This window comes from Lissotriton vulgaris, chromosome 7, assembly GCF_964263255.1.
Source record: "Lissotriton vulgaris chromosome 7, aLisVul1.2, whole genome shotgun sequence".
Taxonomy (NCBI): Eukaryota; Metazoa; Chordata; class Amphibia; order Caudata; family Salamandridae; genus Lissotriton; species Lissotriton vulgaris.
In genome coordinates, this window is record NC_141695.1 from 1567248777 (window position 1) to 1567320865 (window position 72089).

Sequence of the window (72089 nt, forward strand, 5' to 3'; positions counted from 1 at the left end):
AAGGTACTTATATGTATGGCAATAAGGATCTCAATGACAAAATCAAGATGTACATCAGATATATCGACGACCTCTTCTTTATGTGGACGGACACTAAAGATTCCCTTACCAATGCTCTCACTGAATTGAACACAAAAAATGAGCGAATCAAACTCACTTGGCAAATGAGCGAAACAGACATTTCTTTTTTAGATGTCAACATTAGAATTACCGACCAAGGGCTCACTACTGATCTTTACCGGAAACCTACAGACCGTAACAATACCTTACACTACGCGAGTTTCCATCAGGGATCGCTTAAGAAACACCTACCGTACTCACAAATGTTACGTGTGAAACGCATTGTTTCCGACGAAAACATACTTCAACTAAGGATTAAAGAAATGCATGATCGTTTCAAACAAAGAGGTTATCCTGAAACCATCTTAAAGGATGCCAACACCCGAGTTGCAGCCATTAACAGACAGGAAACTCTAACCAAGAATATCAAACAACCAGACCAACACATGGTGCTGGTGTCTAAATACTCCACGGCTAGCGCAACCTTCAGGAGAATCATTCTCCACCATTGGCCCATTCTACAAATGGAACCCGATTTTAGGGACATTTTCAAGACACAACCGCTGTTCGCTTACACCCGCAGCAGCAACATTAAGGAAATACTCACCAGAAAACCTCTCAGTTCCAAAGACAATAAAGGAACCCGGCCGTGCATGAACTGCAATAACTGTAACTGTATAATTAAAGGAAACAACATCAGACACCCCATGAAAGGCCACATTATCAAACTTCACGTAAACGCCACCTGTGACTCCATGAATCTGATCTATGCCATTAAATGCCCTTGTGGCAAATTGTATGTAGGCAAGACTGAGAGAAAGATCAAAGTGCGCATCAATGAGCACAAATCCAATATTCGGACTAGGAATGACAAATCTAATGTTGCAACTCACTTCCACGAATTTCATCATACCATCGCGCAATTACGATTCATCGTATTGGAAACTGTGACTAAGGCAGAAGGAATTGACAACCGCAAATTTCTCCTTAAAAGGGAATTAGAATGGATTTATCGTTTGCAAACATTAAAGCCACATGGACTAAATGATTGCACAGAATTTAGTTGTTATCTATAATTCTGACGTTTTATTATGATGTTTCATTGACATTGTTCAAGCATTGCTCTTCGTGTTTTCTTTTACCTATCACCCTACCTCATACCCAAGATGGCCACCACCATTAAACTCACTTCACCCGTTTTTTATGTTTACTTTCCTTCCACATTGCGCTAGTCCACTTTCTTTCACTACGCACGAGTATTTACCTTCAGCGTTCACTCGCCACCATCACTCGGAACCTGAGCACACGTTGCCTTGATCCTTGGATTACGGCGTTTTCGCCATGAAGTAAGTTTCTCTTTAGACCACGCAGGTATTACATACAGCACCGTCTGATATATATATATATTTTTTTTTTTAAACCTTTATTCAAAAAAGTGCACACAGCTATCCAGCCTAACATCCCGGAGGCAAGGCAGCATAATGAAGCAGGAGAGCAACAGTGCAAGAATGGATGGCACAGTACAATGAAGGTTGATTTTATTATTTTGTGTCATAAAGGAACATAGAGGAGAAAAAGAAAAGACGCCAGGAGGCGTAAGAAGAGTGGCAATGGAGTAGATGAGATCAGCGAGGCGCTGACAGCGGGGCAGGGGGAGCCGCGGGTACACAAACACGGACACAGGAGAGCGGGTCAGGATAGAAGGGGGAAAGAAGAGAAGACAGGATTCAGCATCACAACGTGTCACAGTTGGTGTCATAGGTTATGGCGACAGATGTTCCTCCAAAGAGACAAGTTCCGGGGGCACACAAATTTCTCCCCTATAAGCATTCCAGGCCCCCCACACTTTCAACCATTTTTTGAGCTTGCCCCTGGCAACATAGACCGTCTTTTCCCGAAACATACACCAATCCATGTTGGCTGTCCATTGCACCACAATGGGAGATGCCGAAGCCCCCCATTTCTGCGCGATATCGCGTTTGGCCACCATGTTGCCAAGGGTCACCCACTGCGTCTGGGCCAGATTGTGATCGGACGGCTACCAAATGTTGAGGAGGCACCTCCTAGCTTCCGCAATCGCTACCACCCCAGTCACCTCGTCCATAATCCGGTGCACACGTCTCCAGTAGGAGGCTATGGCGGGGCACTCCCAAAGAATGTGAATAAAAGTGGCGGAGGCGCCGCAGCCGCGGCGACAGAGCCCATCGATCGAGTAGCCCATATGCACAAGCCGGGGGCCCGTCACGTATACTCTGTGCAGGATTTTGAGCTGCACCAGCCGGAGACGAGAGGAAATGGCGACTTCCTTAGGGGAAGAAACCGCACTCTGCCAATCCTCGTCGTCAATTTCCAGTCCGTCACGCACCCACTGTTCCCGCACACCCAGGAGGAGGTCAGTGCGAACATTAATGAGTTTTTTGTACGACAGTGAGATGGCAGTGTCAGGCATATGGCCATCCAACACTCTGTCCTCCAACGGGGAGCTTTCTGGAATCGCCCCCTCAGCTGGTTTGGCAGAAAGCAGTGCGTGTCGCAACTGGGCATATCGGAAAAACTCCGAGCTGCCCAGCTGGTACTCAGCCTGCAGCTGTGAGAAGGTCTTGATCTCACCCTTCGATAGCATATCATCCACCCTGGAGATACCTATGAGGTCCCATTTATCAAATCCCTTGGTGTGCCACAACCTGCCCAAAATATCGGAATCATACAATGGGGTGAACCTAGTCAGTCTGCCTTGCCAGCCCTGCGCCTTGGTAATTGTCCGCCAAATATGGACCGCAGTTTTCGTCGGACCCGACATCCGCCTGTCCAGAGACCTCGAATACAGCGCCCTGTAGAAATTGCCGCCACTCAGGAGCCACTTATCCATTGCATAACCAGGGTTATTCTCCGGCCCATAAAAACCATGATTAATAGCCGCCAATTGGGAGGCCCAGTAATACCTGCGCACATCTGGTAGTGCTATACCCCCGTCGTACCACGGAAGCGTGAGCTTCGTGATAGCGACGCGGGGACGGCCGTCCCAGAGTAGGGCACGTTGAAGGCCTTCAATCTCTCGGAAATAACGGGCGGGGACCGGATCTTGGGTGTTCTGCAGGGCGTACAGGAACCTGGGTAACGACATCATCTTAAATAATGCCGCGCGTCCTAGCAGGGAAAGCGGAAGCTTGCGCCAACCCTCCACGTCACACCGGAGGCGCAGAAGAGGGGGAAGCAAATTGTGTTCATATCTCGCCTTCGCATTACCAGAAATATAGATCCCCAAGTATTTAAAGCCCTGGCTGGCCACCTGGATGTTGCAGCCTCTAGGGAGGCGCGGTGTGTCCCCTTTCAGTACGTATAGGAAGGACTTGGCCCAGTTAATAACAAGGCCAGAGTACCGTCCAAAAAGTCTGAGTACATCACACGCCACAATAAGTGACTTGCAGGGGGAAGTGAGGTAGAGCAGAATGTCATCCGCATAGAGAGAGACTCTGTCCTCGAAACCAGGGGCCCAGCTAATGCCGTGCAGATCCGGGTGCGTACGCAACAGGGCCGCGAGCGGCTCAAGAGCGAGCGCAAACAAAAGAGGCGACAAGGGACAACCTTGCCTGGTGCCTCTATGAAGGGCAAAAGACGTCGAGATACGGCCATTGACGGTAACATTAGCCAGTGGGTCGGCATACAACAGCTTCACCCATCCCACAAACACTGGGCCAAAGCCGAGCTTCGCCAACACCGCCCAAAGGTAACTCCATTCAAGAGAGTCAAAAGCCATCGTGGCGTCCAAGGAAGCAAGGACTGCCGGCTCTTCCAAGGTGTGGGCCCTGGCCAGGGCGCCGTGGAGTCTACGCAAATTAAGAGCAGTGTTGCGGTGTGGTATAAAGCCCGACTGGTCCGGATGCACTAAGTCGCCGATAACTCCAATCAGTCGATTGGCAAGTAGCTTGGCGAGGATCTTAGGCTCAGCATTAAGGAGAGAAATGGGGCGGTAGGACCGACACAAATCTCTCGGCTTCCCTTCCTTATGGATGACCACAATGGTGGCCAACCTCTGGTCCAGGGGAAGTAGGCCGGTTTCCCGCGCTTCCAGAAACATGTTGCGCAGGTATGGGGCGACCACATCCGGCCTGATCTTACATAGTTCAACCGGGATGCCGTTGGGGCCAGGTGTCTTGCTTGATCGCAAATGAGCGGATCGCAAGGGCGATCTCATCCACCGAGACGTCTCTGTCAAGATCATCGCGCTCCTTGTCCGAAAGACAGGGGAGATCGACAGCCGAAAGAAGCATTGTCGAATCGGTCTCGGACCGGTCCGAAACAGAGGTGTAGACGCCTCGGAAATAGTCAGCGAAGGACTCGGCAATGGCACTTGGATCAGAGACGACAACTCCGTCCTCCCCTACTATCTCGGGTACAACACGGCTGGCCATCTCCTTTCTGTCCAACCAGGCCAGCAACGTCCTGGCCTTATCGCCGACGTCGTATATACGTCCTTGCTGTTCCTTAGCTAGAACAAGGGCAGCGTTCGTAGCAAGGTCACGGTATTCCGACTGTTTGAGGGTGAGGTCGTGTAGGAAAGCGGGATCGGGCTCTGTATCCAATTGGGAGTCAAGCTCCATAATCTCCTCCTCGATGCGTAGCAAAGCAGCATCTCTGAATCTACGGGCCTCCGCTATAAGAGCGAAAGCCTCACCCCTCAGAACTGTCTTAAACGCTTCCCACAGAGTCGCGGCCAACGCTACCGATCCTTCATTTTCGGTGAAATAGAGGTCGATGGCCTTGGCTAGGAGATTGCGAGTCTTGGGATTGCGGAAATACCATGGGTTAACAACCGCCGGCCGGTCCGATGTGACTACATCAAAATCAAAGGAGACCCACAGCGGGGAATGGTCTGAAATACCCCGTGCCAAAAAACGGGCCTCAGAGACTGCAGGCGCGTGTGCAGCCAATGTAAGAACATAATCTATCCTAGAAAGACTGCCATGTGCGCCAGATTGGAAGGAGAAGTGACAGAGCGTGGGATGCAAAAGCCGCCAGCTATCTATCAGTCCCATGGTCTCGAGGAAAGTTGGCAACCACAATTGGGAGCTACGGAGGTCTCTAGGCGGATGGCGGTCCAAGGAGCCGGAGCAAACCGAATTGAAATCACCTCCCACTATCAGCAAGCCAGCAGGCAAGTTTAAAATGGCGCCACCAAGGTCCTGGAAGGTGCTAGATTGTAAGCCCGGGGGAACGTAAACTGAAAGTAATGTTAGGGCGCGCCCCTCCCATCGTCCCGCCACAGCGGCGTACCGCCCCCTCTCATCAATCACTGTGGCGTCAACCTCAAGCGGAAGGGACGTACGAACAAGAACTCCCGCCCCCGAGATCCCGAGGAGAACCCCGAGTGGGCCACCATTTTGTACCCTTTGCGGTTAAGCGCTTTGCATGTATTTCCAACCAGATGCGTCTCCTGAAGGAGAACGACATCCGGCATATGGCGTTTAATCAGTTGGATCACAACCCCTCTCTTGATACGGTCACCCAACCCGTTGACATTCCAACTGAGAACTCGTAGCTTCCTACCCCCCATCATCGTGTCCCCGGCCCCACCCAACCCCAACAAGCCTCAACAACAAAGGAAACTGAACAGTGCATACATCCCATTGCCTAAGAAATAGAAAAAGAGAAAGATGAACAAACAAACAAACTTCCCCACCCCCACCCCCCACCCTGCACCCCTGCAGCAGACTAAAAAGCCCCCCCAACCAGCAGTGTGCCTGTCGCCCCATAACTAGTCTACAAAAAGTCCCTAGAGGAGTAAGGAATCTCCACAAGCCCCTCCCGCCACCCTCCATGTAAGTAACAGGAAAACCATCAAAATCGGAATAGCATTGGTATTAGCAGTCACAGACATCAGGGTCACCAACCGCCACAATCAGCACAGCAAAGTCCGGTCCTAGAGATCAGAGCCACCAGTTGCGCCTCCAGAGTGTTCGTCGTGGTCTTCCCGGCGTTGTGGCAAAGTGTCCAGCCAATCACTCACATTCTCCGGCACATCGAAGAACAGGGCCCGGCCCTCGTACTCAATACGCAGCTTAGCAGGGAACAACATAGAGTATTTAAGACTCATGTCTCTCAGGCGTCGTTTCACCCCTGCGATACTCTGACGTTGCCTCTGAACGGCCCTGGTGAAGTCCGGGTAAAAATGCACATCAGAGTTCTGGAATTTGAGCGGCCCTTGCCTCCTGGAGGCCTGAAGGATCACATCCCGGTCTCTAAAGTTGAAGAGCCGGGCAATGATGGGTCTAGGTGCAACACCCGACTTCGGCGGGCCGCCCGGTATCCAATGGGCACGTTCCACAGAGAAGAAATTGCTCAGACCAGAAGGTGCGAGATGTGTCTGTACCAAGTCCTCCACAAAAAGGTCCACTGCCGCCTCCTCCGCTCCCTCCGGAACGCCAATAATGCGGACATTCTGCCGCCTGGCACGTCCTTCAAAATCCTCCAACCTTCTGGAAAATTGATCGTTGACCGATCGTAAGGTCCGGACCTCCGTCTGCAGTTCCGAAACGTCGGTAGTCAGGCTGGAGGTCTTGAGATCAAGGGATTTCACCCGATCATTGGTCTTCTGCAAGTCAGCTCTGATCAGGGTGAGGTCCACGGCCAGAGTGTCCACCTTATGAGTCAGGGTCTCGTGTTGTTTCTGCATTTCAGACCGAATGCCCGCGATGGCCCCCATAATGTCACTCAGAGTGGGCTCAGAACCCTCAGGTGAGCCCGGACGATGAAAGTCTTTAGATGAGGCCACCACCGTGGGTGAAGTCCGCTGCTGAGCGTATCGGTCAATTTTGTTCAGCTGTGTCTGAGTCACCTTACGAACACCTCTGTTCGACACCTTGTCGGGGTCCCCTCTGCCTGCCATGATGGGTCCAAGGAGAACAAAGGGCTACACCGCCCGAGCAAGGGAGCAGTTGTACAAAACAGAGGTGAAGTCAGCAAACAAGCCAGGCCGGTAGTAGGCAACTCCGCAGCCACAAGCACTTCGCCAGCAGGGACCGCACGTAACCACTTCGCATTCCAATCATGCGGAGCGTCGGTATAAGCAGCAGCCACCTATGAGACAATGGCGCATCACTGGCACGAAGTTCAGCTCGACGTAACTTCGCCTAGGAACCACCGATTTGAAAGCGGAAAGCAGCTCCCGCGTCTGCGACCATTCACCAAACAGAATCCACTAACGTGGATCGGGATTTTCAGCAGGATATTTGCGGAGGGTCGGAGGATCCGCGGAGCTCCGAGCTTACGCGGCCATCTTGGTCGCCCACGAAGCTCCTCCCTACCGTCTGATATTTTTTAGTTCACGCTATTTTTTCGTTCACGCTATTCCCAGTAATATTTTCACCTCACGCCCATACTTCGGCACTACTCTTCGGCACTATAGTCTTATCCTTTACATTAGTCAACACTGTATAGTCCACCACGTTATTAAGCCTCACGCCCCTTACCGTTCCCTGTGCACTGTTCGAACCACTATTTTTTTACAACAATTCCACAAGCACGCTGCATGCCGTTTTATCATTACCCCCCAGTAATCTTACACTCGTTCAGTTCTCCTTGATAAAGGCCACCCCGCCCGAAATGCATCGGAGTCTTCATCAAATGATTATATCATGATTTTGCTATGAGTTTTTCTGATATGCTGCTAATATCATGACGAAACAATCTATGCAAATATAAATAAACTACTTCTTCAACTAAATTGGAATCTGTTTACGATCCATCCAGGAGTGCCTCTCACAGGGATGCATACGCATTTTTATGCGTCCTGTAAACAGAGGCATCTTGGGGTAATATATATATATATATATATATATGTATATATATATATATATATATATATATATATATATATATATATATATATATATATATATATATATATATATATATATTCACCAAAAAAGCTTCCGCGCTTTGAAGATGCACTCCACAGGGGTTAGGTTCACAGAACTTTTTATTGCAAGGAACGGAAATGACGGTCCAATTAATTACAGTCCCTGACGCGTTTCAGTGCCTACAGCACCTTAATCATAGGGCAGGCAGGAAGGAAAACCAGAAATAAACCATCACATATTTTCGCCATCACGCATGTGCTTTCCAGTAAGGAGCATGCTGGGAGTGATAGTTCCGATTTTATCCCCTCTGGTGGGGTCCGTTTTCCGCCACAATTTTCTTTGCCAATGTTCATTTAATTGTCACAGCCCTCAGGTGGGCCTCGGGTCCGTGTCACCATTCCTTAATTTGAGCAAACCCCTGCGCTGGAACAAGCCGTGATGGTGCACAGCTACACAGACCTGTCTCCGGTGTTTTCGGCAGTGCAAACTTCCACGGCCGGAGCCGCCGTGTTAACATTCACCAAAAAAGCTTCTTACAACTGGACTGAGTCTGTGGGGCCGGTTAAATGAACTGCAGCCTCCTTACAGCACGAGGGCATCTAGAAAAAAGAATAACGGACGTGTGAATCTGAAGCCCACCGGAGGGCTGTGAAATAATGGCAATGAAATGGCAGTAAAAACATTAGGTAAACAGATGGCCATACTGGAATGGAAGAATCGGGACTTCTACTCCCGGCATACCGCTTACTGGAAAGCAAATGCCACGTGGGGATAAAAGGTGGAAGTCTGTTTCATGGTTTACTCAAGCGCCGCCCTATGATTAAGGTGTTTGTGAACACCGAAACGCGTCAGGGAAAGACAATTATCGGACGCACATCCGTTATTGCAGAATAAAAGGGTTTGTTTAACTTTGCCTTCGTGGAGTGCTACTTCAAAGCTTGGAGCTTTTTTGGGACAATTAATCACACGGCGCCTCCGGCCGTGGAAGTATGCACCGCTTCTTACAACTGCACTGAGTCTGTGGGGCCGGTTAAATGAACTGCAGCCTCCTTACAGCACGAGGGCATCTAGAAAAAAGAATAACGGACGTGTGAATCTGAAGCCCACCGGAGGGCTGTGAAATAATGGCAATGAAATGGCAGTAAAAACATTGGGTAAACAGATGGCCATACCGGAATGGAAGAATCGGGACTTCTACTCCCGGCATACCGCTTACTGGAAAGCGAATGCCACGTGGGGATAAAAGGTGGAAGTCTGTTTCATGGTTTACTCAAGCGCCGCCCTATGATTAAGGTGTTTGTGAACACCGAAACGCGTCAGGGAAAGACAATTATCGGACGCACATCCGTTATTGCAGAATAAAAGGGTTTGTTTAACTTTGCCTTCGTGGAGTGCTACTTCAAAGCTTGGAGCTTTTTTGGGACAATTAATCACACGGCGCCTCCGGCCGTGGAAGTATGCACCGCTTCTTACAACTGGACTGAGTCTGTGGGGCCGGTTAAATGAACTGCAGCCTCCTTACAGCACGAGGGCATCTAGAAAAAAGAATAACGGACGTGTGAATCTGAAGCCCACCGGAGGGCTGTGAAATAATGGCAATGAAATGGCAGTAAAAACATTGGGTAAACAGATGGCCATACCGGAATGGAAGAATCGGGACTTCTACTCCCGGCATACCGCTTACTGGAAAGCGAATGCCACGTGGGGATAAAAGGTGGAAGTCTGTTTCATGGTTTACTCAAGCGCCGCCCTATGATTAAGGTGTTTGTGAACACCGAAACGCGTCAGGGAAAGACAATTATCGGACGCACATCCGTTATTGCAGAATAAAAGGGTTTGTTTAACTTTGCCTTCGTGGAGTGCTACTTCAAAGCTTGGAGCTTTTTTGGGACAATATATATATATATATGTACATATATATATATATATATATATATATATATATATATATATATATATATATATATATATATATATATATATATACATACATACAAACATACATATATATATATATATATATATATATATATATATAGATATAGATATATATATTTGTTTTTTGTTTACAAACAAAGTTTCGGAACACTTTCAAAAAGTGTAGTGCTATGTAGGCGGCACGTTATGAAATATGTACGGTTTGTGAATCCAATGTTTAGAATCTATTGTACATGTTGCATGTGCTATGTTCTTTAAAACCAACTGACAACAAGGTCGGTTGTCAAACTAACTTGTTGCTGTGCTCTGTATCATATGTTTGGTCTTTAAATGTATAGAGAAAATTTGTCTTTTTTCTATACAGGGTAACACTGGTTAAGTGGCACAGTGTTTTACATTGAGCACGCATGTACATATATACTTAAAAACCTGTTGGAAGATAGTGTGGAGGTGCTGACCCGTTCTATATTACCACTGCCATTTGTTCTCTAGTTGTCATATATACATATATATCTGAAGACGTTTTCCTTGCAGATGCCAGTTACATCCAGCAAACGGGACCGGTGCGGTCACTAGTGCTATGGCCCGTTTGTAATGAATAGAAACAATGTACCCCTGTGTCTAGGGCACAAAAATACTTAACGTAACATAACATACGTTTTAGTTAGCTCCAGTGTTTAATTTGTAAAAAAAAGTAAGTGCCAGGGGCCGGTCAGGAGGCAACTCCAGCTTGCACCACCCATTGCCACTTGCAATGCTGCAAATTACAGTACCACCAAAACTACTAACCGCCACACTCCTACAAGTATGACAATTCAGACTGTTCGAGGCCCCCACTGGTCTAAGATTGGTTTGGGAGCAGCTATAAGTTGTTTTTAATGTATCTTGAATTAATAAACAACTGCTTATCTTTAAATTACACAAATAGGACCACTATGTGGTAGCAGTCATAAGCACCAGTGTTGGTAATTAAGTTCCAGTGCTGAGCACTGGAAACCACTGGCTCAAATTAACATTGGTTAGCTCAGGTAACTATAACTGCTGAATTTCACCGTTTTTGTACGAGTGAAAAATGAGCCTAAATTTAATGTCCCTGTAACCTTTGTTTTTTTCAGTGAATTTCTAAGGTTTATTGCAACAATAAGTAAGATGCCCATCACAATGCATAGTGGGGGGGGGTTTGAACACAGGGCCTGGCCTGGGATTGGGATGCCCCCAACCAAGCTTGCTGCTCCTGCCCCCCTACTTGCCATCCATTGTCCAAGTCCATGGCCCTGCTCCCTCATTACTGCTATGTGTGGCCGTTGTTTTGCCACTGCCCTGTTGTATGGCATTTTAGGACCTCCTCCATAATGTCAATGTCAAAATTGTGTTACTTTTGTATCCGAACCCTGTCTACTTATTTTTAGTAGATAGTGTTTTGCATCAAAAGCCATGGACGATTGCAGGGAATTACTCATGTACCACCCATTGAATTCCCCTCTTGATGCTAAGTAATGGAAAGCAGCATTAGGCACTGCTTTGCGGTAATTTCGGTCGACTTTCCTGCACAAAGCATATTTTGTGCTGGAAAGGAAGTTTCAAATAAACCTTTTGCTCTCATTTGCGGCACTTTTGTGATGCAAAGCCGGCTTAAAATGCTAGTAAATATACGCCTAAGTGTTGGATAATGGACCACAGTTTGTAGGTAGAGAGCTGAAGAAGTATCTGTTGAGGTGTTGGATTGCTCATAAAATTATCTTCAATTATCCTCCAGAATCAAATCGTCAGGTGTAGAGGTTCATCAAAGTTGTTAAAGATACAGTTAGTAGCAAAGAGTGATTTGAGTTGGAGAAAAGCTCTACAAGCAACCTTGCGTGATACAGAACTACACCATTCGATGACTGCAGTGTTACCTTTCAAGTTTCTGAGAGGGAGAGACTCATTTCCAAGTTGATTCCATGGTGGCTTAAGGAGAGCAATGGCGAGAATGGAATTGTGGGTTTGGCAAATTTAGAAAGAGGGTGAGAATGTTCACTGTCGTATGAATATGTATATGAATTATATATGAGGTAAACCAACTTGTCACGGCAGGGGCGGCTCTAGGCTCATGGTGGCACTGGGCAGGGTGCGTAGGTAGGGGGCCCCGGAAGAGGGGGTCCTGGCGGGGCGGAGCGCGGAGGCCAATGAAGAGGGGGGGTCAGGGTGTTTGGAAGCAGAACAGAATGGGAGGCCGCCAAATCCCTGCCAGGTGCCGGCACGCAAATATGTATCCATCCTCAGAGGATTATTATATTAAGGATATATATTGGTGTAGTGGCCCCTGGGGTTTGGTGGCCCTGTGCAGGTGCACAGCTTGCACATGCCTAAGGCCGCCCCTGGTCACGGTGTCAAAATTGGTGAATGCTGAACGGATCAAACTTCCCACGGATACAGGAAAGGGCTTATCCTGATGGTCCAATCCGACCAGACTGGTGGAGATTTTTTAATAGGGCGGTCAACGGTGAAAGAGGCAAGATTGGAACCTTAGTAGGATTTCACTTTATTGTGAACCTTGTGTTTGAAGATCGCAGTTCTTTAGGAAGGTAATGTTTACTTTGAAGTGCTGGTGAGCTTTCCCATGGTGAAAGAGTGATTGTCTGCGTTTGGGAAGGAGTCATGTTCACCAAGAGCGGTTCTGTCTGCTTCTGATCCTGGTCCAAGGGTGATCAGGAGAGCAGTATCATCTTCACCAAGATGGGTTCCATTTGTTGCTGGTCGTGGGCCAAGAGTGGTCAGCCTCAGTACTTGTGCCTTCACATTTCCTGAGTTTGTTATGCTTTGAGTGTGTTGCTTTGGTAGAGGGGTTTACATTTGGAGTGTGGTTTTTAGGGCAGTGTTTATGGTTAGTGTTGTGTTATGTGTTATTGTGTGTCTATCATCTTTTTCGTACTTTCTTTTAAGAGGAAGTTGTGGTGTGATCTTTATTTGGGGTTTGCATAGCGCCTACCGAATATGGATATGAATCTGATATAATGAGGAAGATGAAGGGGCTAGAAATTATACTGTGATAGTTGTATCTGGCAGATAATGGCTTGCACATGCGGGATGTAATGTTTGCTTGCCTTCCCCTGTAATTCTGGAATAACTTTGGGGCTTATTTGCAAGCCCCTTGCGCAGCCGGTGCATCACTTTTAGTATGTGAAAATGTGATAATATGGAAACAAAGTGACATAACGGCGTAAACCAAAACATTCAACTACCAAACTAAAGTTGAGGCAGCAAAAGTATTCTACACACTCAGTGAGCAGTAAGGGTGCAATTGCTGCTTATGCCATGTAGGAATATTGGGCCTCCTGGAGCTCACAGTAGTAAAAGGCAGCCATAATTGGGGAGTCATTGCCCCTCACAACCCTAGGCCCTGGAGCCACCAAACCCTCAGGACAAATGACGGCTGCAGCTGTTTGTAGTACTACAACCTAGGATTGTGATACTAGAGTGGGGTGCCCTCAAAGTATGGTCTGAGGCCTATGTTTCTTCATGGGAATTGAGGCAAAGCACTTCAAATCAAACTGAATAAATACCAATCAATCTCATCCTCAGAAGAGAGCATTTAGCATTAGGACTGGACAATAAATGCAGCAAAATGACAAAGCCTACAGCCATTCCCCAAGGATCATATTAGAAGGTCTCAAGCACAATGTTCAGCTGACACACAGATGCCAGCATTCCTGAGAGACCAAAGAGTGAGCTGTGCTGTTGGGACATTATGTGCCTTGCATTTTGATGGTGTGGGCTGGCCTGCAGACTTAACACACATGCTCATCTGTGTTAAAAGAAAGGTCGTGACCTATATTCTGTCCTCTTGGGGTGTTACATGTGCGAAATCAAGTATTTTTTGTTTATTTATAGCAAAATTCAAAACAGCTTTTTCATTTGGCTCTAGAGAGCCAAATAAGCTGAGTGCAACTTAAAAAAGAACACAAGAAACGAGTTCAAAGAATCAGAGCACGTGCCAAGTGTGTGCTTTGATCCAAAACAGGCGCTATAGTTGTGTCAATATTGTTTGCAAACTCTTCTTCAAGTTTCCTGGGGCCACACTGACGATGGAGCTAAGATTGTGAGTGCCCTTAGAAAACTGGCTTTTTGCTGCCCTCTCCCCATCAGGGGTGCCCGTTTCATGTTTCTAGAGACATGAAGTTGCCCCTAAGCCTGTGGCTCTTTAGGTGTACAACTGCCTTGCTCTTGCACTGGCCCTGTTTCACACACATATAGGAAATCATTTTGTAGTATTCCATGTTAGTGTGAATATCAGAAAGTATTTGGGGGCCATGGGACAATCCTGGTTAACTGAGCCACCGCAGTGGAGGCCTTTTGCTAGTTTTGTCCCAGGGCCTGACCTACTCTGGCACTGCAAACTGAACACCAAACACACTATTTCATGCAAGCAGTCTAAGGTTTTTCCAGGAGGTGATGTGGGGATAGAGACTCAGCCATCAACAGCTACCAAATTACATGCAGTTATAATTGTCCAAAGCAGTGCTTTTCATTAATAAAAGATGGTTGTATGTCGTTACAATGCTTTCCGTTGCAACGCATGCCTTTACCAAGCATACGTTACAACTGAATGCTTTTTGTTTGCATAACCTTTTCCACGAATATTCCTTTACCACGCATAGATTTACACTGATTTTCGTTGTAAATTTATGCATGTTAAAGACATACTCGTGCTAAAGTTTATACCCCCCCTGTACCCTTACGTGACCCCCCATTACCCAATCCTTATATTTACCCCTGCCCTTAACCCTCAATCTTTTTTTAAACTAAAATTCCCCTTACCTCTTCACGTCGTCTCCTGTCCTTTATCTTTCTTTTTGACGTCGGATGTCGTAAAGTGGAAGCAGATGTTTCTTTCTGTTTCCTCTCTAACGACGCTGATTGCCTCCACTTCGCTTCACATCAGGTGCCTTTTTTGGGGGGGGAACCCCCCTCAACCCTCCTTTTTATCCCATCGTTTTTTTTTTAATTTTAGGGGGGAGACGGCACAAGCCTCCTTTTTCAAATTTTCGCCTTTACCACACATGCCTTTACTACGTATCTCATAGTAAAGGTATGCGTGGTAAAGGCTTTCGTGGTAACTGTTGGACCTGTCAGACCTTTGGGTGGTCCCTCCTAATGTTTTTTTTCCTTTTTGCCTTCTCATCTGTTTTGTCCACTACATTTTTTATTAGGGTGTTGGCTTTAAAACTCTGAGCGCACCATCATTACCAATTAATGGTGAGGCGCAGGTGCTTCTCTAAAATGGAGGATTGGTGCTCTGTCCTAAAATGGTGGCCTGCCAGAAATGACCTCAGAGCCTTGGGCCATAAGGTGGCATGAGAGGTTCTGGAACTTTCTGGTCCACTCTGGTCCCTTGGGCCCAGGCTATATATATAAGGGAGTTCAGGGCGGCCATTTTAGAATAAGAAGAAGTGAGTGGTCATCTAGAAGCTTGCTGGAGTACAGGCTGCTGAGTGTGTAGGCTAGCGCACTGCAAGGTTTGACTGCCTCTTGGGGTTGCTGCCCTTACAGTTGACGTTGCCACAACCTGCTGCTCTGACCCTGCTAGTAACCAGCTCCGGGACTTGCTGTTCCTCCGCGACGCCACAGGAGTAGAGGTGCCAAATTGACCCCGGGGATTCCTCCAGGTCAGATACCAAGGAAGACAGAAAATCCCTGAAAGGTGGTGAGTGTTATCACCGACAGCTAGAGGTGAAACCCGAGTGAAATAACCCCCCTCCCTGAGAGCCCCGCTGCTGCAGCCTGGAGCGCTAGCCTGTCAGGTCTGCTCCCACATAATCTCCATGAGCCAGGGCCCTCCTAATTGATGGGGCACATTGACGGAGATCGCTGTCAGCCGTGGTTCCCCCTTCGGTGATGACAGACACAAGGTAAATCATTGCTGCAGTACGGGGACTTCTCTTGTGTGCAAGGCTGTAGGAGTTGGGTGCCAGCCCCCCCCCCCGCCTGAAGCGAGTGCTGGTAATGTAATCTGGTCAGCGCGGCGGCTCGGGCTGGGAGGGGAAGCCTAGTCGCACTGTGAGGAGACTGACTGGGAATCGGGAGAGACGCTGGGCGGGGTCGCTTAGCGACCGAGGCCTCAGCCCAGTGCGTCACTCTCCCGCATCTGTGCCCCGCCTCCAGCTTCAACTGAGCAACACCGATAGTCCGTCCCCGGCTTTGAGAGTCTGTGGGGATTCCAAGTGGGGTGAGGTTGTGGCGGTGGGCCCCCCTGCACACCTTGGGCGGACTGCGGCCTTCTGTCATCGGCAACGAGCCTCCGGGGATAGGTGAAGAGAAACAAAACCGCTGGGACCGAGGTGAGGAGAGATAGGAAGTGACCTCAGTTAGCGGGCTAACGAGAGAGTGTTTTTCCCCACACGGCTGGAGGGCCCCGCTAGACTTGTCGATCAGAAGCTTAGGAAACTACCAATCACTCTGGGAGGGAATTGAATGGGAGAGCCAGCCAGTGGATATTACTGAATACGATCTTGCCATTCCAGTGGTGACGCTGCAAGGGCTTGAACCTGTGATTAAACTGGCTCTATTACTTCAGGTATCTGAATAATGTTCACTGTTAACCACTCGTTTTCCTGCCTGATTGTAGTGCTAACATTGGCCATTTAGTCTGCGCTCTCCAGCCTTCATTAGGAACTGCAAATTCTGCTGGTTCTCTCCCGGAGTGAGCTTGTCTGAACCATCTTCCCCGAATGGTACAAGGAAATGTCTTACCGAAGTAATTCTAACCTCTGATACTGGACGTTATTATGTCAAGTAAGAGGGTGAAAAGTTGTGCCAATTCCTGGAACCTGCATAGATGCTAAGTGATTAGTTGGCCAAAAAGACTTGTTGGTGAACAAATGTAATTTACGTCCTTGAGACTATTTATGGGTTTATTTATTTATGTAACGGAAGGTGCAACCAATTGCCTAATGTTTAACCCATATTATTAATCTCTCACTTGGTTATAGTGTTCCACATACAACATATTAATCTGATTAATGAATACTGCTTGATAATGCTCGGAACCAAGTGAAACAAATTTGTCTTATTCTCATTTAAGATTTATGCTGGAAAAAATTGTCTTGCCAAGAAACTTGGTTGAATAAATGTGTTGATAACGTCAAATTTAAGGGAAACAAGACGATAAAGATTTATTACTTTTCTAAAGAAGGTGTGGTGTCATTTTTGAGTGGAAGTACGCTGTGCTACTGTATTTGTAAAAGGGTGACTAGACAACCAGTGACCAAAGACCCTTTTGTGTTGCCCGGCGGTGTCGCCTCTATTACCCACAGAATATAAATCAATGAAGAAGCAGGCGCTGGAGACTGGAAGGCAGGAAACAAGGGTTTATTCTCTCCGGAGGAGAACACATCAATTCGGACAGCAAGTATCGTCACGAGGTGCTCTAACCGCATCTCTGAGGCCTGGCCTCTTATACGCAGGTTTATTGCTTTATTACATGAAACATATACTTGTCAGTACTTTGATGTACGGAAAGGTATCCTAGGAATCCCCGCTTCAAGCCCGTTCCCACACGTTTACAGTAGAAATCCCCACCCCGGTCACAACAGGTGATGATTATCGCGCAGCTGGACATTCCGCCGATTCACGGAATGTGTGGAGTTGATCGGATCTCATGGGGTGAAGGGTGTTCGATCGACTCGAGGGTCCTTTGATAGGGGGAAGTTTCCTACTGTACGGGGGTGTGATAAACAGTATCCGCAGGGCCAGGTGGTGGCCTGGGAACGAGGAAGACAAACGGGCGCACAGGAAAAGGGGGTTTGTATCAAAGGAATTGGGACCATGAAAGGGGTGAAGGGAGGTGTCGCGCTGGGAACAGGATGGGATTCCGAGGCAGAGCTGCGCTGAAGAGGGGTTTATGACCCGAGGCATATGAGAGCGGGAGGGGGTTGTCTGCGTGCGAGGGATGCCTGCGGGGTTAGGAGAGAGAGAGAGAAAGACGCGCTGGCTATCAGCGAGGGCAGGGAGGCCATGGTGCTTAAAATGGCTGCCGCTTACGCGCAAGGCATGTGGGAGCGGGAGTGATCAGTGCGTGGGGGTGTTTGTGAGGGTGAAGAGCCGTGCTGGGGGTCAGGGGTGTGCAGAGGATGGTTCTGATCAAGGCAGCTGAAATGGCGGGGGTGTACGATAAAAAGTGTGGCATCGGAGAAAAGGGCAAGATGGCGCAGATAATGTTCACCAAACCGTATTAATTTTCCACAGTCCTCCCTTTAACATTTCTAAGACATCTTGCTGGCCTATTTCCTATCTATGTCTACTGCGGTGGTCAAAAGTAAGGAAGTGATAACCCAGGTGAAGGAACTGTACACAAACATCACATTTTTAAAATCTTTTCATCTTAGTGGGCGGGCTCATCGTTAAGCTTGTTGCAGGAAAGTCATAGTAATGCAATATCAGACAAAAATTATGTAATGAGAGCGTTGGGTACAGATCATAGATGCTTATAGTCATTCGGAATAGGAGCTGATAGGTTACCACGAAAGTAAGTTCTTTTTGTACTCAGTTGGAGCATAGTCAATTCAACGGTGGTTGGGAGAGAAATGTGACATAGTAAAAACAATAATCAGGGTTTCCAGTGTCTTATGGTCGTGGACCATTATTAGTGAGTTCTCAGCATTCTTTGTCATCTTCTGTTGGCACTGTTGAGCACCCGCATTACAATTCGTTCTTTAGTAGGAATGTCCATGTGGGTTGGGCCGTTGGAGGTCTGCGGGCAAGAGTGTGTCTTTGTTTTGTTTCGCCAGACCTCGTGGGAGAAGTACATTACGGTTTTGGAGCAGGTGCATTTTCTTCCATAACCCAGAGCATGGTCATTAGGAGGAGACAGAAAAAGGATTGTGATGAAGAGTGCAATTGTCTTTGAGCTGTGGAGTCTGTCTGTCCTTGGGTCTCTGTAGTGGGTATTTCCTGTTGCTTCCATCATCTTCAAGGTGCTCGGTAGCGGGCAGAACCACATACTTCGTTTAGCTTCTCTTTGGGGTGACCCTTGGTGGTGTTTAGGTCACCGTTCTGAGATTTAACACAGTTCGTGGTCTACTTAGTCGGAGCTCCCTCCCTTTTGGCGCAGGAAATACCCTTCTCTGGATGGTACAGTAGGATTTAGAGGATTTTGAAAGTTCAGGTGGAGGGAGGGGGGTGTGTGAGTAGTCCTTATGGTAGGTCGGAGGAGGAGGGGATGGAGCAGGGCCAGATCGGGAACAGACCATGGGGACGGAAAATTTAGACAGGCGGGTCCATAACCAGGTTCAGAGAGCGGGGACTTTTCGGCACATGTCGATCATAAAGCAGGGGCCTCAGGTCAGCCCTTTCCTTTCATTCTGTCAGAAACAGTGCCTCGTCCTGCGACTCCTTACTGTTGCGGTCTCGCCTTGGCCAATGTCGCTGATGTTCCACGATCTGCAGTCAGGCCGCGTGCTCCCACATCCGGTCTCTTTCTCCTCCGACAGTGGTACCCTTAAATGAGTTTGAAAAGACAGTCTTTAGAGATTTTGCAGAGGAAGGTAATCACATAAATCTATTTCTCTCCGAACACTAAGCAACTGGGTAAGCATCCGTTACATTGAGGTATTGCAGCCAACGTATAAATAATCGGTGATAGGTTTGCTGGGTTCCCTACAGCTTTCCTTCGTGACTATGTCTTTGGCGTTCTGTTGGTACTACATTCATTGTCGTGGAACGAAGTCTGATACTTATTTATTGCATTTTATCACAGTCACGTCAATTCTTCTGGCAGAGACCCACTTTCCTAGTACGAGTCCTATGGAGCTTATGCCGTCCTTCAGGGCTTTGTATTTTACGAAAAAGTGCAACGTGCTATTCACCATGGTCTGATAGGTATCTTTCTGAGGAATGAACATAGGCTAAACGATTTTTCATTATATCAATGCATCCTATCTTTCGACTAAACAGTTTACTTACAGCAGGGTTTTCTTGCAACAAGTTCTTTCATTTTTTTGACTTAATTCTAACTTCGCAAACATTATTCTAAATTCTACATAGTTTCTTACAACCTGGCTACTTTATTTAAAAAAACTCGGGGCTTGCGATGACTATTCAACTCATCCTTGGGGTGAGCGAGGTCTAACGGAAAACAACTAGGAATATAACGAACTGGGGCAAGGGACATTTTTCAAACTTTCGTCCAGGGCAGCTGATACAAAACTGGGGGCATTCTGGGAAAACGGGGATGTCTCGATCACTTTTTCTGTTTGGGTATTGAGATAACTTCGGGACGGGGAAGGTCGCGTTTACCAGAAACATTTTTATCATGGATGCCACTGACAAGCAGTTCCCTCAAAATGGGTCAGATTAGGGAACCTTAGTCGTCTTACCTGTCCCTTTCTTATCGGCCAATCTAGGTTTCATCAGTATTTAGCAGAAAAGGAGAGGTAGTAACGTGGTATCGATGTAATGTATATTTTTTTAAGACAAATTTGTGCAAATACTTGTGGTATTTGGAGCCAATCAGGTGGTGCACCAGGGGTAGTGGTTCGCCAATTAGGTGCCAGTCGCTAGGAAGAGTGAAAGTGTGGAGGAGAGAGAGAGAGAGAGAGAGAGAGAGAGAGAGAGAGAGAGAGAGACAGATAGAGAGAGAGAGAGATCAATAATAGGCTAAATAGTACACGTGTGACACGGAGAGTGGCCGTGTACTATTTAGGCTATTCAGTGCATTACCCAACATGAGACATTTCGGGTCTGTGTTAGAATGTAGAAAGCATGCAGTTTGGGACGGTAGAGCATTAGGCCGGGTACATAAGGACATGCATTGAGTTGGGTGTTCTTAGGTGCCATCTTGCAGCGTAGGTCCGTTTCGTGTATCGGACACGGCGTGGCTCCAGATCTTTACTATACCCTAGTCGTGATTCCAATGTAACCTGTAGAGGGAGAAAAAGGAAGAAAGGGAGGGGGAACAACATTCGAGCATATCAAAGGTACGGGTACGAAAGTTCTTTACTTACTACATACTCGTCTTATCTCCTCGGGATATAATCCCTAGGGCCATGGTTTCCGAAGTCAAGGGGGGCGGGCAGTGTGATAGGTTGTTCGTGGGGGAGGGGGTGTCCGAGGGTGGCATTATAGATCGTGTGTAGGGAAAACGCTAAAAAGAAATCAGAGGCGCCTAGCGCGAGGTATCTGGTTTGTAGATGTATCCAGCTATCGGGATCCTTAAATCACTCCCAACGCTGTGATGTTCTAAGGCATATCAGTTCTTCGGCCAACCCTGTCCCTTAGTACCTTCGAGCATCATACCTTTATAACATTCTAACATTCATACCGCTTTGCTTTTACCCATTCTCAGAAGTCGAGGTCTTTCTTCATGCGTTAGTTCCTGAGCTTAGTCGCATATTTGGAGGCAGCGTATCATACCTTAGATTCGATCATCAATCCGGGGCCGAACAGCCATTTTCTAATAACCTTAAAAAGAGAGCAAAACGGTTGCGCACAAAATAGCCCTCCCGCCAATTCCCACATTTACAAAAGTATGCGATACCTGTTCATAGCTTGGAAAACCTTTATTTGCATAATCGTTCAGTAAGTAAGTATGTGAGTGCAATCGTATTTGGCCGGACACGGCGATGGCTGAAGCACATACAGTAGGGGGCTATTTTGCAGCATTTTAAAAACATTGAAAAAACGTCTACTTAGTTACTTGCAAGAAACTAAAAACGTCTATCAATAATTGAGGGATCAGAGGGTATTTATTTCATAAATTGAAACACAGTCAGACTAATTGTAATCACATTTCCTAGATGTATACCGTGGGCGTGCGTCATAAGCTACGTTATGTATCGGCTACAATAAATATCATAATAAATCGTACATTGAGATCAACATTTTAACGGGTTCCTTTCAAATGTTCGCCAAGTGAACCCTCCTCCCTTTTTCGTCAAGTGTGCAAAGGTTCACATACATATCTCAGAACATCAAGTCTTGTTAGCCAAGGAACACCACGAGGTGTTCGTAAGTTCCTATTGATACCGGCGCCATTTTGGGCGATGTCGGGTTGGTTGCACCAGAATCCCTTTCGGCAGTTCAAAAAACTTGTGCTAACAGAGGGGCTGGTAATGTGGACCGTCAATCAAAAGGGGAGGGAGGTAGAATCTTCCTTACCGGGTCACGTTGAGGTTCAGCCGGAACTTACTCGAATCCGTTAGCCCACAATATTGTTGGATGATTCAAACTGAAGCTGGTGCCGACACGAGAGCACCACCATCTTGTGGCTATGTCGTGGTCATTTCATTAGTGATCAAGGCAGTTGTTCCCCACCGGAAGCCTGTGGATGCCGAGGGCTTCTGGGACTCTGGTAGAATCTTCAAAGCTGTGGGGATGTTGTCGGAGGTGGGGGCTCGTGCCCAGGCGGGCAAGCGCCCGAGTTGCAATACCGGACAAAGTTACTCCAGTGGCCTAGACCCGCCTTCCAGGGGGCCCAGATGCCATTTTGAGACCCTGCAGCAGCCGCCCTTCGTCGCGTCTTCAAGAGTGGAAGAGACTTCTCTGGGGCGAGAAAAAAATGGAACACCGTGTCGTTGGAGCAGGACATTGGCTCGGGGCACTAGGATGCAGCTGTGGCGCCTCTACCTGGGGAGGTGAGGGAGGCTCGTTCGCGCCGCCTCCCTCTCCCAGTGCATTCCACGCCGTTCCTTCGAATCAGGGGCGCACATGATGACCACCCTACACCCCTGACTCGGCGAGTACTCTGGAGGACCATTGCATGTCCGGTACTGCGCAAGTATGCCCGTCGGACATTGCATGTTCTGTGCTGCGGAAATAGGTCCGTCGGACATTGTATGTTCTGTGCTGCGCAAATAGGTCCGTCGGACATTGTATGTTCTGTGCTGCGCAGGTATATCCTTTTGCCCGGCTGGAGGACTTCGGCGCCGGGCCGGGGCGGAGAAAACCAGGAATCTCAACCGCTAGACCATATGGGAGAAGAGGATGGGACGTGCCGGGCCCGTGGAGCCTCCTGTACATTCTCGCCGGCGGCCTCTTTGGTCTATGGCTGTCGGCAGGCCCCGCCCCACACGTGCTGTGTGTTTCACTTTCCGGATGGGCGGGACCGCTGACCTGTTGCATTTTGGGAACTTCCAGAGTGAGCGTAATATGTTTTGTATCGCTCCTATTAGTACAGTTTTACTTAGTTTTTCTATTTATCGTTGGTCGTGTGTTATCTTTATTGTAATTAAATCTTAAATTATATAACAGAGACTTGGCTTCCTTGAATCTTTTTACTAACGGGGCGTTGTCTACGCAGGCCTGTAATTGCTTTTGTTTTTCAGAGTGGGGGGGAGAGTAATCAGTCCCAGAACTCCAACATGTCGTTGAAATTGGTCTGACGAAATCTGTGCCATCGGGCATAATCAAACGTCGTAGTCCTATCTGTCCTGTCCGTGTTAGTCTGATTCGTTTTTGTCTCGCGCCTTTTCCCTTTCTGCCGGCTTGTTATTTCTGTCGGCCCTCCGCTCTTACCTATGTTCCGTAGAGTCGGGCATTGGGCTTTCCAGTGCCCGAGTCTTTTACAAAAAGCACATTGGTTTTGCCTTAAGTCTGTTCGCCCTGCGCGTAGTGTCGGGGGGTTACTTTCGGGTCGTTGTGTCTCGGGTTTGTCCTGTCGGTACGTCCCTTTACACTGTTCCCTTTTTGTGCCTAATCTTTGGAACTGTGTCGTCGCTGCCCCTTCCTTTTGCCTATCAGACGCTTGGAAGGTCGTCTGTCGCGTTTCTTTACCTACTCTGACTTCGTCTCTTTCCTTTCGTCGCATTGCTTCTTTGCGCCATATACCGAGACTGTCGAGCATAATAGGCGTTGTCTTGCTACTACGAAGGGCTATTTCTAACGTCTCTATTTTGTCAAGATCGAAGGATCCTACCAGTGGCCACTGTTTCTCTTGATTTGCTTTGGTATACTTGTGCCATAGCTTACTATAGGCTATGGTAATTGATCCATACTTTGTGAACATTTCTTTATTAGGGGTGCCTTCCAGCGGAGCTAGATGGTCCACCTCTAATAAACGGTCCGGGCTGAACCAGCTATCGATCAGTGGGGAGAAGACAGGCATGACGGGTCACAATGGGGACAATAGTATCTTATCACTGTGTGCAAAGACTAGACAGAATATTTCTATTCTACGTTGTTTGCAGGCAGTGAATACCTCAAGAGCCAACATCAGACAGTTAATGTTTGGTCAATAAAATGGTCAATAAAATGGTCAATGGGGAGAATAAGTAGGGCCGCAAAGGTCTGCGTTACCTACCCTTTCACTATCTGCAAAGAGGGAACCTATTCTTTCCTGTTTGCAGACAGAGAATCTCCAGAAAACAATCCGTAACAGTTAATCAATGGGGAGGGGCAATTGATCAGTGGGGGAGAAAGATAGGCACGACGGGTGCGTTACCTATCCTTCACTGTTTGCAAAGGGAGAGCCGGTTGTTTCTCCGTTTGCCGACAGCGAAACTCCAAATAAATTAACAAAGAGTAATACTAGTATTTTTTTACAATCAATCAAACAATTTCTTAATTCGTCGTGTCTACACGACCTTACCCGGACCGCATGGACAGTTTCTTGTCTTCCGAATCCAGCGCCCGATCGTCCTCTTTTCTTCGTAATCCTCGCGGCACTCCTGATGGTTCCCAGTCAGGACCGTAGATCACTCGAGAGAGGTCTGTTCGGAACCAGTGAAGTTCGGATGATCGGCTGTCAGACGAGGGTCTATCGGACAGGGTACCTCCCGATCGTTGCAGTCGTTCACTCTGTCGTCAGGACCTCTCCCACTGGATCCACAAGTCGCTGATGGGCCCCACGCTTGGGACGCCAATTGTAAAAGGGTGACTAGACAACCAGTGACCAAAGACCCTTTTGTGTTGCCCGGCGGTGTCGCCTCTATTACCCACAGAATATAAATCAATGAAGAAGCAGGCGCTGGAGACTGGAAGGCAGGAAACAAGGGTTTATTCTCTCCCGAGGAGAACGCATCAATTCGGACAGCAAGTATCGTCACGAGGTGCTCTAACCGCATCTCTGAGGCCTGGCCTCTTATACGCAGGTTTATTGCTTTATTACATGAAACATATACTTGTCAGTACTTTGATGTACGGAAAGGTATCCTAGGAATCCCCGCTTCAAGCCCGTTCCCACACGTTTACAGTAGAAATCCCCACCCCGGTCACAACAGGTGATGATTATCGCGCAGCTGGACATTCCGCCGATTCACGGAATGTGTGGAGTTGATCGGATCTCATGGGGTGAAGGGTGTTCGATCGACTCGAGGGTCCTTTGATAGGGGGAAGTTTCCTACTGTACGGGGGTGTGATAAGCAGTATCCGCAGGGCCAGGTGGTGGCCTGGGAACGAGGAAGACAAACGGGCGCACAGGAAAAGGGGGTTTGTATCAAAGGAATTGGGACCATGAAAGGGGTGAAGGGAGGTGTCGCGCTGGGAACAGGATGGGATTCCGAGGCTGAGCTGCGCTGAAGAGGGGTTTATGACCCGAGGCATATGAGAGCGGGAGGGGGTTGTCTGCGTGCGAGGGATGCCTGCGGGGTTAGGAGAGAGAGAGAGAAAGACGCGCTGGCTATCAGCGAGGGCAGGGAGGCCATGGTGCTTAAAATGGCTGCCCCTTACGCGCAAGGCATGTGGGAGCGGGAGTGATCAGTGCGTGGGGGTGTTTGTGAGGGTGAAGAGCCGTGCTGGGGGTCAGGGGTGTGCAGAGGATGGTTCTGATCAAGGCAGCTGAAATGGCGGGGGGTGTACGATAAAAAGTGTGGCATCGGAGAAAAGGGCAAGATGGCGCAGATAATGTTCACCAAACCGTATTAATTTTCCACATATTGAATGTGACGCAAGTACAACACAATAGTCTTCGAGTGAAGCCTTGACTCCTTGTGCCAAGCTACCCTAGATGGACCGGAGACCCTGGGTCCAACAGTAACCACTCATGCATGGTAAAGGTTTGCGTGGAAACGGACGCGTTGTAGTGGTTGTTTCCCATAAAAGATGGGCACTTTTTTATACCATATGACATACCACACAAGGGAATATTCCCCTGGGCATAGGATTACATAGCCGAATGTACAGGGGAAATAGTAAAAGATGCATCAGCTTAAAATAATCTCAAAGGTGCACTGTGAATAGCATAAGCAGACTTCTGTGTCAGTGGCTCTATAGGCCAGCCCTTCTCTGCCCCAGTCACTGGGAAGCTCCACTGTAACTTTTCCTATATCCAAAAGCGTCCCAATGTCTGGTAAGTACAAGTTCAATGTTGTAGGAGTTGCATGAGCTTCACAGGAAAGAGGTCCAGAGTTCCAGGCTCTAATTCTGAGTGCGATTCCCCCTCCCTCCGTCCGACATTTTGTGGGAGCTCATCAAATCCTGAGAGGTAAGTTGCCTCAGGAAGCCAGAAAGGCTGCAGTATCAAGGCAGTCCCAGAGATTCTCCGGCGGCTCTTTGCGCCCTTTCCCATGTGGGGAAATTTCCTTCCCACGCTCATAGGCATGCTGCTGACAGGGAAAGTTGGGGCAAAGCAGGTCCTTCTCTTAGTGTCATATTTATGAGAGCTTTGCGTCCTGTTTACACCACGCAACATGGTAGATGCATGATGGCAACTTCTAAGTCAGATTTAGGAAGCCAAGCAAAATCACTTTGCGTGGCTTCGAATGGCTTAAACATTTGGAGTAAGTCAACACAGCGTAAATCGCTGCATTGCCTTACTCTGCGCAAGGGGGGCATTCAGTGGGCATTGCGGCGGTTGTTCCCAAGCAACTTCCATGGTTATTGACGCATTTACAGATTTACAAGGACCTTTAAACCTGAGAATGCACCAAAAATATCTCTATTTCTCCTCGTTTTTTCCTCTTTCTATATGCATCAACCATAGAAAAAGGAAAAACATCTGTCAGGATTGCTTTTGTGCCCGATGGTGCCCTTTCCTGCACAAAAACAATTTTGTCTACAACACAGGCACCCTTGAACCATGTTGCAAGGGTGCCTGCGTTAACGCTAGACTGCCAAAACTGCACCAGCACGGGGGAAAGGACAGGACTGCGCAGTATTGGATAAATATGGCGCATACCTGCTTTTTCCCTGTGATGCAGTGAAGCGCAGAAAAGTGACTTGCTGCCCTGACCTGTGCCCCGAATTTACAAAAATACAACCCTTAGTGTATCTCTCTTCTGCAGAGCAGGCACAGCCTTTGATTCAGGTGATGGTTTTCTGCAGCAATTAGTGACATGAGTTGCCTCACACTGAAGTTCCCAAAACATGAGTACAATCACATGAGGACTTTCCACCTGGCAGCTATCAGCTTTTGTGGGTAACACTTCCCCAGTTTGAAATCAATCCAAATGGTGGTGCACAGGAAAAAGAATCAGCAGGCCTCACTAAAAAGGTGACTGCTGCATAACTAAAGCAGCCCTGTCTCCATTCTCCCACACCTTATTGTCTGATATTAGACTCAAAGGTCAGGAACATCAGCAGTACACTTTGTCTGTCTTGGAAGTTTAAGCCTCAGCCTTCAGCTTGTTTCATGCTTCACCATGGTTGATGCAAACTGGATCCCACTGACCTCACACTCATACACCTGCATTCAATATCCAGACGCACTATAAGTTAATATATACTGCCTGTGTGTAGTGGAAATTTACATGATTGAGGAGGGTAAACATCTCACTCAGTGGTTCAGTGGCCACTGCAGACCCATTGATAGCTACACCCTTGACTACTGTTGAGTTACTCAGGGCATTGGTGATGTCTGTAAAACCATGCATCGTACACTCTTATCCCAACAGTAACCAAATTGGTCACCATCCTCTCCTGTATCTCAGGCGAAGCCAACCCAACCTGCTCAGCACATTGGAGGGTTTAAATCAACACAGAGGTACTGGCTAGACTGCGGTGAAAAAGAGACACCTAAAAGCAGGGTTGGCAAGGGATTGGCCACATCCAAAATTGGATACCTAGAGTAACCCTGTTATTGTCAGTTGCCAAGATACAGGGCGGCACTGCCGATTACAAATGTGACAACCCCACTGTACTCCAGTTCCAGACTCAAGGCTTGGTTTAAATGCTGCCGCTTACAGAGCTAGACAGATAGACACATCAAGATTCAAGGGACAGATTTTTTTTGTTCACGTAGTACACTGCAGCAGCCGCAATGCTGTGCTGTGCTACATGAAAAGGAGAGAGGAGGAGGAGAGCGCCCTATGTACTAAAAGAAGGCACTCTCCTCCCCTCTCACTAGTGCCAGCGCTGAAATCAGCTGTGGCGCGCCACTGAGACACCTTTGTGCCACATTGCATGGGTGTCTCCATGAGTCTAGCATAGGTTTTGTACTGGAAGGAACCTTTCCACTACAAAATACCATGCACAGACTCACTTTAACCATTTTCCCACTTTGTATCTGTGCTGTAAAGGGAAGCGCACATGCAAAGTCGGAAAAGGAAGGAGAAATGAAAGCCTTTCTTGTTCCTTGCACCTACTTGAAAAGGGCGCAGTTTCCTCATGCTAAACCCAATCTAGTTTTTTTTAGTAAATTGGGTTTAGGTGAGAAACTTTGGGTGGTTGCATGGAAACGCTCATGCACCACCCTTGGCATGCCCCCATGGCGCAAAGTAATGCAAAGCAGCGCAATGTCATGCTCTGCATTACTTTTCCGTTATTTCCAGCACTAAACAAGTTCTAGCGCTGGAAAGTAAATTGGGAAAAAACGATTTGACTTTGTAAAAACGATTTAGCGCCGAAACACCGCGCAAAATCTTAGTAAATCTCCAGCTGAGGGGCATATTAGCAAGGTCCTGCGATAATTATCGTTCAGCGCTTTTAGTGCGAGGATAATTATCGCAGGCTAACGCTGGATTCCATCGCGGAGATGGCATGCTATCAGCAACGCTTATCTCCCAAGCGATAGGAATCCATGCGTTAGCTGGTAAACAGTGTGATTATCGCTGGAAATCCAGCGATGATCACACTGCAACCAGCGAAACCTTGCTGATAGGGCAGGGTGATCTTAGCCATGTAATCCACCTCCCATTGGATTACATGGCTAAATCTGAAAATTAGCAGACGTAAAAAAGCAACGTTAACCGTGGTTAGCACTGCTTTTTTTGTCTCCAACAGGGTTAGCGTGAAGCTTGACAATAGGAGAAATGTCGCTAATCCTATTATTGTGCTCTGGAACGCCCACTTTGCATCTAATTAGAGATGCAAAGGGAAGCGTAGTGGAAAAGGGTGCTAGCATGCGATTTTGCATGTTAGCACCCTGTTGTTGATAGGGCGATATTTTTATCTCCGCTTCTTTGGCTTTTAAAGCCAAAAAAGCAGAGATAAAGCCCTTGATAATATGCCCCTTAGTTCCTTGCAAGCACTTGGGAGTGCTGTCTTCTAGTGTCCGGTTGGTTGACCTGAACGTCCCCCACTCTTTGGGATGGTAACTGAAACGCGATGCCAGTAAGCAGGTGGGGCTGGTGGTTCAGTGACTAATGCATCCAGTACATGTGGTCCCTGGTCTGGGTCATTTGAGTCCACTCGCCGTTCGTCCTTCCAATGGTGATAAAAGGAGTACCGCTGAGTTAGGTCACAGTGAACATTTGTTATTCGACGCCAAGATGCCCCTAGAGGTCAAGGTGAACTTTAGGGATACACGTCAAGTAAAGTCACAGGATGTAAACCTGAAAGATCCGACTGTTGGTAGCAGAAACATTTACTTGCCCAAACTTAGGGGTTGATTATGTCGGCGGTGAATCCGCATCCTCCGGGCCAGTGGAAGCCACCACCGGCCCGGAGCATGCGGATTCACCGCCGCGGACATTGCAAACACCCACCGCGACATTAGGATGCCGGTGGGATCAGCGGTGGACGGCAAGTCCGTCCGCCGCTGATCCGCGGTGTATGCACGCAAATAGGGTGGCGGTGTCTGCAAGACACCACCAGCCATATTAGGTTGCAGGCGGAAACATGCTTTTCCACGGCGGCTTTTCCGCCGTGGAAAAGCATGTGGTCTTTTGTGTTTGGGGGCCCGTTGCGGGTCCCCAGGGTGTTGGGGGGTGGGGGGTGCACATGGGGAGTACCTATGGTACCCCCCTGCTTTGGCATGCACAAGGTGGCAGGCAACACGCGGTGCCTGCCAAGTTGTGCATGCCAAAGTCAAACATGCATATTTTACATTGCGGCAGGTGCTGCTCAAAGCAGCACCCGCCGCAATGTAAAATATACGTGATGTGACCGCCAGGGTGGCGGTCACATCCTAATTGCTACGGAGAGACCGCCGCTGCCCCTGCGGTCGGTCCCTCCACCTCGGGGGTGGCGGACGGACGCAAGTCCGTCTGCCATCCTAATCGACCACTTAATGACAAAGAATTCTGCAAATAAGCAAAAAAGTAGCAGCAGAATTATTTTAACTAAAGAAGAGGACATCGACAAATCGGCCACCACCCACATAAAAATCTGACTTTAGCACAACAGATTCACACCTGGGATTATCTCCTGTCCGCAAAACCTCTCTCGTGACAGACAAAACAGGACCAGATTTCCGGGGATGTTTTCTTCTTAATAAATGCTTCTGAACTGAATAAGAACAAAATAATTCAACAGTTTATGGAAACAAGCTGTTTAATGGGCTTACAGAACGCATACAGAGGAAAGAAATACTTAACAGAGTGTTCAGGGTGTTACAAGCAAAAGAATGGCTTTTAACAAAGCACACTGGGCAGAGTTATAAACGTAACAAAACACACAAACAATTTAAAGGATTTAAACACATCTGCAGAATGAACAAACGACTACACCTAGAACGAGACATTTTACAGGACCTGAATGAGAGGGGGATCATTCATGCCAGCATTTTAAAACTGGAAAGGGAGAGATTTTGAAATAATAATCTGGCGAATGTTTATTCCCCATTGACAGCAGAGAAATTACACGGCATATTATCAAGTACCGGTGTTAAAAGTATCGCCGTTTTATCGGCAGGAAATTGCTGATAAAACGGCAATAATCGGCTTGATAATACGCCCTTGTTAATTCCCAGAGAAGCCCATGTTTTGGTGATAACATGGGCTTCTATGGGAATTAACAAGGGCATATTATCAAGCCCATTATTGCCGTTTTATCGGCAATTTCCTGCCGATAAAACGGCGATACTTTTAACATCGGTCCTTGATAATATGCCCCTAAATGTTCCTAGTGGCAGCCTCTGTTTGTGAGACTGCACTTTGACAGCATGTTTGGGATAGAGGATAATGCATGTCTCCCGGGCTACCCTGTTGTTGCTAGAACCACATGGATTGGGGGACCCCTGGGCAACAACTGTGAGCAACAAAGCTTAGAGCAAAGACAGGAATATTCAAAATCCTTCTCCTCCAGACTAATTGGTTGTGGAGATTAAATTATTTAAAAAAAATATATTAATGGGTGAAGTTTTGCAAATTTCAATGTATAGAGCGCTCAGTTATTAACAAACATTGAGAGGTTAAGAGTAGATTGTGGGTGGTAGTTCACATTCAATCCATACAACCAATATGTTCTGCTCAGAGAACGTCTTCAGGGCATCAGTATGAACTTGAACCTTAATAAATCCAGCCCACAAAAAAGGTCCAATTTCCATAGGGAACAACCTTTCTCCAGGCACTTGCTGAAGTGATTACTTGCAAGCGTGTAATGAGGTAGAAGAGGACACAAGAATCCGTGTTCCATGTTGTCGCTGCAACTAGAAAGTTGTGTTACATGTGAAACATACCTGGAGCAACTTTGGTGCATATTTATAAGCCCCTATCGCCACCACAACGTCACATTATATGACATTGTGGTGGCGATAGGGGCTTCAAATTATTTACAAGGCAGCGTTAAGCCACTTAACATGGCTTAACGCTGCCTTGTAAATAAGGCACCCTTTCACGCTATACCTAGCATGAAAGGGGAGGGCAATGAGTGTTTCGGTAGACGTTCCATCGCAAAACCCATTGATTTTGATGCTGCCCCATATTTACAAGGGCGGCGTAAATATGGGTCAGCGCCAAAATTAAGACCAGCGAAAACGTGGTATTAACAGAGTGCAATGAGGAGAAATGTTTGATTTATCCTAATTTTTGCTGTTTTCATGTGTGCTGCGTCATGCAGCACACATGGAAACAGTAAATCACCATTGATTGTGTGCAAGAAACGGCCCCTTCTTGCACATAAAAATCATTTAAAAAAATTACGTTTTGCAACTTATATGTGTGCTGCATTGAGCAGCACACATAGAAGTTACAAAACGCCATATGAAGATTTTTTATGTGCAGAAAGGGACACCTGGGTGGAGCTTTTCCCCTTCACCCTTTTAAAATGTTTTTAAACTTTTATAATATTGTATATCGAATAAAGTTATATACAATACAATAGAAAGGGACACCTTCCTGCACATAAACAATCTTCCCCTGCATACAGGCACCACATTGGCGCTAGGCAGCTAAAGTTAGCGCTAGCGCAGGGGGAAACACAGGGCTGCATCATATTATTGTAAATATGGTGCAGCCCTGCGTTTCAGAAGTGGCAGAGCGCCACGTTAAGTCAAGAAGGCAAACGCAGCCTCTGTCACTTCTATTCTAAATGTGCCCCTTTGTTCTTTAAGCAAATTGGGCCTTTTTGTGGGCTGGATTGATTTAGACTGGATTGCTATTGATGCCCTGAAGAAGTTCTCCGAACGAAATGCATTGGCTGTATTGCTTATTGCTTTTTAAGACGTGGATTAAATAAAGAAGACTCAAAGAATCAAGCTACAAGTATCATCATGTTACAATGCAATGTGACAGGTTTTTTGAGACTTTAATTGTATTCTCTGCTTTGGCAGCAGAACCTTTTAGCAGCTGGTGCTGCTCTGGCTGTGTACTAATGTGTTGACTTGGTATGGACTTGGACGTGCTGTGATTTTGCCTCAGCTTCTATATTACGCTGCATACTTACAAAAAACCTCACAACTTCAACAGAGCACATTAAAGAGGTATCCTGGCTCTTTCAGGCAGATAACACTCATGAACATCATACATCCATCTCAACAACACATCCGTCTTTAACATTTAGGACACCTAGAAGGAACTGCAAAAGCAAATACCATGGTGTAGAAATATGCTGGAGACTTAACAATGCATCTCCCTCAAACTCAAGGGAGGCATCAATTCAAAACCTGCCCCCCTATAATTGTAAATGAATGCTCATTCATTTCCTTCACAGATACTCCCTCAATCTGTGCCCAATCCTTGGAAATGGCTAAATAACCACACAAGAGTACCAAGTTAAGAAGAGAAGCACATTGTATATATTTTTTTCACTCAATAGAACTCCTAGAAGCAAACAGCAAAGATCATGAAATCCACTAATAAATTCTAACCCTTCTCTACAGAATATGTTGTTTTAACTTTTGTGATTTCTATGTAAATCGAAATAAAGTTATCAATGGAAATGTTAATGACTACTAGCAATCTTCTACAACTCCAAAGTGGAGGCTCATGCCTTCTCTCCTCAGTCAGTTACCAAAGGCAATCCTTTCCTCCCTCACAGGATAAATTCGAGGAGACAGTCTGGCTGAGAACTGGTGGGAGGAGATACCCACATCTATCTGATTTGGAAACTATGAGACACCGTGTAGCAAGGTCAGTATAAATGAGGTCCTACGCTAAAGTTCTTACTTACCAAAGCAGTAACAAAATCCCAGGTATTATTTGCCCTAACATACCCTAGATATGAAACATGCTGCTCTTGATACAATTTCAATCTCTGTCCTACCAGATTCAATCTAGTTCAATTGATAAGTGCATTATAATGTCTAATTTTGAATACAAAACGCAATATTAATTTTAGTCTCGGAAAGTCTAAAATTCTTATTCATGGGGCTTTTTTACATGGATTAAGGTATTTAGGTATGTTCAGAAATAATCATATGGCTTTAAAAGTAGTTGACGTTTTGCTCTAGATTCCATTTCTGCAAGCCTTCATCAGGATGGTGTATTTCAGAATATCACTTCTTGCAATTTTGGCTATCTGCTGAGCCATGCTTTGAGGGCAGAGTTTGATAGACCACATCCAAGTTGGCTTCCCTTCCCGTCTTCGCTTCAACAGCTCCGATCCTGTATGCCATTTCCTCACCACCAATGCCCAACGGGTTCCTAACTCCTTAACTCACAGTTCATTTAGAAGGCAATACTGGGCTTGCACCCACAGCCTATGTAGATATCCAGATGATGCAGAAATCTCAGATTCTTGTGGCATGGTTAAGAGGTAATGCTCCTCTCACCATTCTTTGGCCTTGACAGGCATGAGGGGTTACATGACTGATAGGGCACAGGACTGCTGGCGATTTTGCTGTTTACTGCCTTGACTCATTGATGTTCAGTACTGCCAGGGTCATTATTGTTCCTACAGCCTGTGGCATTAATACTAATTATTTCCTGTGGCCATTGTTGCTAACAGCAGTCTAAGACCATATTTGTGTTTTTTGAGTCCGTTAAATAAAATGAAAAACCATGACCATGTATGATCTGCCTGGAATCATTATTGCTCATTACAGACTAGGGTCTTCTATGTACAGCCTGGCTCCATTAATGTTCATTAGCATCAGGCTTGAGAACACGTATGTACTAATGTTCAATATGGACTGGGGCCACATATGTGCTTTCTGGGGCCATTCATGCGCCTTTCATCTTGGGTGCATGTCTGATGTAGGGAAGGCCATTAATGCTCATGGCAGCCTGAGGTCTAGCTCCTGGGACCATGTATGAACCAATTTGGGCCATTGTTGCCAGTTATGGCCTGGAGCCATTTATCTACTCTGTTTTATGCAGGGCCAACAATGCTCATTTCAACCAGGAGGATGGATGCTTCTTATTTTTGATGGACTATTAATGTTTGTTACAGCTTGGGGCACTTTCTTTAATTAAAAAAAAAAAATTATTAAGAGTTTCATATAGCGCTAGCCTGATCCGAGGGTATCGGAGCGCTTCACAACAGTTTTTGAGCAAGATTCATACAATAAAGGAGTATTCTACATATAGGTACGGAAAGTCCTAGTGTGCTGAGCAGCATTGAGGTAGTGTGTGAGTCCTGAGATAACCTCATAGAGTGCACGTTTTCTTGGGGCTGATCCAATAAAGCAGTATCTACATAGGTTCGGAAGGCCAAGTGTGCTGAGCAGCATTGAGTTAGTCCTTGAGTCCTGAGATGACCTCATTGAGAGCACGTTGTCTTGGGGTTGAACCACTTAGTGGGGGAAAGAACAGATAGGAGTCAAATAGCAGGGAGGAGGTAAGTCTTAGAGCTCCAATGACTGGGAGAGACGACGAGCAGGTATATGCATTTAGATGGCGGCTATCCATTCGCGAGGGAGCGGTTAAGGAAAAGGACTTTTAGGTGTTTTTTTTAATTTTGTGAAGGACGAGATAGTCCTGATGTCGACTTGAATGGCATTCCAGATTTTGGGCGCGTTTCCTGCGAAGGACCGTGCAGCAGTTTTTTGTTTGCGTGTTTTCATAGGGATGAGAAGTAGGGTGCTGGATCTCCTGAGGTTCCTTGTCTGACCAGCCCTCTTGAGTTCAGCAGCCAAATACTCAGGTTTTCCTGTGTGCAGGGCTTTGTGTGTGAGGCAGGCAGGTCTAAAATTGGCACACAGTTTGATTGGGAGCCATTTTTGTTCTCTGAGTGCTGGTGAGATATGGTCGTATTTCCTGATTCCAATGACCATTCTAGCTGCTGGGTTGAGAGTAGTTTTGAGGGGTGCTAGGTGAGATTTTGTTGTACCTGTGAGGGTGGCATTCCCATAGTCGAGTCTGGATAGCACCAGTGATTGGGTGGCTTGTTTGAGGTCATTGATTGGGATGAATGGTTTTATTTTGTTAAGTAACATCAGGTTGAGGAAGGCACTCTTTGCGGAGTTCTTGATCTGTTTTGAGTCTAGGGTGATTCCTAATGATTTAACGGAGTGGGACAGAGTTTGATGGCCATTAAGAGCGGCCAAAGCATTTAGCCATTCTGCAATATGAGAGTTCTCTTCTTTGTTGGAGATGAGGAGTATTTTGGTTTTGTCTTGGTTGAGTTTTAAGTGGTTAAGCAACAGCCAATGTTGGATTTCTTTAGAGTGACATTTAGTCTGTGAATGTCATCAATGGAGGGGGTTTCTAGATAGATCTGGGTGTCATCTGCATAGAGGTTGAAAGGGATGTTAGCATTTTTGAGTAGGATGGTGAGGGTTTCCATGTATATGTTGAAAAGTTGAGGTAAAAGCACTGAACCTTAGGGTACACCCCTGTTGATGGGGTGTAGGTCAGAGGTAAAGTTTTTTTATTTGTTATCCTTTGTGAGCGGCTGTGTAAGAAGGAGGAGAACCATTAAAGGACCACCCTTATCAGCTCCTACCCTTTTTTGTAAAGCCTTGATGAGAAGTTGGTGATCAACCGTGTCAAAGGCTGCCGATAGGTCTAGGAGAATGAGGAGGCAACATTGGTCGGTATCGAGGGACTTGTGGATGTCGTCTGTGATGTTAAGGATTGCGGTCTCGGTGCTATAGCCTTTTCTGAAACCCGATTGGTGGGGGTAAAGAAGGTTGATGCTATCCATGTGCTGAGTCAGTTGTTGGAGGACACATTTTTCAAGGATTTTGGATAGGAGGGGGAGATTGGAGACGGGTCTGAAGTTAGTCAGTTCCATGGAGTCAAGGCTTGGCTTTTTTAGAAGTGGCGTGATTTGGTCAACTTTGAGGCATTCAGGTAGGATGCCAAATCTCAGGGAGCTGTTTATGATCTTGCACCAGAACGGGACTATGGAGAGTTTCAGTTTTTTGGTTAGTTCGGTGGGTTTTGGGTCAAGAATGTGAGAGGCTGGTTTGGAGGTGGAGATCAGTTTGAGGATCTCAGTTTTTGGGATGGGGTTGAAGGACTTCCAGGTTTTTGTGGGGAGCTTGGGCGTGCTATCTACTGTCACTGGGGGCAGGCTATTGCAGACGGGGTTGATGCTGATGTCCAGTGAAAGCTCAACCTTGGTGATTTTTTAATCGAAGAAGTTGGCAAAGTTTTCACACAAGTCCTTGGAGGTCTGCAGGGAGGTTTCCGAGGATTTGGAGGTTTGTTGCCTAACGATTTTGAACAGTTTGTTGCGCCTGTTCTTTGCGTTGTCCAGGGCGGCGCAGATGAAGGCGGATTTTTCACTGCTGATGTGTTTTTTGTAAATCCTTTGAGCTGCTTTGAGTTGTTTGAGTAGACTTGATGAGGGGTTGCTCCTCCATAGTCTTTCTGTAGCTCTTAGTTGATTTCTTTCATTGTTAATGTCCGTGTTGAACTAAGATCTGGAAGGGATGTTTCTTTTTTTTTTGTTTCAAGGGGGCTACTTGATCTAGAATGGATGTCATGTTTGTGTTGTAGTGGGAGGTGAGTTCTGTTGTTGAAAAATCATCGGTGGAGGCAGTGAGGAGAGAGTTAACCCTTCCCTCTAGGTCAGCCATGTTAATTTGAGTGAAGTTTCTAGTCCATTTCAGAGGGTCTTGGGTGGGGGGTTTAAGTGTGATTGGCTGAGTGAGGTGGAAAAGGATTAAGTGGTGATCGGACCAGTCCACGGGCAGGGTACGGTCTATCGTTAGAGTGTCCTGCTGTGCGATTATGACATCTAGGATTGCTCCTTTCTTGTGGGTTTCCTCTAAGCAGTGTTGGGTAAAGTTGTTGCTGTGAAGCAGCTCCTTCAGCTTCTGGATTAGCAGGTTGTTTGCTTCATTCCAGTGTAGATTGAGGTCACCTAGAATAATGTTGTTTGTGTTCCGGAGAGAGCATAGGGCAATCAGGTCGGACAGGTGTTCAGTTAAGGTGGTGGTGTTGCCTGGGGGGTGGTAAATAAGGTGGCAGATAAGTGTTTTATTGTTGCTGGTGTTGATGTTGGCGGTTAGGCACTCAAAGGTGTTGTAGTTGAAGGAGTCTATTTCTGTCACGGAAATATTGTTTTTTGTGGATGATAGCTATGCCGCCACCTCTTTGATCTTTTCTATCTTTGTTGGTGATTACAAAGCCGGAGGAGGGGGCAAGAGCCATGTCTCGGTGATGAATGCTATGTCTATGTCATGGGTGACGATGGATTACGCTAGCTCTGTGGCATGTTTCGTGACTGATCTGCAGTTTATGAGCACACAGTTTGTAGGGGACGTCTCTGTTGTGGGTTTTTTCATTCGGGGGACCGTGGGGATGATAGTGCGTGTGGCTGGGGGCCTAGGGGATTTCGGAGGGGCCTGTTCTCGTCCCAGTTCGGTGATCACCTGTATTTTAGATTGGAGGGAGGCAGTAATCGGATTGTCGTACGAGGAAGCGAGAGCTGCCGCTTCGCTTGAAGACCTTTCATCTCTTGTTCTTTTCGGTCTCTGTGTCTGATTAGAGAGGGGAGTGTGGATCCCTTTTCGGGTGGGGAGCATCGGAAAGCCTTTGTTGAAAGAAAGAGGGGAAGGAAGGGGAACGGAGGGGCTTTAGGGGTGCGGTGAGGTTGTTGAAAATGTCACTAAGACCCTGGATTATGGTTGTTATCTGGCTTTCAAGCAGGGTGAGTCGCTGGCCAGTCTCTGTCGGTGTGGGTGTTCTGGGTGGGAAAGTTGAACCCGGGGGGGGGAGCCTAACATTGATAAGTTGCCCTTTTGTGGGTGAGCTGTCCGTGTGGGATCCAGGCGGGTCTGGGGTGCGGGGAGTCAGGGGCCAAGTTGGGGCGTCAGTGTTAATTGCATGAGGGACTGGTGCGGGTGTTGGGGGTCACATACTGTGTGTTGAGGTAGTTCAAAGTGGGTTGGGAGGGATGGAGGGTGGGAGTCGAGTACGGGGGGTTGCCATATGGGGGTAGTGGGGTCTTATTCTCTCAGGTGGTGTAGGGGTGGTGTCTCGCAGGGGGGCAGATGTTATTACTAGGGTGCACCGGAAAGATGGGTGAGTTCTGTTGGCAGGTCGGGTTCTTCAGGGAGAGGAGGATGGGCAGGCAGAGGATGAGTGCGTGGGAGGGGGAAGTCTGGAGGGATGGGAAGAGAGCATCAAAGGTTTCTAGATTGTCATTGTTGGTATCAGGACTATGCCATTGGAGTAGATGGTTGCAGTGGTATTCCCATTACGACTAGTGTTATTGGGGGCTGAGAAAGTCAATTTGCAGTTATGGGAAGTGTTGGTCATTTTGGAGACATTGAGTTGTGATCTGACAATGGAGTTCCATATTTCGGGTCTTTCAGTGTGGAAGATGACATCCATTTTTACTTGCTCATTTGAGGCGCAGTGATAAATGTCTGCAAATAGAGATTCAGGATTTTGTCTGAGCAGTTTTTGTGTAAAGTTTTTCCGCTTATGGTGAGAGATTAGGGGGAAACTGACCGAGAAGGAGTTTGAGCCGTGCGGTTTTAAGTGGTATGCAGCGGCGGGGTAGGAATAGGCTGATGTGGTGGATGGCATAGTGACTAGGTGGGACGGGGCAGGCCCCCTATAAGGAACGGGGCAGGCACCCTATAAAGAAAGTTGATGCTTAATACAGCTTGCGTCACTGATAATCATTACACTTGAAGTCATCGATGCATGTTGCAGGCCAGGCCATCAATGCTCACTGATGTCTAAGGGCAAAGGTGCGTGTGACCTCCTGGGCCATGATTTAATTGTATTTTCTGTTTTTGGTATTAAATTGATATACACATTATGTGAAGCCATTGTTGCTTCTATTTAATAACTTGTGAGTGTTGCCTTTTGTTATATTTCAAGAATTTTTATCCTGATTCAAAAACTCCACTTTTGTAGTAACATACACTTTTGAGTAAGTTTACTACTTTTCAATATTCACAAACTGCACTTTTGTAGTAACTTACAGTAGTAAGTCTCTACCTCCATTATTTTATATGAAAGGTATTGTAGTACCACAGGGTGGCCATGTGTAGTGCTGGGCTTACTCAAAAAGTAAAAAGTTACTACAAAAGTGTAAGTTACTACAAAACGCCAGTTTGTGAATATCAAAAAGTATTTAACATACGCAAAAGTGCAAACGAACTCAAAAGTATGTTACCTTTGTGAATCAGGCTGATAATGAGGATATTTTGATGTATTATCTATTTGTGAACAATGTGTTTATTTTAGTGAAGTGTTTGTGTTATTATTGGCATTATTTTATAACTTTCACAGATATCACTCCCTGTGATGTTTTTAAAATACAAAGCACGCACTTTGAAAAATTCTGAATACTTAGAAAATCTGGTCTAACACACAAAAAGGAACGTAGGCTAGGATCTTACAGCAGCCATTAGACATCACTGATATTCCGCATCAGGTGTCAGCACTTAAAATCATTTGTTTTTCCACTACGAATTCTGGCACTTTTAGTTTTTCAATTCACAGTATAAATGGAGAAAAATAAAACAAGGCAGGAGTACTGAACCATGCATTAAATATTTGAAAGTTTGGATACTCTTACAGGGGAAAACGTCCTTTAGGACGAAGCCGGAATCGCGCTGTGCCTTCACAGCGCCGGCAACAGAATGAATGCGTCTTTAGCACGCATTCGTTCTTCACGCAATTCGTTACAGCGACTTGCTTTAGGGGGCGCAATGGTGGAGTGGTGTTGGAATTAAAGTCCAACACCTTCTCTACTGTTGCATAGGCTGGAGTTGGAATAGTAAATTAAACTATTTCAATTTCCAGTGCCCCCTAAAGCAAGTTGTTAAAGACACCGCTAAAGACAGTTTTGTTCAAATGACAGAGTTCCTAAGACACATGTGAAAAATGCATGCGGAATTCCGTCCTACATTCCCTCACAGGTGACAAGAAGTACTCTAAAAATCCACTGATTGATTGATTGATTCAGAGTTTCAAACACAAGACAGGTAAATGCCACACATAGACACATAGCAAACATGGAAGTGGCACACATTCGGCCAGGATGTGCTGTGCATGCCCTTCTTCAATACAAGTGGTGAGAGCGTGGTCTGATAGTTGGACAGGACAGAATATCTAGGAGTCAGAGGCAGATGTGCCCAAGAGGTGCAATGACTGGTTAGGTTAGACAGGGGAGATTGGAGAAGGGAGAAAATACTGGCCTGCAACAGCCCTTACGGTCTATGATGCCACTTATCAGGAGACTCTCCTCAATGCACAGCTGTTCAGCTCTGCACCTTGCACTGATATCTAAGTAATGAGACATTGGCAGGGCATGGTTTGCAGCAACCACTCCCTTCCCAGAACTGAGATATCCTAACAGCTCTGGCAGTGCACCATTGTAGTCACAATATAATAATACAGAGAAACATACAGCTCTCTTACAAATAATCTTTTTCTACCTGCTGTACATTGCTCTTCAAATAGTGAAAACTCTACCAGGGTTGCATAATGCAACTCTGCTTTCATATGAAGCCCAGTACTGAAAAGTCTGCTGAGCTCCTGTACTCCCACTGTGATCTAGCCTACACCATGCACTGATAGCCAGGTACTCACACACAAGGCTGTCTGATGCACCTCAGTAAATAGTGGAACCTGCGCTCATACTCCAACACTGAGACATTCCCAGGTTTCTCACTATACATCGCTTTACTGACCTACACCATTGACAAATACACTGGTACTGGGATAATGGTTGGGTACTCATGATACAGATCTTTACTGGCTTGTATCATTCACCACTATTCCAGTAATCAGACATCCACTGAAGTCCCAAAACATCCCCCTACTGGGAACTCTACCATGTACTGAGATCCAATACTGCTTTATCCCAGCACTCTCTCACAAATATAATCTTATTTCCACATGCACAACTAGCTATCCCACAGGCAGTGCATCAAACATTCAAACGAAAAACCTCTGCTGAGCTGTAGCATGCATATTATTGCATCTTTGCAAATAACTCATAACTCACCTCACAGAACACATCTGCTTTGAAGCCACACCCCTGCGACCCAACAATACTTCATCTCCTCCGGCTGACCTATTCACCCATTCCACTATGTACATGAACTTACTCACCACTCGATGATGATCACACATAAATCCTACTGATTTGACTGAGGGGATGTGGCTCAACGGCAAGAGCGGCTGACTTTCAAGCTGGGGAACCAGGTTCGAGTCCAGCAGGAGGCTTAAGCATCCTGTGATTCTGGGCAAATCACTGAGGGGCTTATTTATGAGCCCCTTGCAACACTTTTGCACAGCCTTTGTGTCACTTTTCATGACGCAGCGGCAGTGTAAACAATGTGCCCCATTGCGCCATAGTTACAAGGTGAAGCATCTAGGCAGATGCAGCACTTTGTAAACCCCTGTGCCACATTATACCTGCGCCAGGTACAATGTATGCAAGGTGGGCGTTACCCTGCATCAATCTTGTGGTAGTGCCGCATTGAAATCTATAAGATTTCAGTGCTCCACTTCTAGGACGCCATTGCAACAAAATCTTACGCCTGCCTCTTGGCAGGTGTAAGGGTGACGCAGAGCATTAAAGATAGGCCTCCCGCACGCATTTCTGGAGTTGCGTCACGCTTGGGGCACAACTCCAGCAATGCGTGACTTGTGCACCAACAGACACGTTAGGATTCCTGCTGTATCTGTCTTTCCTTGCGACATGGAGCGCCCTACAGTACATACGGCACATCCATTGTGTCGCAAGGAGGGGGCAGTGAAAACTGTTGCATCGCTGTTTTGTTGCAGCGATGCAACAGTTTTCAGAAATAAGTCCCTTAATCTCGCTACGTCTAAAAATTAATGTGTCTGTCTGTTATGCAACAGGTGCTCATGTAAAGCACTCTGATACCTTAAGGTCAAGTTTGCGCTATATAAAACTGCCCAAAAAAAATCCACCACAAAGAACGGAGTGGCCTAGGGGTTGCAGTTGTGACCCCCAGCGACCCCTAATTGACGCCTATTTGAATAAATAGTGAAGTTTCTCTAATATTTGCAAAGCTGCTGGACAATTACAAACAGTCTCTACTATTTATCCAGTGGCTGTAACTAGCCGATAAAATGTACTATGTACCCAGCAGTCAACCAAATAGCCGCCACATAATTTATTACCTGGGGTCTTCTCATGTTTAGCATAGTAAGGGTCCCAAGCTCTTGGGGTTATAGTCTGAGCCAATGAACTTACTCTAAAACATATCACTTTTCCTAATGTATAAATAAAATATTGACAAATATGAAACAAAATTCAGCGCTCAATAAAGATATTGGTCCTTTACTGGTAGTAAGACTGTCAGCCTTATAAAATTTACTATCGCAATACCAGTATTCACACATTACAATACATATCAATGCTGTATTTTACCCTGTTCTCTACTGTATGCCTGACATATAGGGAAGTTTACCAAAGTTAATATCTGTATTTAAACGAATGTGCTTCATTTTAGTAGTCTGCACTTTCAGTAAATTCATTCTCCGAATCATTACTCATAACATTTCATATTAGCTCCACATGTTTGCAGTCTGTTTTAGGGTTCTTTAACTTATAGGAAACTGTTTGCCAGTCTATTTTACCAGATGCCCCACCCATCTCACAATTGTTCTTTTTTTCATCTACTTACATGCCTATCTCTTTAGCTATTAGCTCATTTGTTGGTACACTAGATTAGTGGTTCTTAACCTGGGTCCATGGATCTCCTGGAGTACACAATCTATATTTAGGGGGTCTGCAATTGTTAAATTAAATAAAATCATCCATGAAATGAAATGAATAAAGTATATGTACATACAAAATCAAAATATATATCGTTGAAAAGAGCGCTCTAGAAATGTGAAGGAATTTGAAATTGAAGGCTAAAAAGGGAAAGCCCATATTTTGTAAGATTTAGCAAAAGCCATGTTGGGATATATGAAGCCATGCAAATTTAGATCTGCTTGGCTTTGGGTAAGTCATTGTGATGGAAGTAACGCAATTCAGCACGTAGCGCTGTGTTCCATTACTTTGCGTGGGGGAGGCATTACATGGATGGAGCATGGGTATTTTGACGCAAATCCATATTTATTAAATTCAGTAATTATGGGTTTATGCCAAAATGATGTGTCTGGATGAGGCTGGTTTAACAAGAAGGAATATCTCTCCTTGTTACTTCCTCTTTGCATGTGGGCTGCATCCTGTAAGACTAGTGTTTATGCAGGTGGGTATCTCTTCCAGCACAAAAGCTATTCTAACCACAATGCAGGGCCCTTGAGTCATGGTGCGTCTGTTGGCGTTAGTCAACCAGAAGTGTTCGAGCACAATGAGAGAGCAGAAATTTGCCATATCTTAGTCGATATGCAGCCTTCCTGCTCTCATTGTGTTGAGTCAATGTTTAGTAAATCTTCCCCTAATTTGGTATCCTTAGATTTACTCGTGGGAGCAGCGCAAGTGCAGCAAACAGAATCTAGTATGATTGGTGGCCTCAATTCGAAGCACTGCTATATGATGACAAAAAGAGAGCATGCATTTGGAGCAGAGAAGAAGTGACATGAGAGTCTATCATATCACTTAATTTTTTAAAAATCAAACCACATTTTGAAAAGTTCCATCTTTCCCACTGTGGGAACAGACCTTAGCCCAACATTTGGAACACCCTAAATTTCATAATACCTCACAATTAATCTCAGAAGGTTCTGCTTATGAGTTGATCTAGGCATCCTCCTTCACATCAATTTAGCAGAATTATAAGTAACTGGGACTACTCAATACTTGAGTGCTATATCAGAGAAAAAGTTAGGTTTTGTTTGGAATAAACAATTGTTATCGTGCCTATGCAAAGAATTAAGAATAGACATTGTGAGTTCAGTGACAAAGAAAAAGAAATCAGCACGACGAACAGAACATCTTGGTCTCAAATTGTATTTACTAAAAGGAAAACACATCAACAAAGTTAAAGGGTTTTATTACAAAAACTCAAAAATCTATTGGTACAGAATGAATGCAGTGAAGGGTCACATGCAGAGTTATATAAAGTAGTCAAAATCAGAAAATGTTTAAGGCCCAAATGAGCAACAAAATTAAAGAAATCAGGCAGTATCCCTAATAGAAAAAAAGTATTTTTTTCTCTCACCCCCCAATCAAGGGGGTTCTTATAAACAGTTCTTGCATAGCAATTAGGAAAAGAGCAAATTCCATTGTGAGTTGATCACAAATAACAACCCTCTTGGCAAATCAGAATAATATGTGTAACTGTCTACGTACATAAGCCCTATCCCATTCTAAGAAAGCATCTTCATGTTATTGCTATCCGTAACTGTTCAAACTAATGTGAAACATTTAAACAATGACTCTTTACATAAGTGAATAAGACTTGGCCCAGCAACAGAGCTACAGTGGAAGGGCCCTGAGAACTTCAACAGTGAGAAACACGAGAAAGTTCATTCAAAACACCTGCACTTAGTAAAAGTCCATTACATCAGTATCTCTTAACTTCTGCAGAGCCTGAAGAGAGAATAGATACCCAGGGAGGCCAGGTAGGAGGGGTGAAGAGCAAGAGTGAATAACAGAACAGCATCAAAACAGCTTCCATTTTATCCAAAATCGAGTTTTCAAATAAATGTGGCACAGCTAAACAACGGTAATAAACACACTTCTATACGTCATATTAAACTTGTTTAAACTGAAATCATATTATTTCAGCATTGACGTATTGGATCCAACATGAAAATCATTCATATTCATTATTATATTTCTACAAAAATATAAACTCAGAAAAAAGCTACACCATTAATAATCAAATTCGATTTTTTGTATATTTTTTAAGTAAATCAAATATTTTATAATTGTTTTGACGTATACTTGTTTCTGTATTTGTGTATATTGTTTTTAGTTTCAAATCACAGACATTGTTAAGGTTGGGGTCCTCCAGCTTTCAGCAGTGATTCAGAGGGGTTCCTCATAAACTGAAATGTTAATAGCCGTTGCACTGGATTATTGCATCTGCTCTGATCTGTAGGCAGTGATGGCCAATCACAGGAAGGCTAACATTACCTTATATTCTTTCTAGGTCAATAAATTAAATACCATGAAGTTGGGCAAAAGTAACACCATCTATTTACAAAACTTAGGGCCTGATTATGAGTGCGGAGGCCGTAAGACTGCCGCCCTCGCTGTGGTCCATCCGCTGTATTGCGACAACATGCTCCGCCAGGGAACAGTCATTCCTTAGCGGGGCTGCACCTCAATGTAGTATGCTCAGCAGGACTTGAACAGTCCCGTTGAGCATATTTTGAGTTTTTGCACTGTCAGACATTTCATTGCAGAAGCCCCGCCATGATATGGATGGTGGTGCAGGAATCCCCCCCCCCCCACCATGAGGATAGATTCAGGGGGGCACAACATGTGCCCCCTTGCGTGTATTCTCCCAAAGTTCCAGCACGACACAGAAGTCACTGTCCATGTCGTGCTGGAAATCTTTTTGCCATTCCTATGGCGGTGCCTGTTTTCCAGATACTACCATGGGAAAGACAGAGGACTGAGTTCAGCTCATAATAAGGCGGGCAGTCTTTGCGTGGCTTTGGCGGTGCTGTGTCAGCGGAGAGCCGGCACAGCTCCGCCAAAGTCGTAACTAAGCCCTAAGAAACAGCAGATGTGCGGTATGAAGTGCTATACAGGGAAAAAAGCATTGGTGTCATTCCATAAATCAATGTTTCCTATTTTATATCCGACTAGTGGTATATTTGTCTGTCTATATTGGGTCAAGCGGTCGTTTTCTTTCCCTGAAACTTTGGCTATCTATCGTTTTCCATGGTCCTCAGGAATCTTCATAGCCAAATGTGAGATTTGGTTGAATTTGTTTTTAATTGTTCCCATGAACTAGCCAATATGTTGAGAAGAACTAAGTCAATTGAGTGTTCTTCAAAGGGAGAGCTGGGGAAGGGTGATCATTTATCTTGGTCAATTAAGTCGCTGGGCAGGTGGGGTATTCCCATCCTACTCCCGTATATTTTAGTTGTTTTGGTGGATCGCCAGTGTTTTAGCGATGGGCTCAGAGGAGGGTGTATCCGTTTTCTTGCATTCCACTGTACATCTGGAAGGGTTAGGCAGTAGATGTGGGTTAAAGGGGAAGAAATTCAGGATTTGTAGAGCCAGCATTTTGGGGGCAGGTTTGGGCAGGCCAGTAATCAGGGGAGGCATTTGAGGGCCAGGCCAGTTCATATTGATCTTTGTCTCTCACGCCAACTGACCCAGGCAGCTGGTACAGCATTTATCAAAAATCGGTTTATCTAGACAAATTACATTCACCTTTGAATGCATACAATCTAATATGCAAGAAATTATGGGCAAAATAACCATGCTGGAGTTCAGAAGGTGAATTATCAATAAACCACCTTTACATTTTGTTTCTATCTTGACACATTTGCTATGCCTTCAAAGACAGAGGTCAAATGTCAGGCTATGTATCCTGACAAATTGCTGCTTATTCTTTTAACTTGGAAATGTTCTTTACTTTTCTTTCTCTGACAGCAAAGCAAGATAATTTTGTAAACCAAACTACATGACAATCTTGCTTGTGTACATGGAGTCAGAAAGAAGAGCCTGTAGGATTTCATTTTTTTAATAAGACAAACAAATTTAAATACCTATAAATGAATTGTACAAATATTCTAGAATATAACACCAGTTATGAAAGAACAAATAAAGAACATTTTGCTGTACAATTCTGAATTTCAATAGGAACAAAGATTTTAAAAAGATCAAAACGAATCTTGATGATGCACAAATGATAAACATTGTATTGTATTGCAGCATTCGTATAGCACTTACCACCCTCACGGGGGCACTGAAGCACATACCTACATGGGCAGTAAGCTACCCCATATAGAGTTTGTGGTTGGAAGGATGTTGTCTTTGTTTTATGACCTTATGAAGGAATTGTTACTATCCCGGGCGCGATAACCACCAAGATACGGTTATCATATTATGTAAGTCAGCGCATAGCAGTGCGGTGGATGATGAGGTAGGAAAGACACAGATATGCAGTGTATGGTTTTTTAGTATGCAGGCTACTTTGAGCAGCTCTCTGGGACCCTATCATGTATTTTTTTGTGATTATAATCTGCCTAGCTGGTTACTGTAATGAGTTGTTGTAGTAACTTCAAAAGGACACCAGACCTGTATTGTAGTAATAAGTATGATTACAAGCCTACAAGCAGCAGGCACAACCAGCACGAACGGTCTCCAGGCAGAACTAACTGCAAGAAGAATGCTAACAACATCAAGCAGTTCTAGGTTCTAGATCATAAGTGCAGAGTTCTGGAAATGTCTTAATACAATTCTAACAAAGACCCACAACTTACAACATAAGTACTATACTGCACAAAATCCCCCCCTTAAAAGAGAAAAAAACACACAAAAAAACCTTAATGACAATCAAACATTTCGAAGGATTTTGGTTTCCTAACAATCCTACCACTGGAAGTTTTAAAAACATTGTCATTACAGGCAGGTGCAACAGTTTCAGGAATACACTGTTAATCCTTGTCCAATAAAGCAGGTTTAAGTGTAGGAGAAAGAACCTGAGAGGCAGGCTCAAGAGTGGTGATCGCAGGATCAGGATAGGTAAGACCTGAATCACTTACTTCAGGAGTGATATCTACAGCTTCTAACCACCAAAGGTTTTTGCCTTCACTCTCAATATTCTCCATTTTACCACCAAGGTCAGTTGAGACCGGTGCAAGGCGACTGAAATGCCAAACATCACCATTCTGCAGAAAGGCAGTGTTGTTTAAAACTTTCACAACACGTTTGGGCTCACTGAACTTGCTTTCTCCTTTGGAGACATGCTTAGAGTGTTTCACCCAAACCAGCTAGCTGGGCACCATGTTTCTGATCATAGTAAATTTTGTTCTTCATTTGAGATACTTGGATACACTCTCTCACACTGGGTATATTGCACTGACCCATTCCATTTTTGTTCAACCAGCCGGGATTAATCTTGGAATGAGGTATCCTGCCCCTCATAAGGGAAAAAGGACTCTTGCCAACAGAGGAGTGAATGGTGCTTCTATAAGCCCAAAGCAATTTTTTCAACTCCTCATTCCACGACAAGTTACCTTTATTGGCTAGCTAGAGAATACCTTTAACCCCTCCCCTGCTGGTGACGGAACCACTCCGTCATCAGCCGCGGTCGTGCTGTGCTGATGACGGAGCGGTTCCGTCACGGCCCACTCGGCACGCCTGCGCGGATTCCGCGCCTGCGCTGAGCGTTCCATTGAGCGGGCGGGGCCGTGACGGAACCACTCCGTCATGAGCACAGCGCATCCGCGGCTGGTGATGGAGCGGTTCCGTCACCAGCATGGGCACGCCGCGCGCCCCCGCCCCCTTAGCGCTGCAGCAGGATCACCGCCGCAGCGAAGGGGTTAATACTGCGTTGGCTCTCTCAACAATGCCATTGCCACTGGGATGATACGGTGCAGTAAACCTTTGCTGGATACCAGAAGCAGCCAAGTAGTTTTTCATTTCAAGTGATTTGAATTGCACTCCATTGTCAGATAGGAACATTTTGGAAAATCCTTCTCTCGGGAAGATATTGTCAAGGAATGTGATAACAGTTTTAGTGTTGATTGTACTTACCACACTTACTTCTAACCACCTGGAAAAAGTGAGCACAAGAACTAAAATCTACTTTTGTGAACCATCTTGCCATACGATAGAACCCTTAAACTCCACTGCAACCACTTCCCAGGGAAGTTCTGGGCAGGACGGAGAGGCTAAAGGTTTAAGTGTTTTATTGGAAACCTTGCACGTGACGCATGATCTTACACACCTTTCCACATCCATGTCTATTTTTGGCCACCAATAGAGTTCTTTCAAGCATAGCTTGGTATGTGTGATACCAGAATGCCCTTCATGACACAGGTCAAGTATTCTGGTTCGTAGACTCTTTGGGGGAATGGTTTTATCACCACATAGGACTAAAATATCACACACACTAAGTTCATTACAAACTTCCCAGAACCCTCTGAGTTCATCTGCAAGTGACTTTTTATCCATTCCACTTCATCCATTCACAATCAACTTTTTGAGATCAAGTAAGGTTTGATCAGCATTCTCAGCTTCGTGCCCTCTGGGATGTGTCAAGGGATATTGAGGTAACTGAAAAGTCATCCAAGAGTTTTTATCCAGTTCGGTTAAAGGTAAAGACATGAGACTTAAGAAATCAGCTGCAAAGTTCTTGACACCAGGTACATATACATACAAGAAATCGTGCAGCCTCATGGAGTCTGGCAATTCTGGCTGTAGCATTGGTCAACCCTTCTGTAGTCAAGAGTTTAGCAAGAGGCTTGTGAGCACATCGTAAAACAAATTTCCTGCCCCATAAAAATTTCCTGAAATGTTCCAGGGCCCAGACACATGCTAGTGTTTCGCTCTCAATTACTGAATATCGCTCCTCAGCAGGAGTAAGTGAACACGAAGCAAAGGCAATGACCGATTCACTGTTGTTGCCATCTAATTGGGTTAGAACAGCACCCAAACCTTTGCTACTAGCATCAGTAGTTACAATGGTACTAGCAAGGAGATCAAAGCCTTGAAGCTTGTGGGCTTCAGTAATGGCTTTTTTAATTTCATCAAAAGACTTTTGGCACGCAGAACACCAAGAGAACTGCACTTTGTTCTCGAGAAGAGATCTCATGACGTGAGTCTTCCGGGAAAACTTTTCGATACATTTCGAATAAAACTCTGCAAGCCCTAGGAATGATCTAATATCTTCCTTGGACTTGAGAGCAGGCGCTTCAGTAATGGCTTTTATTAGACCAGATTTGGGTCTATTGCCTAGGGAACTTACTTCATGACCCAAGTAAGTGACTCTTTTCTCTGCACATTTGCTCTTAGAGGTTTCAGCAGTGATTCCTTTGTCATGCAACACCCTCATACCAGTTCTTAGGCGCTCATCATGCATTCTCTTGTTAGCCCCCATCACAAGAATATGGTCCTGAAAGAACACAACACCCTGCATATCACCAAATAACTCATGCATAAGCCTCTGGAAGACGGCAGCAGTAGAGGCTAGCCCAAATGGCATGCAACAAAATTGCAAACAGCCAAAAGGGGTGCAGAAAGTGGTAAAGCTTCTGCTCGTGGGATATAGAGAGATCTGGTGATATGCACAGGAGAGATCAATGGTAGAAAACCATTTGGCGCCCTTGGTTAAGGAAAGCATTTCGTCAATCCTAGGGAGAGGAAATTGATTGACAATTATATTGTCATATAAGTATCTAAGGTCAATACACATGCAAATCTTTCCATTGGCACTACTGGCAATCACAATGGGAGAAATCTAATCAGATGCTTCAACAGGTTCGATTATACATGTATCTTGCAACTTCTTCAATTCTCTTTTTACCTCATCACGAACAATCAATGAAATGTGGCGAACTTTATGTATCTTGGGAACAGCATTGGGCTTAACAAGGATCTTATGGGTAAAACCATCAAGTTTCCCAATAGTACCGTTAAAAACTTTGGGAAATTCTTCTCAGACCCACTTTCTGGTGTTTTCAGCATCACACAGTACCAATACCTTTTCAGGTCTTTTAGGATCTAACACAATATTGAGGAAACATTGGTCCTTCCATCCTAGAATGGAAAGTCCTTCAATAGCTACATATAACTTACATAAAGCTTTTCTGTTTTTAAACTCAAACACAAGAGATCTGTACCCCAGCATATAAATTTTTTGTCCAGTAAAACTCTCTGGGTTAACATCAGTAGGTTGTAAGTAGGGACCAATAATATGAGAAAACGTGTCCTCCCATACAGATCGAGCGATTATAGTAAATGGATATCCGGAATCCGCTGCAACCTGTAAATCTATACCTCCAAAGGAAATTGTGCACAAGGGTTTGCTACTGTCATCCCCAGTGACGTTAACAACCACATATTCTTTTGACCTTGTGGACACAATATCGGAATTCTCAGGGGATTCCTCAGAGTCTTTGCCTGACAAGTCCGAATTCTTGTCTGTTACACAAGTAACTCGAGATTGCCTAAACCACTTCCTTCTACAAACTTTCGAAAAATAACCTAGAGTGCCACATTCTAAACATTTTGCTGACTTAGCAGGACATTTGTTAAAACGTACTGTATGTGCGGTGCTTCCACATCTGTAGCAGACAAATCCTGAACGAGTATTGTTTTCTTCTCTTATAAAATTGGGAGTTGGAAATGGTCTTGGTTGTTTGAATGTAGGAGTCTTTCCTTTTTTGGCATCACTGACTTTATTGACATACACTACGTCATTAGAAGGAGACACAGCTTTGGCGCATTTTTCTGAGAGTTCCGCTTTTTTAACTAGAGTGAGGATATCTTTTAGAGGTGCTTCACCCTCAATCCACAGTCTATCCTTGACGTTTTTAGTCTTGGTGCACATAACCACTTGATCCCTCATCATGTCATCGTGTAATGTGCCAAATTTGCATTTGATAGCTAGATGTTTAACTGCAGAGACAAAATCATCAATAGATTCATTTGGATCTTGTTTACGCTTGTAAAAGGTACGACTGGATACAGCAACACATACAGTAGGTAAATAGTGATCATCAAGGTCAGCTATGGCACACTCACAAACATCTAAATCCCCACTTCTTTCCATTTTTGCATTTGACTATAAACTCTGAGGCCTTACTGTAGTTAAAGGACAGTTGATGATTAAATTGTCTCCGGTAGTGTAAATAAAGTATCAGCACTTTTTAGGAAATTGAAATTCAAGATGGCCGCTGGGCTTATGCAACGTGACCTTGCACGTTTTGGAGTCTTGCTGCGGGGACGCTCTGACGTTGTAGCAAGTTGCCGGCGCGCTGGAACACTGGAGAGAAGAATGAAATGCCTGGCCTCGGGAGCTGGGAGCAGCGCCTGGAGCGGCGGTTGCAGTAGATTTAAAAGTATGCTGAGTTGCGAATCGTGCACTTTGCAGAAGAGGTAAACCAAGAAAAGGGGGAAGAAATACAAAACTCACGATAAGTCGGTGAAATCCCCTTGCTGAGGTCTCTTTTGTGTTTGCTTTGAATAATTTAATAGATTGGCATCTTTTGTAGAAATCCGTAAATTCGGCCGTATTCACAAGACAGAGAGGTTATCTTGAAGGATAGGCAGGGGTTAGACCATCAATCGTCGCCAGAATGGTGTAGTAACTTCAAAAGGACACCAGACCAGCATTGTAGTTATAAGCATGATCCTTTCTTACGAGCCCCTGCGCAGCAGGCACAACCAGCACAAACAGTCTCCATGCAGAACTAACTGCAGGAAAAATGCTAACAACATCAAGCAGTTCTAGATCATAAGTACAGAGTTCTGGATATGACTGTAGGAAGGTGGAATCTGACTATATGATTACCCCAACTTTTTCCTGGTGTTTTGCTGGTTTTCGACTTAGTTGGCCTGGGACCCTGCTATTCAAGGCCCCAGTCTATCTGCTTTCTCTATAAAATGGACTCCATGTACTTTAGGTACATACCAGATTGGTTACTGGGTCACCCTTGTGAGCCCCTGTATAATGTACCATAGGTACCCAGGACATAGGTGCACCCTAGGCCTACTAGGGGCTGCAGCATGTATTGTGCCACCCCTGGTTTGCCTTCCAAACTGACACCACAGGTCTGTTCACACAGCCTGGGTAAGGTGGTGTAATCACCCCTTACTTAGATATAGTACACCTATATCTACCTTAATATATATAGACACATATACACCTATAAGCCACTCCTATGGTAAGCCTCGACAATCCTGGAGGCACAGTGCTTGGTTTTATGTGAGAGGGGGCCCTAGCATGAGCTGAGCGCCTCTGCAGCTTTCGGAACCATCTCCTTATAGCTGTTCTGTTCTATGATATAGCCATACCATATACTCTTAAGTGCATTATAATCCTCGCGCTTAATGCTAACTTTGGTTTTGCTCTATCAAAACATGTCGTGTAAGGTGTCAAAAACTTTGGAATACTACCCCCGCCAATTCTGGCAGCGGGGGTAGCATTCCACCCTTCTAGAGGGAAAAGACATGTATGTTACTGCTTTACCCGGTTAAAGTTAAACAGAGCCTCAGCATCACAAAATGAATGCTGCTGCCACAGACACGAGTCTGACCTCCTGTTGCTGGGGGAAACTCCAGCAAGGGCGGCCTGGACAATAGGTTTCCTGTCCAGGGAGGTGCCAGCACATCCCCAGACAAGGGTTTTGTGTATTGGGGCAGGGAGGGCTGTAGTCAGTGAATGCATCTAGACACTGCCTGGGGCACACAAGGTTCTCCATGCATAGCCCGGTTCAAACCAGTTGCTGGGGCACTCCAGCCCCAGCTCTGGCGCAAAACTGGACAAAGGGAAAGGGGTGTAACCACCCCCTTCTCAGGTCCACCCATAGGAGGGACCTAGTCAGGTAATCCAGCCCCCATCCTTAGTATAAGTATAGGAGCTGTGTCCCCAGGACTTTAGATTATCCTGGAGCGAAACTTTGATACAGAACTCGTGAACCTTCGACATTCTATTCTGACTAGAAGACGGAAGACATCTCCCTTGTGGTCAAGGAGTGACCATCCTGTTCAAACAGGCACCAACAGCAACTTTGCCGGTCTGCAGTTTCAAGGCTCCCGCCGGAACCCGTAGACTCTGCGACTCAAGAACTGGACTTCCAGACTTCTCTGACCCCGACCCACATCCACAGCAAAGCTGAGACCCATGGCGGACACAAGAGACGTGGGACTGGACATCTTGGACATCCTGCATTTTGCTACCTGCACTCCTTTTCTGAAGCCTCAGTAAGTTGTGCATTGGGGTATGAGAAGCCCCAGCATCATTTGACCTGAAGCCCAGGCCCCCACACTCCGCAAGTGTCCCGTGGGCCCCGCCTTTACATTTGTGCTCAACACGTCTTCCCGGTTCCTTCCCATTGACTAGTGAGCCCTCTGAAGATGCCATCTTGAATCTAAATTGTGATCCTGGTTGCTCTAGGCTTTCCCCAGCTTTCCTGCAAAGGAGAAGCACCACAGATCTTGCTGGTCTGTAACAGAGCCAATCTTGACATCCTGCGTGGGTTGCGGTTGCCAAGGCTTGTTGGGTCCAATCCGGATACCGACGCTGCAGTCATCTAGATCCTTTGGGGGACAGCGCAAATCCAGCTCCTAGTCATCGTCGATGCCTCCTGGACCTCGTGGCTGAAGAGACAAACTCACCTTCTTCACCTTAAAGCACCCGACATCGCCTGGTTCTTTCCTGGTTCCTTCCTGGTTCCTTCCTGGTCACTGGCTAGTGACCCAGACTCTGTGCCCTCTGCTTTTAGGTTCTTCACATCTCTGATCCACCCTTGAATCCACCCGGACACTTTTCCTCTGGTCGCCTGCAGCACTTCTTTGCAGCTCTCCATAGAAAACGACGACGAAACCCGACATCAAAAGACACCTACGCACCCGGCTTCCGTGGGTGAGGTAACACGAGTACTCTGGTAGTCTCGAGGGTATTGGCCCTCCTAGTGTCTAAGTCTAAAAGGGTTTCGTCCTAGTCCATCCGGAAGTGTCCTTAAACTGTAACTTTGTAACTTTTACGAACTCCATAGAAAGTCAATGGGAGCCTGCGCCTGTGTTTAGACATTGCACGCGACTCCCGTGGGTCTCCTACTTCTTAACCTTTGGTTGCTTAGTGTAGCCCCAGCGTTTCTACAGGCCCTAGGCCTGCTTTCTAACTCTCACGTGGTACTTATACCACTTTCTTAGTATATGGTTAGTGAGGCCCCTAGGGCATAACGTATACTGTACAACTTATGGTGTATTAACTGTGTGACTTGAATTGCATTTTTACCTCTGACCTCATAAAGAGTGCAGAGGGGTTGTGTTTAGATTAAATACATATATATTTGATATATACTTTGTGTGGTGTCCTTTCATTTGGTATTCAAGGGGTTATATATGGTAAAACAACTTGCTTAACTCGCCTACTGAAGTCTTAGCCTGAAGACTGCTGGTTCATGCTACCACTAGGATAGCTTTCTATAAGGTTGACTTTACAACCACCATCAATAAGGGTCGATTAGACTGGTGCAAGGTGCCCACTAGAACTAGTGGACATCATATGCCAGGCTAACTTCTCACAATGACTTAATACAATTCTAATAAAGACCCACAACTTACCACATAAGCACTATGCTACAGTTGTTCAATCTGAAATGATGTGTCTAGCTGTGGACCTGAGCTGGCATAGTTGGAGGGAGAGAGAAGTGGAGACATCCGCTGGGTTTGGCATTACTACTAAAATCTTATATCTGAGTGTCATTGCGGGATGTAAAGATGCAGCCAGAGTCAGGGCCACTGGAATTATGTGTCAGTAGAGGACTAAAGTATGCAACAAGAAAAGAAAAATTATGCGATTTAATGCAGCACATTTTGCAATAGTAGTACTTTATCATTTTGTAATTTTTCACATGTGAACACTAACTGGGGATTCGTTTCGCCTCATAAGTACCACCTGAACATCCAAATAGAGTAATGTGCAACTCAAAGATGACCAATCAACCTTTGCATAGTGCCTTCCGCTGAGCGGCAACAAGGGTCACTGCAATTTTAGTATTGTTTGACCCATTTGAACTAGAAACAATTCTTTTTTGTTAAAATCGGCAGATTAGCATCACAAAATGCTGCGGGCCCATAATTCTATAATAGTGGCAACGGCCATAGTGTATAAATATTTGGGCCCTGCAGTGGTTTACTTATTTAAAGTCCTCTGATTGGCCAGCAGTGTGTGACAGTTCTCTTCAGTTATTCCATGCCTGTTCCTTTGGTGATGGCTGGTTTATTAATTGTACAGTAATGTGATGGACAACACTTGTAACAGATACGTCTTATGTGAATCTAAGAGGTGTAAGTTACAGTTGGCTGCTGACCGCTGAGTGTTATGGCATTACTATTAGTGTGTATGAAAGTACATAACTATCATACCCAGGCAAACCAAAAGTCAGCCCTTGGGTGAAGGCAGAGAAGAAGTCTTGCTGCAATATTTTGGATGAGCTGTATTGTGCATAAGATAAATGCAGGTGTGCCAAGGTGTAGGCTGTTGACATGGTCAATCTTGTAGACTTTGAGTGTGAGGATGGCTTGCGGTTTCTTTTGGTACCCAAGATATGGGAACGTGCAACGTAGTGTTTTCATTGTGTAGAAGTCACTCAATGTGAAATTGATAAGATATAGTATCAAATACAGGGCTGAATCTAAGATTACTCCTGGTTTTATGAACTCTCTTGATACTGGTGGAGGGGCCTCATGTTCCTTAGGTTACATGGCAGCAGGCTGGTATTTTTGCCATTGTCCGCTGATCATATTATCTGTCTATGTGGTACAGAGCTTTAGATGGTTAACCATCATCCATGTGTTTATAGCCTGAAGTCAGTCATCGGGTTTTAAATTGTAGAGGTAGTAGCATCCGCCCCAGCTCTGAAACACAAAAATGACTACACCACGAATGAAGCTCTGTAACACGAGTGTACTCTTCGGCATGCAACTGTTAACTGCATGTACTGCATCATAGACTTTATTGACCACACCCAGACACACCCAAATACCTCCCAACTGATTAAGTAACTTTGTCAGGAGTCTGTCTAGGACTACAAGGGTCCTACTGCACATGACCACATGACACTACATCTCTGTCTTTGTAAATAAAAAATATGGCCCACATATATACATTAGTGTTTCTCAGTGAGTCACTGAGGTGCTTGCATCATTCTTCCAGATCGAGTCATACAAAGTGATGGAGTTGCACTGTCATCTGGCATCGTAGCTGTAGATTTGATGGTAGGTGGTACCTCTGCTCAACCTGATTGCATCTCTTGACATGAAGTCTACTTCGTATGCTGATGACACTCAGCTAATCTTAACGCTAGACAGAGATTCCACTGCGGCAGAGGAAAACTTTCAGTGCTGCCTCCCTGCTGTCATCGACTGGATGAAATCTAACCATCTCAAATGCAATAGCCAAAAAGCAGAGGTCACGCTGCTTGGGAAATCTAACATTTTCAATCCCAAACAGTGGTGGCCTACTGACACTGTATCTCCTACTGGCAGAGTGGATACTGTGAGGAATTTGGGAATTAGATTTGGAACCTCATTGTCCTTCCACTAGCAAGCTCTCTCGGTAGCCAGCACTTGCTTCCACATGATAAAAAACTTTAAAAAATGTTTGATCTACTTCCAGTTACAGCTAGAAAGACAGTCGCAGTTGCCTTAATCCTGTCTCATCTAGATTACTGTAACAGCTTATATGCGGGAGCCATTAAGGCAGTTCTGAAAAAACTACAGATAGACCAAAACGCAGCAGGCTGTCTGGTATTAAAACTGCCAAGGGGGTCATCAGCATCAGCAACACTCAAAACCCTCCACTGGCTGCCCATACACAAAAGGATTCTTTTTAAGATCCTAGAAATTATCTTTAGAACTTTTAGGTCAATTGGACCTAAATACCTTCGGCCGAGAATCAAACCTTATGTTACCCAACGGCTACTGAGATCATCCTCTGAAAATTTTATATCACCTCCCAGCTTTCATCTGACGTCCAGAGGGGGAAAGTCAATGGCAGTCCTGGGAACAAAAGCTTGGAATAGTTTACCCACTCATCTCAGACTCTCACAGTCAGAACCCATATTCAAGAAACTTTTAAAAACCTTAATTTTTGCTGCCCCAGATAATATAGTGTTTTCACTCATCTGATTATTTCCCGAGCATTCTTATGACCTTCATACCACTGCCTCCCCACCCCCCACATTAACACCAAGATGCTCCTCGGAGTGAAAGCTGCGCTTTATAAATGACATAATTCATTCATTCAGATGCTTGGCTTGGGCACTCAGGTGGACTTCTTACACTCAAGAGGTCTGGAGCCGATGAACAGTGAGACAGGTGGTCGAAATGGAACAAAGCTTTTGAGCGGTCACCATAGGTCATTTACTTATCACAACTCTCAATAGATCAGCATCAAAAGGAGAATCAGTCTTGTATTTCTGTTTTTGCTTGTCTTATGACTCGGTCTCCTTAAAAAATCATTTCCCTAGCACATCTGCGCTTATCTGCCTACGCCTTTATCTTTGTTTTTCAAGAAGCGTCTGTGACATGAATCTCATCAGTGTCTAGTACTCAGCTGGTGGTCCATTGTGGTAGCTTTGTTCCAATGGCTCTCCCAAACAGCAAGGTGGGAGGGCTTTCACAAGTTGCAGAATGGGGAGTTGACCGATAGGCTTGAGGGACTAGACACAAAGTTGACTTGAGATTGATTACTTCAAGTGCAGCGCGCTGAACCACTTTCTTCAGGGTGCCCATAAATCGTTCGACACCACCATTTGCTTGTGGCCAGAGAGGTGTGCTTTTCTGGTGCTTGACATTAAAACAACTAAGAAAGTCCTTAGACTCTCTGCTATTGAAGGGCAGACCGTTGTCAGATTTGAGATGGAGAGAACACCCCACTCTGCAAAATATAATCCAGCCTCTCAATAACTTTGTCATGTGTGGTTGAAGATAAATCTTCCACTAAGGGAAAACATGAGTACTCACCAATAACTGCCATGAGATGAATTCAAAGAATTCAACTGCAATTTTCCCCCACACTTGTTCAGGAACACCAGACATATTTAGAGGATTCTGTGTTGTCTTCGGAGACAAGCAGTTACACAAATGACAGGCTTTCTGTTCCTCTCGACTCATTCCTCAAGGCGAGGAAACCACACTCGGTCTCTGAGGGCTCTCTTGGTGGCTACAATGCCAAGATGCCCTTCATGGGCCAGTTCAATAACTTGCTGTCTAAAGCTATCAGGTATGACAGCTCTCAAACCTCCTAGTATTATATTATGACAGAAATTTCTTCCTGCACATTCTTGAATATTTATATTCAAACAAGCTGTGAGAGGTTTGGGATTCTTTCTCTATGACATCTCCTTCAGAGAAAATATGCCCAAATAATTTGAGTTTGGTTTTGTAAAACTCACACTGTTCTGCATTTGAATGAAGACCTGCATTGGTCGAGCAAATTACATACTTGCATAAGAGCCTTACCATGTTACTTTTGTGTGGCCCCAAACACTAATATTTTACCACTATAGTTAAAAGCAAATCAAGATGGGAGAAGACTTTGGTCCCATTCAGCTGTGTAATCATGTCTGCTATATGAGTAGCTCAATGTTTTTCTCTCTCAATTGCCTTGTTGGCCTTGCACATATCAAAACAAATGTGCATTGCCCCTCCACTGTCCATTTTAGGCCCTACCATTATGAGCAAAACCCAGGGAATCGGACCAGTAGAGAGCTCGAAGATGTCATGCTTTAATAATGCTTCCAGTTATTTCTCAATGGTCTGCTGTAAATAAAAAGAAATCTGAAGATGTCGCTGAGCAACAGGAAGAAAGCTTTCATCAATGTAAAGTTGAACCTTCATTATCTTGAGCTTCCCTAGTCCATGAAATAATGACAGGAAGTGACTTACTATTATGGAATGTGTATTAAGGGTGTAGTTGATGGATATCAGTCCCATGTCAGCAGCACTGCTAAAACTAAGTAGACATGCACTCGACGAAGTACCTGGGAGAACATGAATGCTTGTACTGTTGGTTTTTTTAATGCCTTATGGTCTCTACAAATGACCGTTGACTTTGCAATGGCTTGTTTTCGATGCCACTAGATGTGGGGTCAGAGACAGTCCATTGTATTTTTCTGCTGGCATGATATTGATTGATGCATCACTATCTATAATGAAGTTGTAGGGCAGCCATTCACCATTAGCATGATCTTGGCGCTTCGGCCAAGTGAGATGGGTTCCGTCACATGGCAATATCTCTCATTGACTTGTGTTCTTTTTTTAAAGCAGTCAGTCCTACATGTGCATATTTTGCCGGACGTCATTACCTTTGCACACCCATCATCTTCACTGTCGCTCGACGATTACGCACAAGAACTTTTGAAAGATGACTTCGATGATGATCGACTTCATTTAGTGTCTACTTGTCTCAATTGATGCTGCAGTTTGGCTTTCTGGGCATGGCTAGAATGTTATGTTATATGTTATGTATAAAATATGTAGAGTGCATGGCTGCCCCAGAAACGGGGCATCCCAGCATTTGTCTTTAAAAGATCAAGCTGCACAGAACAACTTGACAAAAAGTGACACGAAGAGCACTCACCTAAAAGGAAAACATCTAGGTCTTTGAAATGTTTCTAATTGATGAAGGGAGTACGTTCCAGAGGGTAGGAGTTTTAGTGTGAAAAGAGAGACCTCCGGCTCCTACTCTCTTAACTCGAGGAACAGAGGCAGAGTTTAGATCTGCCAAGCGCAATGGCACAGGAGAAAAATTCAGAAATATCAAATTCGACAAAAGGAGGGCCCCCTGGGAATGCCTCTGGAACCTTCTTGTGCCCATTCACTTGTCTCATCGTGATGTACTTCATTTTTCTTTTGCTTTGCAAACCATTACAAAATGGTTTTCTCTCCCACAGTCTTTGCATATCAGTCCATTGGTGGGACATTTACCTTTGTGTGGAAACGAGAATCAACATCGAAAACACAATTTCTTTTTCTGCTGAGACATCGTCTTCTATGCCTCCACTTTGTGATCCTTCTTACTCTTCATGATCAATGCTGATTCATTCAGGGTTGTTCAAGCTTCCATATCTGCAGCCTGTCGATCTGCACATGCCTCTCTCTTGCAGCCATGAGTACCTTTTCTAGACTGAGCATCTCTCTATCCCGCAGCATCATGTCCGTAGCCAGCAGTATAGTCTTAAGGGGCATGCACTCAGCTATGATATTAAAGTTGTGCTATATATGTGCATTATTTCCCAAATACTGGTTGTACTACTAAATATTGACCCTCTCAGAACATCAAGGTACATATAGGGAAGTATAGATTTACTATTCCTAACTCCACATCTACATACCTGGAAGATATATATATATATATGTATGTATATATATATATATATATATATATTCACTGAAAAAACCATAGGTTATAGACCATATATAGTTAGGAATTCGCATTTACAAAACCTTATTTTACTCACACAAAACCATTGAAATTCCATATATAGTTAGTTGCACTAACTATATATCGCGCACCCGCAATCCACTGCTGATGATGTCACATATTACATCATTCATGACATGGTCAGTGACATCACTGATGACATCACTGATGACATCTCAAATGACATCACTGATGACATCTCAAATGACATCACTGATGACATCACTGATGACATCTTATTTGACATTACTGATCACATCACTGATGATATCATTCATGTGATAATACGATGAACCTCTTCAGACTCTAATATAACCTTAGATACAATCAGTGTAAACAGACACTCACAGACTGTCACTCATCCATGGAGTTACTCACACACCTAGTCAGTCGTGCAAAGAATCAATCACACCTCCATTTCCTCAACTATACAGTTATACAAACTTTACTTATTCAAACATATACTAACACATATTTACTCTCTTATACAATCCCTGATACAAGTTCACAATGATCCATACAGCCACTCACACATTCACTGGCTCTTATGCACAGTTATTTATATATGTCCACTCTCACATGTACTGTGTTTTACATATGTACTTACTTTGACATGTAGCACTGAGATATCCATTCACTCACCAATACACTCATGCACACAGTCAACCGCCCATACAGCTGTTTCCACATGCACTTTTGAAACCATACATCTAGTGAATCAACTGCTCACACATCTATGCACCTCCCAGCCACCCACACACACACTCAGTCTCCCATACAAATACTTGGGCAACCAATCAATAACCCATATAGTTACTCATATAGCTACTTATCAACACATGCAACAGTTTACAGAACAACAGACATAATGATGCACAAATTAAGACAGTTTAGTCACTAACCCATGCACTCAGTGAGACACATTTAATCACTCACTCATACAGTCAGTCATGCACCTACTAAATCCTTCATCCAGACACTTATACATCCACTCATTCTTCAATATGTAATACATATTTTAACTTTACAGAAACATACAGTCACTGGATGTTGTCATCAGTGATGTCATCAGTGATGTCATTTGAGATGTCATCAGTGATGTCATCAGTGATGTCACTGACCATGTCATGAATGATGTAATATGTGACATCATCAGCAGTGGATTGCGGGTGCGCGATATATAGTTAGTGCAACTAACTATATATGGAATTTCAATGGTTTTGTGTGAGTAAAATAAGGTTTTGTAAATGCGAATTCCTAACTATATATGGTCTATAACCTATGGTTTTTTCAGTGAATTTTCAAGGTTTTGTAAATGCAAATTCCTAACTATATATGGTCTATAACCTATGGTTTTTTCTGTGAATTTCATTGGTTTTTTAAAAGCTAACATTTGTAGCTGTAAAATGTATTCTTCTTTAAATCCAAAAATATATTTTAGATGTTTATTTTTAATTTTTTTTTAAATATTTTTTTTCTACGCTTCCGGTAAGCGAACCGGGAAGCTTTCCGTTAGCTCATCTTGATGCCGCGATCTAGTACGCGAACCGGTAAACGTTTCGTTAGCGCAACTGTGACGCGTCGCGGAAGCGCGACGTATCACGTTGTCGCGTAATGCGTCTTATGACGCGCCGCGTTAGCGCTCCCGGAAGTGCTCCAAAGGTATGCTGAGAACAGAAATTTACCTAACCTCAATTTACAGGATGTGGAAATTAAGTGGTTGGGCCAAAGAGGATTAAAATGTCACCAATTGATACCATTGGTGAAAACCTTTATGCATTTGCCAAAACCTGACCTGTTAATAGTGCACTGTGGAGGTAATGATTTGGGCACTTTGACAGGGGTAGGTCTGGAAATGCTTTTAAAGGACACCTTTGAGCAATTAATGGCACTTTTTCCTCAAACTGCCTTGGTATATTCCAATATATGCCAAAGACAGAAATGGAGGTGGTCCAACCAATTTTGTCCACAAATTGAGAAAGCGAGGAAGCATGTAAACAAATCTGTTTCAGCTTTCCTGAGAGACCATGGAATGGGCTCTCTGTACAACAATAACTTGCGTTACTACATGCAAGATATCTACAGAGGAGATGGAGTTCACTTCTCAGATGAGGGCAACAGAATTTTCATTCTGAATTTAAGACTGTGCATTGGTACCTACTTATAAGTACCTAAATGTACCATAAACCCAAAAGCTCTTCTCAGAGCTACCCTTCATCTGATCACACACTTTTATTATTTTTTTTCTAACTTTTTTCTGTAATTTTCAACAAACTACGCTCAAAGAGCGCTATCCGGTACGCGAACTGGAAGCTAACCGCGCAAAATTTAAAAAAAAAAGTTTCATCTTCGCACATATAGTCCTCCTCAGCCACCCTCAGAAAACGTAGGGGGGCAAAATACTTGTACCATGCCCCCTTCTACCCATTCAGAACATTATTTACCCTCCATTTTATACCTTGATTCGACCGAAACACAAAATGGTGGACTCCCGTTACGCTCCTAGTTCGCGGACCGGACCGCTTTCCGGGAAGCGGTCCAAAAAAAAGGTGGGAAAGTAATTTACAGAAAAACGACTACAGACACTCTCACCAAATATAAATTAGCTCATACTACATAACAATCCCTTTCTTTCTCACAATTTTGATTGAAATTTCATTTAGCCATTTAGCCTGTAGACCTCTCCAAGTACCGTGAGGTAAATTACTTCACAAAACACATCTGAACTGTTGGAATTGACAACCAATGAAAATGTTACTTTCATTTTCTACTTTTATTACCTGACATTTGATTGGTTATATACCTGTATATATATAAAGGAGGAGAAGAAAACACAGCCATTTTGACTACTACTTCTTGTTGTACATCACATTTCAATAGCTTCCAAAAACTTCAACTTCTTTGTGAAGGTAAGTTATAATTTTTAAAAACGAAATATATTGTGCACTATAACTTAATATAGTAGACTTTTTCTGCTAGATATACACTATCCCTCTGTAGTAGTAATGTATTTAGATAGACTTCTCTGTTATAGTTATGAATGGAGTTAGGCTTGTCTTGGTTAAATCACAGACACTTTTTTATAGTCCTATTTCCACTCTGATACTATACACTGCCAAAAGATAAATTCACTGATAAAAACTGCCTATCTAAAATTAATCCCAACAGTGCCCTATCTCTAATAATATATATTTTTTTAATCCAAATTTCAGGCAAAATGGAAGGCGAAAACCAAGTTTCTTTTGAAATGGACCTGCAAGAGAGCAGCCAGGAATTGATTGAACAAATTGACATGGAATTTATGGATGAAAGCTTGGATAATGAACTGCTGCAATGTGTCCAAGCAGTAGATGCCCTCCTTGCAAATGAGAACATTTTACAACCTCACAGATTGCAAACAATATTTCAAGAAAATAATAACATTTCAGACACTGAAATGTTAGAAAGTTTAATAAATTATGAAAAACAATCAAAATAAAAAAAAAACTTTAAAAATAAAGAAAACAAAAAAAAACAACAAAAACAACAAACAATTAACATACAGTCTTTAAAAAGAGTATCATTCTATTATCCTTATAGTACGCTGCCCAGAACGCTTTCCGGTTCGCGTACTAGGCGCTCATCGCGCAAAAAAAAAAAAAAAAAAAAATTTTTTGACCCTGCTGGGCCCTTTTAAAACCTCCACATAAAACCTAGGGGGTCAGGGAGGATCTACTATGCCCCCTTATGTAAATTTCCCCCTTTGTTTTGGCCTCCTCTTGTCTCTCGATCCTACCGAGAGACAAGATGGCGGCTGCACCGGACTGTTTAGAATGTAGACAAACACCGAAGAGCCAATCAGCTTTCCGTGCGCAAAGTTCCGTTACGCGAAAAGTACGCGAACCGGATCGCTGCCCGGACCGCTGTTACAGATATATATCTTGATTTAAACGTTAATTTCTCAAAATCCACTGAAGCACATATATTGAGACCTAGCAAAGGCACATCGGGCTAACAGTCCCTACAATTTTGCCAAGTTTCGTGAAAATCCATTCAGCCGTTCGGGCTAAAAGTGAGTCCAACCGCCCTATGGAAATTAACATGGGAAAAACTCGTTTTGGGACCCCACTTTTTTCTCGGCCCCCCCTTGACGAACCCCCCCCAAATTTCCAGGAGCTGCTCAGAAACAAAATGTGCCATTTTCCTGAAAATTTCAGCCAATTCCGTCCACAAACGCCAAAGTTATTAGGCATAGAATTTTCAGAAATCCCATAGGGAAAAAATCCTAACTATATATACCTACTGGCGACCGCCAGTAGGTAATATATATATATATATATATATATATATATATATATATATATATATATATATATATATATATATATAACACGCAGGTAGCCCCAAAGGAGTGTTACATCAGACACGTCGTAGGCTCACTAATTTATTAGCGAAATGCAAGCAGGCAGCATACAAAATAGGGCATCAGTCTTGATAAAGCCAGTATTTAGGCCAGGACTTGGAAGCACCCAGAGAAACCTTCCAGGCCTAAACAGTTTTTAAAACAAGGTACGTAGAAAAGTCTGATGTGGTGTAGTTTTGCATGGATTCCAATACTTTTTCTTACTCAGAATGGCCTGCAAACTCCAAACCTTGGCTATTTCTTTTTTTCATATTTCTGTAAAGAAAAATTCTGAAATCTGTGAGAATTCATAAAATTCCTAACACCCAGCATTCCCACACTTTTTCCACTGAAAACACTACTCCAAATGTTCACCAAATAGTTTGCATTTAACCATTAATCACTTAGGACCTCACAACAGCAATTTATCTACTATGACTATACATTAGAACGAGGATAAAGCAGAATTGCATGGGAGTCAATAAAATTCTAAATAAAGAGATGTCTAGAGAGGGCAATTATAATACCAATACTTTCAGCCTGAAATGCCCTGTTTCTGGTTTCCACATTATTTGGCTCCAGGAGATGAATCCTCAGTGTGTTAACTCTGGCAGGGTTATCTAGATATTAAACTATTTTTGAAAGATAGTCTGTTATAGCAGCCCTTTGTGACATGGCAGTCTATATTGGGTCATTTCAGATTCACACCACTGCTAGTTACAGTATTTGATCCCCTCTGCAGCAGGCAAATTTACCTAACAATCTATTTGGCTCCTGCAAGCAAAATAGTCTGTTGAGTAGATACCCAATCTGACCAGGCTATATTCCACAACAGGCCAGTGTAGATTAGAGCATTGTCAGTCAAATATAAGTCATACCTGTCATGATAAATCTGCCCCAGCACAATAGGCTAACAAATGCACCATGTCATATTGGAATCTGGAGTTTCCTGACTGACCATTGCTTCTGAAGGACTTGAATGACTTGGAGCTTTGGGTTTCCTATCAGCTCCTCACATACTACAATGTGGTGTCCCACAGAGGTCCATCATATCCCCTCTACAATTCACTATCTACCTAACCTCCTTATTCAACCTGGTTAAATCCTTCAACTTCACTTGTTACAACTATGTGGATGACACCCACCAAATGATTTCTAAAAATGGATGGTCTGAAAGACCTCTACAATTTAAAACTTGTCTGCCATCGGGCCTTGTACACATGAATGATAAATAACCATCTAAAGCTAAATATCGTATTACCTGAGCACAGTGACAAACATACCAGCCTACTGCCATATGGATTAAGAAACATGAGGCCCTTCCAATAATATCACAAGAAGCCAGAATCCTTGGGGTAACCATGCATTCAGACAAATATTTGATGGTTTAACAACGTACAACTGAGTGCCTTCTACACAATGAAAAAACTATGTTGTATCCTCCCATACATTGGATACTAACTTAAACTTCAAGCCATCCTCACACTCATAATCTCCAAGCTTCACTATGCCAACAGCATATACCTTGGCACACACACATTCATGATACGCAAAATACAACTCTCACAAAATACTGCTGCAATATTTCTTCCCTCTCGTCACCCAAGAGAATATATGATGGTAGTCTTGCACACACTTCACTGGCTAGCTATAGCAAGAAGGGCAATGTTCAAGGAACTTTGCATTGTTCACAGAGCCTCTAAGAAAAAGGACCGCAATACTTTGAAGCTAAAGTCAAGCAATACAAACAAATCAGGACACTACACTCCAGGCTTGCAACTCTTATCATATCACCTCACCATAAGCTATCCATAGGAGGTACTTCTTTCTCAGTACAAGCCGCCAAGCTCTGGAACTCCGTACCAGCCAACATTCAAAGCATCGAAGAACCTTAACACTTTAGAAGCCAGTTGAAAACATGGCTATTTCCAAGGCAACTACACCACCACACATTTCTGCAACAGAACTTACAAAGACAGTTGCATCCTCAAACTCGATCTTCAGCTTGTGATCCATAGCTGAAAACAACCCAACCAGCAAACTACTTTTGGTAGGCAGGTAAGTTGAGGAGAGTTGACCTATGCTTCGCCGGGGTATTATATGGTTATATAAGTTTATGCATAACATTTATGGCCCACACTAATACTGATACCATAACACTCAGCAGTGGGCAACCAACTAGAACTTACACCTCTTACATTCACATTAGACACATCTGCTACGAGGGTTGTCCATAACTAGTACTGTTATCAGCCAATAAACCAGCATTCACAAAATGAGCAGGCATGGACTAATTGAAGAGATTTGGCATACACTGTGGGTCAATTGAAGGACTTTAATCTAGTCCATGACTGCAGGTCCCACATATATATACACAATGGCCGCTTCTTTAGATCTCACAATGGCTTTCATATTTGAGATGATGGTAACAATGCACATCCCAAAAGATCTCTCCATATCTCTCTCCCTCCAGCAATGCCAGTTGTGGCCCACAACTATACACTAGGGGGTAAATTTACTAAGATTTTGCGTCTGCTTTCCGTCAATATTGTGGTACAACCCAGAGCAAAATCATTTTTGGGATTTACTAAGCAATGCTAAGTCACCTTGCTTGGCTTCCTGTAGTTTAGTAAATACAAAGTAGTGCAAAGCAGCGCATATTGTTGCCTTGAGTTACCTTGTGTTGGGAAGAAGTTTCATGGGCGGAGCATGGGTGTTCTCATACTCCCCCTTGGAATTAGGGACAGTCCCAGATTTACTAAAGCTAGTAAACTTGGAAATGCGCAGAATTGCTAACCCTTTCCCAGTGGGGCGTAACAAGGAGAAATGTCTTTATTTCTTCTAGTTACTTCCTCAATCTATGTGTGCTGCATTGTACAGCACAAATAGAAAGAGGAATGTGCCTCTATGGATTGATTTTGTGCAAGGGTGCCAGCATTAACACCAGGCAACACACAGTACGCCGACCCTAGTAGACATCAGAAATGTGCCATATCTTTGTAAAAAAATCTGACTTTCACCTAACTGCCTTTCACGCAGAGGAGGGCAGCAAGTTGTTTTGCTGATTTATGTGAAATGTAGGCAAATCTGCTCCAAAATTTCTGATTGGACATCTATGTGCAGTAATCAGCTAAGCAGACTATTATCATAAGAAATACCACAATGGGACACACAGAGCTGTTCAAAGGTGCCAGCCTACTGAAAAAACTTGTGCATCAAAAAGATTTGTTTTGGTCCTATTAAAATCTATGTTTCCATTGCACTTCAGAATTATAAACCAAAATGTGCTTCATTAGTACCTTTGCAACTGTTGGTAAATGTTTAATATTTATTCTGTTCATTTACAGGTATTTACATTTTATATTGATTAGAAACAAATTGACATCCTACAGTATTTCTTTTCGCACTCCCTGTACTCAAGCCACTGGAATTATGTGATTCCGCTGCCACAGTGTTTACTGCATAATTATGAATTATTCACATTTGCCACATAATGCATAATCTGCTGTATAATACACATATTTTAACCCAAAAAAACATTTTGTTTCTAGCTCATACAGATTATAAATTACAAAAAATGCTGCACATGTGCGGCTTTGCAGTAGACGGTCCTTTGCAAAGGTTGACTGGTCACCTTTCTGGTACTTTCAGCGAGGGATATTTGGATGTGGAACTGGTACAAATAAAGTGAAATCTTTCCCCAGACAGTGCTAATATGTGACAAAATCATGAAGTGATACTAATACAAAATGTGCCGCACCAAACTAAATCATTTGTGCTTTCTTGCTGCATAATTTGGGCCTCAAGTGCAGCCTAACTCCAGTGGCCCAGTCTGTACCGCCGAGAGATTGTCACATAGTTCACGTTACAAAATCCACTCACTTTGCAGTCAAATGAAAAAAAGTAAACAACATCTCCACAATTAAAGGATTAGCATGCATTTGCCGAAAGACAGCCTGACATTTATTTAACCTGCCTTGCAACATGCAGCAAATGTAACAAGATAAAACCAAAATTGAAATGCATTTTTATTGCTCATTCATCTTCAGAACTATTCCCACTCCAGTGAGTGCAAAAGTAGGGAAAATGTTGGATAGTGTAGGGGTTAAAAATACTATTCCGGAGCCAGGGAGTGCAACAGTAGAGAAATTGTTGGATACGTAGGGGTAAAAATTACTATTCCCACTCCAGTGAGTGCAACAGTAGGGAAAGCGTTGGATAGCGTGGGGGTAAAAATGACTATTTCCAGTCCAGAGAGTACAACAGTAGGGAAAGCGTTGGATAGCGTAGCGGTAAAAATGACTATTCCCACTCCAGTGAGTGCAACAGTAGGGAAAGCGTTGGATAGCGTGGGGGTAAAAATTACTATTCCCACTCCAATGAGTACAACAGTGGGGAAAGCGTTGGATAGCGTAGGGGTAAAAATTACTATTCCCACTCCAGTGAGTGCAACAGTAGGGAAAGCGTTGGATAGCGTAGGGGTAAAAATTACTATTCCCACTCCAGAGAGTTCAACAGTAGGGAAAGCGTTGGATAGCGGGAGGGTAAAAATTACTATTCCCACTCCAAAGAGTGCAACAGTAGGGAAAGCGTTGGATAGTGTAGGGGTGAAAATGACCATTCCCACTCCCGAGAGTGCAACAGTAGGGAAAGCGTTGGATAGCGGTAGGGTAAAAATTACTATTCCCACTCCAGAGAGTGCAACAGTAGGGTAAGCGTTGGATAGCAGGAGGGTAAAAATGAATTTTCCGACTCCAGAGAGTGCAACAGTAGGGAAAGCGTTGGATAGCGTAGGGGTAAAAATTACTATTCCCACTCCAGAGAGTGCAACAGTAGGGAAAGTAATGATTTAATATATAAATAAGTATACACTAATTATCAATACCAATTAAAATGTAATTAAATTAATTACCAATTACTAAATATTTAATAATTAATTAATTATAAATACCAATAAATTGTATTTATTAAAAAGTAATCATCTATTAATAATTAATTAACAACCAATTACTTTTCAATACCAAAAATGTAATAAGATAAACACAATTACCAATTTTTAAGAATTAATTACCAATTAATAATTAATTGACAATTATTTAATTATCAATACATATAAATATAAATACATATTTACTTAATTACAATTAAATTACTTCCCTCCCTATTCCCCTATAACCCACAACCCACTCTAAATAATACATTAAAACAATTAACACAATTACCAATTAATCAATTAATTAAAACTTAATTACCAATTAATAAAACATAATTACCAATTAATAATTAATTAACAATTAATTAATTACCAATACATACAAACAAAAATACTTATTTACTTAATTCCAATTAAATTACTTCCCACCCTATTCCCCGATAAACCCACAACCCGCTACAGAACTAAAACGCAAAATTAAATAAAAATAATTATTAATTCAATAAAAACTCATATTTAATTTACTATAATTAAATGACTTCTCACCCTATTCCCCTATAAACCCACAACCCGCTACAGAATTAAATTACGCAAAAATTAAATAACAAAACATTCATTATTTAAAAAAAATTAAACATACATAACAAATATAATATATATTTTTAACACATACTAGCATACATAACACTAAAAACAAATTCGATATTATGTAAAACGATATTTTAAATTCGATATTATGGGAATCGATATTTCTTACCTTAATTTTGATACTCTAACCAACTATATTTTGGTCATTCGATATTCTGTCCATTCTATATTTTTTATTCGATATTCTGGGCAGTCGATATTTCTGAATCGATATTTAGGGTGTTCACTGTGAAATTGAAATGACCCAATATAGCCTGCAGTGTCGTGAAGGGCTACTATAATAGACTAGATATCTTTACAAAATGGTTTACTATCTTTAAAACCCTTCTCAGGTCAACACCCTGAGGATTCATC